General features: G+C 31.8%; 1 protein-coding gene across 1 annotated transcript; it reads left to right on the top strand.

Moving 5' to 3' along the window:
* Positions 1–19,501: 19,501 nt before the first annotated feature.
* Positions 19,502–28,884, top strand: LOC134700460 (collagen alpha-1(XXI) chain-like; the record flags this gene model as incomplete). Its single annotated transcript, XM_063561856.1, has 4 exons — positions 19,502–19,667; positions 25,242–25,379; positions 26,897–27,205; positions 28,627–28,884. Coding segments are annotated over exons 1-4 (871 nt in total), but the record flags the coding sequence as incomplete, so codon positions are not given.
* Between the last annotated feature and the right edge of the window lie 32,064 nt (positions 28,885–60,948).

Here is a 60,948-nt window from a genome sequence, read left to right as displayed (position 1 = left end):
ATTCCATGAAAGTATAATTATAAAAAGTATGATTATGTTGTTTGCTGTTTTTATTTGTCATTACATTGTTTTAATCCAACAATAAGGCGGACATGTTTAATTAGTTTATGTCACCAGTTAATTCATTCGAATTTCTGGGATATATATTATAAATTATCAGTGAAGTATATACCTAGATCGTGTGTGTGTGTCTATTATATCAGTACACAATTAGATCATTAAATGCAATGTAGGTTTTAATGTATATATATTAGTTATCAAAGGTACCAGGATTATAACTTAGTACGCCAAACACGCGGTTCGTCTATAAAAAGACCCATTAGTGACGCTCATATCAAAATATTCATAAACCAAAACAAGTACAAAGTTGAAGAGCATTGATGATCCAAAATTCCAAAAAAGTTGTGCCAAATACGGATTAGGTAATCTTTGCCTGGGATAAGAAAATCGTTATTTTTTTTCGGAAAATTCAAAGTTTGGAAAAATTAAGGATGTGGTATGATTGCCAACAAGACAGCTCTCCAAAAGAGACCAAAATGACACAGACATTTATATACCAATTTTATCTATGTATGTTTAAAGGAATATTCGTATGTATCAATTTCGTAATAGTTTGTCGTAGAAATCTGAAATGTGGAAGGCACACGTATGTGGTCAAAGTTTATCAAACATCGATAATTTAACAATCTAAATTGGATAAATCAGATAATCCTCTCGAACCATTGTAAGGTGTTTTTTTTTTATCTCTTCCGACGAAACTTTTGTCATTTTCGTAGGAATTGATGAATTACATTGGAGTACATTGGAGTACATATTGCACATCTTAACATGAGCTTCTGGTTATATCCGCCAATACATTAAGAGCGGCGGTAAGAAACATTCAAACATATGTTAAATTACCTGTTATGTTAAGTTGAGGTGCTATACTTTGTGCAATTGCTTCATCCTGAAACAGAACAATTGCATATGTTGTAATTGACATACACAACGTATAATACTATTCAAGTATAATACATAGCTGATCTATAAATAGAATTCTGCAACATTTGTTATGTGCCTGTCCAGAGTCACGAGTATGTCGGTCATCAGTTGTTGTCGCTTAATCGTTGAAGGCCGAACTGTTGTCTATAATTGCTTAGCTTGACATCATTTTAACTTTGGTGGATAGTTGTTTATTTGGCAATTATACAATATCTTCTCACTTCTATATCAAGTGTTGTTTTGCAATGTAAATACAAGAATCTGTATTGGAAAAGGGTAAAGTTTTTTTTTTAATAAAAAGAGTATTGAAAGTTATAAACTACATATTTATACAAATAACCATAAACTTCAACAAATTATCTTTACCGCTTATAACTGTTTGGTTCCAATAAAAAATTGCGTACCGGGTTTTTGGTAATAGGTAATAAATATATTAAGCTTTGCGGACTAAGGTTGAATTTCGGATCCACGAGGTATTGATTTCCATTGGTTGCAGTTGTTACTGGCTGCATCCAATAAAGAATCGCCTTTTAAGGCGATGACGTGTAAATGTAGAAAATGCAAAAGTGAATAATTGCCACGTGATGCTTATGAAATAAGTATTTACTCCGGCATTTTGTAACAATTTCACCAATTCAAAATCAACTTATTACAACTATCTGGTTAGGTTTCTCCAGTAAATAGTTATCAAAGGTATCAGGCCAATAATTTAGTACGTCAGACGCGCGTTAATCTTTGAATTTCAACGTTTTGTTTCGGTTCCTGCTTTTGTACACATTTGACAAAAGAATTTTACATCTCGACATTGAAAAAAAAATTCAAGTGCTGCAATTGCTCGAGAATCATGTGACCGTTCAGAATGGGCGTGATTTTTGTATACCGGCATAGGGCGCAGCATTATAATACAAAAATGTAGCCTACATCTACAAAGGGTTACGAGAAGAGGACTTAATCGTAACCATTTACTAGCAGAGATAATAAAAATAAGGTCAGTTTGTTTCAACTAATAGAAAAGCAATTTTAATAACGTTAAGCTGGTCATCCTGATACGTTTTTCCTAAAAAGGCTATAAACTAAGCCCAAGATTTTGAAAATGATATTGAATAAAGAGTTAACTTATATCCTGCACCACTTGGTAAACACCATATTTTCAACTTAAACTGTCACATCAATTATATTATGTTAGTTCACAGACACTACAAGGTTTCTCTCTCAATCTATAGGTGACAATTGTTGCAAGAAAGGATAAAAATGAAATACACAATACCTATCAAGAAAAGTAATTTTTTTTCATTAAACATATGTGATTTTGATGTTTTTCAATTAATTTCAAGATAAACATAATTTGAAAACCATATATCAAAATAAGTTGTTTTCAAATAAATCTTGAAAGGCAGGATACATCAAAGAATCTTTCAAAGTTTTTTTTTTTTTTATTTAGAAAAAAGGGGGAGTGTCAACCCTAAATGTGCTTTGCATTTTCCTTAACCTTTCAAAGTTTTACAATTTTGTGTTTAAAACATCTTGGTAAGTTAAGTAATATTATCGGTCGCCTTATCAGTATGAAATGACAGATTTATAGCACTACCTAACCATTTTATACTTGAGAGAAGATATGAAATATTCACTTTCTTGTGGATGGATCTTGGACTGTAAAAGTATTTCGCATCATTTCCATGTTTTGTCAAATTTTACGAGTTTACACAGACAAAAATTAATCTAAAGGGTAAGGACAACTTACTGTTTCTAATCCCAACAATTGTACTACGTTGTCAATGAATTCTTGTCCTTTCCTTCTGATTAAATACTGACATTTGCGGGACCACCGTGCATGTTCTACCCATGGATTGTCATCTTCTTCCCAGTTTCTCAAACCTTTGATAGATATTTTAACATTGTATCATTGTATAATCAAACACAAATGAAATACAACAATAAATATTTGACAAGAGTTGGTTGTTTTAAATATGCTTTAGCTTTCTAGTACTTAAAAGATATTTCTAGAATATACATATGTACATCCATCATATTCAATCGGTGACTCATTTAACATAACGAAAAACAAAAAGGGGCCAATTACGATGCATTCCATAAAAAAACTTCATGTAGATTTTTCAAAAAGCATTCAAATAGTCAATACTTGCCATTCTTAAATTTGAATCAGTTGTTTGATAATACATAGATGGAGCTGAATTAAAATGTATCCTTGAAAATCAATATGCAGACTGTTGTGTATTTTTCTATGATTAGATTTATTTTAACGAGGTTCTATATTTTTTAACAGATTATTAGCTTAAGTTATAAAGCTCCTCGGAAATAACATTATAACATTTTTTCTTAAACATTATCTGTTATTTTGTCTGTGCTCTTCACCGTGATCATGATCTATATGAGCACACGCAAAATATAAAATGGATAAATATCAATATGTATTTTTAGGAAAGTTACTGACAGCGAATCATTAAAATAAAGTTATTAATTATGACACGTATAATGGAGACTCAAATTTAGAAATTCGCATACAAGTTGACAAGTATTTCTATTAATAGTGTATTCGCAGCTATAAACAATTAAAAAAAAAAGAGTGTAATGCACAAGTCATGAAAGTTAATTAGTTTTACATATCTCGGTATCAAATCGTCTTTCAGCTAAACTTTGATTGATTGATTGATTGTTGGTTGCTTAACGTCCAGTGGCAAATATTTCATGCATATTCCGGACGAGAACAAGTTCACAATAAATACAAAAGGCAGGTTGACACAAAAGAGGACATCTGGGTTGATGGTCAAGGAAATTTGGACTGCCACTAGAATATGAGGGTATGTGGATAGGGACAGAAATTTTGCCTTGCAACAGGCCACCTACGGACCCCTCAAAGAGTTGTTGCAAGGGTTATTAACGTGCAAAGAGCGTGGCACTCTCTTTCCACGAGGCATCGGATTTAACGTCCCCCTTCTGACCGGACGTGACTGCGAACTTAATACATCCCGCACAGCCAAACGGACGCTCCACTTCGGCAAGTGTTTTACTGCCGGTCGGGAGAAGACCAAATGACCATATTTTTAAACCCCAGTCACCCTTGGGGGTCAGCTAAACTCTGTAATTCACTTGAAATTCTAGATATTTTTCATGAACTTTAGCTATGTTAATCGGATCAAATTTTGTAGAATAATCTATTACCAGCAACATGTGTCCATTGAAAACTCAATATAATAGTATACTATATTCCTTTTGACTGTGTGTGTTCAATAAAACAAACGTCTTCACTTTTTTTTGGGGGGGGGAGGAGGGCAGGCGAGGGGTGTTTTTTATTTTTTTATTTCTAAAACTTACCAATACCGCATTGAAAACATCTAACACAGTCTTCGAAATCTGCAAAGAAGAACAAGTAAAATTGTTGCAAAGGGGTCGGTCAATGATCAAAATGATACTAATTAATATGACTTTAATTAATATAAAAAAAACAGTCCGCCTTGACAAAACACTTCTTAGAAATCAAAGAATATAATACAAACGCCATGTAAAATTGTGTGCCCCAAAAGTTTTCTTCCAGATCCAACACAAATAATCGTCATACATGTACTAGTAAATATAGAAAAGATTAGAGCTTGCAACATTGAAGCTTCTATATGGTGCATTTCTGTTAATATTGGCAATGCAATTTCCCATAGGAACTCCTTTGATGACTAAAACTGTACCACTTTTACTATGAAGTTTTGAAAAAAATCTCATCTTAGAATTGAGAGTTCACATGCATTACAATTTTTTTAAAAGGTCAAATTATAAGGCTGTGCGGCATATTTTCAATGTTTATATGCCCTGAACTTTTTAGAAATTAAACTAATACTAATTTTTTTAACTTCTCCTACCTCGAATGAAGGGTTACCACAAATTTCAATGTAAACAATACGCACATGTATATTTACTCGTATAAACATTCCCAGGTTATGTCTCTATGAGATGGAACACAGAGAGCATAACTGGGAAACAGTATGTAAACAAAATTGATTTATTAGTATTCAAGATCTCCTCAAAAGAGTCGTGGTTTGACAAACTGCTATATTTACGAAGTGCAACCTATACACAATTAAGTAACCCCCACAATAGCTTCCATTGAAACTGAATTAAAGTGATTGAATTCTCGATGCAGTTTGTTGAGTTATTGAGAAAAAAAAACATCTACATAGTTATCAGAACTGACGACACGATCTTATACAATTGTTTCTTACAATTTACGCTGATAATTTAAAACCGTTTTATGAAAAAAGGGTCATGGTTCCTAAAGGAAAATTGAAGTTTGATGAATTGATTTCAACTCGTTCATGTCAATTTGAAATTAGCTAAGGTTTGGCCCTTTTTTTTGTCATATAGCCGTCCATGCGGAGGTTTCGTATATAAATTGACTAGCCAATTTTTGTGTTTGAGCGTTAAAAAAAACTGATTCAGAAAACAGTTTTAACGCACGAAATTAATAATGTGTGTGTGTTTTTTTTTAATGTACTTGGTCGATATCTTTGTTGAAAAACTGTAATTAACCAGGTGTTTCATTAACTCTGCAATGCTTCGGACAAATTTTTTATAAACTTTTCTAAAATTCTCCGTTGATGAATTAAGAAATAATTAAGACAGTAAGGTTCCACTTCCCTAAAGCAAGTTTGATAAGTTATTTTCCTTTAGTATGTCAGCAATTAATTTTTCATTTTTTGTCTAAAATGTCGGTTCGTTTTGAATACCCCTTTGTGTTTGTTTTATTTGTTATTTTACTTTATTTAATTCAGTTGTCAGTACTTCCGTACTAACCTGATATTCATATCATTCATTTTCAATGAAAAATATAGAGAAAATGAAATATTTCTTCATATGAATTGGGCTATGCTTAGGTCCCTGTTGTACATGTCCTCGGCTTTCAAAAAGTGTTATTTTCATTGTATATCAATACAATGCAAGGTATGGAAAACTTTAAGCAATTAAAGACACATTAACACGATTCTACATATAACAGTTACATAATATTATCTTTTTATGGCATTTTGTATTTCTATTGAATCTCACAAAAAGTTTTCAACAAAAGAAGGTCGGCAAGGAAAAATCTTCAAACCTTCGCCTTTGTAGTTTCTATTAATATAAAATATGAATATTCCGAAGAAAACTTACGAGTGAAAAATAATCCACACTCAGAGAGGTCATAGGGATGTAAGGAGCTTCTATTTGCTGGCCAATCAAAATACGAATATTTTCTGCTCTGTAATGACTCATAATTAGGATATTTCAATGGTGATGGTCTTGCCGCACGGTGTGCAATAGAATCTGTGCTTAGTTTTTCGTCAGAACATGTGTTTGGTATATTCTGCTTAAACGTGTCTGGTAATCTTGGTAATATTGGTGGAGATGGTAAATATAGATCTGTATCTTGATGTTGGTTGTAACCTATAGACAGTAGCCTTTGTTCTTCAGATATACGGGATAGGTGATTCAAAGTGTGACTGAAGTTTGGCTCACCGTCCACTGATAACTGCCGCTCAAAAAATGGTGTTCTTGTTGGTGTCCAACCATTCATAGAAGCTATTGATGATATGGGCAGATAGCTTGAAATTGAGGCAGACCATGGATTGCAGGACATGGTAATATTATGATCTGTTTCATAACAACTATCAGCAAGTCTATATCCATCTTTAAAATGATTTACAGAGCAGCTGTTTGAGTTTGGATATTGCTGACCTCCTGATTGGCCTTCTATCCGTGACTTCGAAGATGAAACGTGATTCGTCAAATTTGGAGTTCTTTCTGATTGTTGACTAGGACTAGGACTGGTTGCTCCGCAATTGTTCAATACGCTTCCCTGCATATTCGACGAAAATCGTCTAGCATTGTGTGATGTAGAGATCAGCAAGCTATTGAAGCTATCTTCGTGTCTTGCATCGGTACACATGATTTGCTCACAGGTAATATCCCCATCATTAGATACATCTGCATGACTGCCATCTGTTCTGCCTGAAGAAAAATTGTCAGATTTCAATTTAAGTATGCATAATAGGAGATAAAGGGTTAACACAGCTGTTTAAAAAACCTTAAAACTTTAAAATCATCGAGTCTGTAAAGTAAGATTTAAACAGAAGATATGCCATTTCTTTTGAAGCTTTGCATTCTTAACATGCTTAATTCAAATGTTTAAGAATAAATTAAACAGCAGAAATACTATTTGTTTAGAAACGTATATCTAAAAATTGTTTTTCGGTTAATGTACTATTTTATTTTCGAATTTCAGGGCCAAAAATGTACCCTTATCATATTTTTCCTGTCACCAAATACTATCCACAACTTTTTTCGAAAAAAAAATATGAACAAATTGTTGTTAACTATTGTCCGTGTTGTCCTTCACTTAGGATAAGTACATACATATTTAAATAAGTAAAATATGTTTGACCATTCAGCCTTGCAACATACCCGATCACAAACCTTTAATTTAGAATTACAATTCATTGTATATTATGATGTTATTTTTTTTCTCGTAATTGAACTATCGTCCTTTAAAACTTGTCAACGTTTGTATATGGCTGACGTAACAAACAATATAACAAAAGAAGTATTGCATTGTTGGTGACAAGATTACAAAAATAAAACTGACGTTTAAAGAGCCCCAGATACTTTTTTAAACCAACATTATCTTAAGTTGTTACCAGAAAAAAATTGTAAAGATAAAAAATGTCTTCAAGCTTTATTTTAATACTCAATATTTAAGAATGTGTCACAGTTTTGTCCCTTGATGAAACATAACTTTTCCTTTTTTTGTCGGAAAAAAAGAATTGCAAATATATTTGAGGTTTTGATATCAAGTCATTAGATAAAACAACTGACAGTGCGCATCAAAAATCATGATAAACTAGTTTCTCCGTTATCTGAAGTCAACTATGTAGACCAGTTTCAATGATACTACAATAATAAAAACGATAACAAAAAACCTTTATACATTGATAATGCAGTTGCCTCTTTTAAACAAATATTGAAAACATATGTTGATTATAAATATGAAATTGTTCCAGCACAACACAAAAACTTTACTCTAATGTATTCACAAGTTTCCTAGCATCCCAATTTAATCACCTTTTACTGTTAAAAAGGGCAGTATAAGCTTATTTAGCGTTACAATTAAACAGAAATGCGTCTTTCAGCAGGTATCATAAATTATCAATAGTCCATAGAAAATAAATACGAAGAACCCGGACTGATGAAAAGGTTTATAAGTTACAATCGTTGGTTAGTTTTCTGAGAAATTGTTTGTTTGTTTTCCCCATTTAATATAGAAATGAAGTATGTCTAATGATTCTGGTTTTTGTCTTCAAGTAGATAAATTTGCCCCACCGTTTTGGACGAATAATTTTTTTTGAAAATCCATGCAAATTATAATTATTTGAAAGTGAAAAACAGGTGTTTTAGACATCACAAAATATCTAGTAAGATATAAATTGTTTGCCAAACCTAATAAAAGAGTTAAATACAGTTATAAATAATAAAATCTTAAAGATTATGCAGATCGATATATCAATGACAGAAAAAAAAATGATATATCAATATATGTATATATCTACCCTGAATGAAGCAAATGAAAAAATGAAGGATTCTTGATTTTAAGGGTGAATTACGGATTTTGCAACAAACTTTTATCGTGAAAAGATATCTTACATACCATTAGTTGCAATTGAGTTTCTGCTTCCTGGTAGGTTCGCTGGATCTGATTTCTTTTCTAGAATATGTAGACAGTTTGGAGAATACTTTTGATGAACATCTGCTGGATTGCTATCAGCTTTCCAGCCTTTCAAGCGAAGTCCACAAGAATAACAAACCAGCTCATCACCATTTCCTTCGAAAAAGAACCCGTCGTCTGCCAATCGTATAAGACTTATTCCATGAACTGGGAAATTGGATAATGTTGAAAGTCGCATAAGTTCATTGTTCATTCTGCTTACAGACAGAGATCCCGAACTTTCTTTATCTAAAATATTAGTCAGTGACATTCGACTTACTGGATATGCAGTTATATCTTGGAATACTTTTATGGTTTTAAGCTCGAGTAGAGACTGGAAGATACGTTGATGCTGCTTTGTCTTCGTAATTGATGGTTTTCTGTGTAAGAGCGAAAGTAATTCCTCCGATAATTCGTTTGTCCTGTTTATATTATCATTTCGTCTTAAGCTTTCGTACGCCAAAACACAAATTAAAGAAAAAATATAGATCAAAGAGCTACGTACACAGTTAGGTATTGGATTTTGCTTCGTTGTGAAAGTGATTTCAATAACGTTCTGTCCGCCTCCTGGATCACCACCTTGCTGTAGTGATAAACGGAGTAAGGATCCGTTCCTTTTTCGTTGGATAAAACCCTGATTTGATGTCAAATTCGTGTGTAAATTATCTGCGGGTATATCACATATGTACCACTGTAAAGTTTTACTAGTTTTCATCTTATGGTCACAAGACGGATGCATACTAGTGTGTTTGTCGTTAGAATTTAAAAGAGAATTCAGAGATGAATCTGTATGAACTTTTCCATTATTCTCAAAGTTATCTGCGATCGATTTATCGGTAAGGGTAATAAATCTTTGATTGTGTGCTTCAAATTTCTTCCATAACTGAATGCAATCACTTGAATAACTGGTTCGAAAATCCTGAACGAACTTTGGCTTTTTTGTATTGCATATATTCACATTTATTTCTGTATTACGAATATCTTCTTTTTTTCTCGGATTTGAAAATTTTGTAAAAGATTTGTTTCTTTCATTGACACTTTTAAAATTAATAAGAATTTGCCACTCAATGTTTCCTGTGTTAAATTTAGAATCATGTACTGCAAATAGAATATGCAGATGGTCAACTGCATAGAAACAGACGTATCCAATTATATGCGTTTGCCGATTTAAAGATTTCCAAATGCTAACCAATCCTTTGTCGTTCCAAATGGATGCCATTTGAATATAATTACTCACGTATATTGGTAAACATTGGTATAATTTATCAAAATGTGAGGCCATACGGCGTAAGTTTCCAACAAAGTAGCAATTTGAAAATATTGTCCGATAAACCGGTCGATATGTACAATTTGTAGATTTCAGCTGCTTACATATCTTTTTCACTTTGCCTATCATGTTTCTGTCTCGGTTATTTTGCAATAAAAAACCTTTTCAACTTCCATAAAATGAAAGAGTCATCTCAACATATTTTGCATATAATCACAAATTCTCATATCGGCTTTTGGCAGTATGTTAAATGTCAGGTGTAAAGGATATTTACAACTATTATGGCTATTAATAGATAGGATTTCGGCTATTAATAGATAGAATTTTCTGCTCTAAATTTAGACATTATATTTTCCAAATCTAAATCAAGGTTTAAAGTGTCTTATTTAATTTTGGTGTTTGTTGACTATGCTATTACAAAGCTTAACAAGAAGCGATCATCTTTGTGTGTTGATGCATTAATCTTTCTGAAAATATGAACATTTAACTTCTCGCACGAATTTCAACGTCGGTTTTATTTTTTCAATTTATTAAACATGATAAAGGGCATACGATACAGTTTTTATCCCGTATTTACAAGTTGATGAAAATTCGCATATAGCCTATTTATTACCTGATTAAATCAAATATATAAAAAAAAAATATAACTTCATTTGCAACTTTTTGAGTTAATTGAGGTCGAACTCTTGTATATTTGCTCAAATTCGGATTTGTGGACGTGTTTTCCCTTTCAAAAGAGAGATAACTTTTTTTGTTATAAAATATTAACACAAATTGTTTTTTGTTAAATAAGTTGTAATTTCTGTATATTATAGGTATTCTAAAAATGTATGCATTTTTTGTTCAGAAATTACTCTTAATAATACGCAAATCAATGAATGTGTTTGAAGATAGATGTGTTTGTGTTCTGTTAAATTGTTCCTTTTAAAATTGTTACACGATGATGACTGCTGTTCCCATATTTTGACTATTTTATTTATTGTGTCTGTTTAGTTAACGCATCATTGTAAATATAACGTAATTTTATGAGACTGCCATCAAAGTGCGAGGGTTAGCGCTATAGAACCAGGTTTAATCCACCATTTTCTATATATGAAAATGCCTGTACCAAGTCAGGAATATGGCAGTTCATGTTTATTCGTTTTTTATACGTTTTATATTTTAATTTTGCCATGTCATTATGGACTTTCCGAATTGATTTTCTTCTAAGTTCAGTATTTTTGTTTTTTTACTTCTTATTTATCAAATGGTCATGAATTGAGAAACAAACTCATTCTTTTGCTGTATATTTATAATTTACAGTTTTATAAAATTTGGTCGACATAATCTCCCTGCAAAATGGAACATATTGTCGTTTTAAAAAATGGCGGTCATTCACTCATTTTCAAATTAAATATGTTTGAATGATAAAAATCAGTCGAAAAATGAATATTTCCCCGATATGTCACAGTTTGACGTCGCGAAAATAACATTTTACGTTATCAACGTCATTACCTGCCCTGTAACTGCATCGTATGACCTTAGACAATCTGCATACGACAATGGGCAGTTTATTCTTTTATTAATCTGAATATAATATATTTTGTTTTACTGCACATCAGTCATCCTTTTGTCATTGGTCAAATGCCTTTTTATTCAATGTTGTTAGGAAATCTTAATACTTGTTTATTTTATGATACAATTAACCATTCAAGAAAAAAAATATGTTCCAGTTTTTAAATGAATTTTCCGAACACACAGGGATATTCAATTACAAATGTACCATGTGTCAAGAGTTCCGAAACTTTGGTATGATGGTATCTTAAGATTAGACAAACACTTTACTTAAACATGCTTAAAGAATCTAAACATTGTCTTGAGATCATTTTCTGAAATTTTGAATAAACTTGGAAAATTTGTCTTATTAGATTTGTACTGTATTTATTTTCTGAAATGTGAAACAGATGTATTTTTATTATCAAACAAAGTAAAATAGCCATACAAAGAGTACAGATGCTCAAAAAGCTCAAGACGCGCATTAAGCGCCCATATAATACACATCAAACTTATGGCACAAATAAAAGGAATATGTAGAAGGCCTCTTATATAAAGTCAGTGATATCAAAATGTATTAAACTTGCAGAAGGATACTAGCATTGACGTATCAATAGTGACCAGACACATGACCGTAAATAGTTCCATAACTAGGGATCGAGCGGTTCATACTAAACTATTTTCGAAATCGAAAAGTTTATACAGCAACAAAAGCAACACAACTATTAAATCATTTTACAATATTTCAATGCATCCGGAGCTCGCATGCCGTCTGTACAATAACTTTTAAAAAAATTATAGGGGATATTAAATATCCTTAAATGACTAATTAGAAAATTTTCAAAATCAATAAATAGCTTAAGTTTACCTAGTTATTAAATACTTTCACAGTTGTTAATTTCTAAGTTAATCGACACAAGGATACCTAAGTACGTATACCTGTACAAAAAGAAAACAATTAACTTATACTTGACAGTTTAAGTCCTGTGTCAATCTCATAAACTGAATTGCAATTGACAAATCTATTGAATATATATTGCCGAGTATTTTGTGGTTGTAATCATTTTAAATTCCCAGGAAGATTTTTAAAAGTTTTATTGTTGAGGATTTGAAAATTCCCAGTGCAATATACATTTGCACTGAAAACAATTGATTTACGGTTAAGTGCTTTCTTATGAATAAACTATTCATATGAAACTAAAGTTCTTATCATGCGACTGAAAATAGATATGATTTATAAACTTGATTCTTCAGAAACAAGTCTTTTGAATTGAATTGCATTATGCAACTACAATAAATATTGTCGGAAGGTCGATTTAAATATCTATGTCTCGTTTAAAATGCTTGTCATGTTCGTTGTGCATGTAAAAAAAACTTAGACACAGGGACACATATTTGTACTGTTTTGGTTGGTTTCATCGGTAATTGTCAACTATCACTACAAATACAATGTTTGCGGCTACATATATAATGCATACTTCATAGAGTAAAGAAAAGATCTCAATCTAATGTAATATAGGCAAAGTTTGCACTTGAGAAGGATAGTTTTCATTCTGCATATGATCTTAAAGAAACAGACCATAAGGATAATAAAATTCTTTCTTAAAAGGAAACCAGACAGTATGAATGCAAAACAAATACGAACATTTATAAAACAGTCCACAAGACACTTTGTTAAAGATTGAGCTCATGAAAAAAGATCAGATGAACCAATAAATCAGCAGTACCTGTAACACTTCTACTTGGGACTGCTAGGTAAAAGATGAGACCACTAAATAGTACAGTGTCATGACCTTGATAAAATAAAAAAAAATCGTTGTAACATGACGCATTTTTCGATCATTTTTTATTTTATTTTTGCCAATTCTTACAATTACACAAAGTTTACTTTGTATTAAACACATTTTGATGTTTCAAAACAAAACAAAAACTTTACTTTAAAATACGACACTGGGAGGTTTTCTCAACACAAGAACAATTAAGCAGACTCCAGAACTGTAAATATTACAGCTGAGAATCGTAAAATAATTGAGCCGTTATTCAATTGAACTTGTACATGAATTTAGATCATCAATATACATGTACTTATACATGTGTTTATACCATGTAATATATAATGAAAATTTCCAGCTAAGTACAAAGTTTAAAAATAGAACTTTGTCACTGTAGGTATATAACACTTTATTTTCTCATTGCCTATATCTATTTATATATAAAATTTATTTAGATTCTAAATTGATATACTAATCAGATATATTTAGATAAATATATATTTAAAATGAAAACGAAAGCCTTAATCAAAAGTATGTAAATTAAAATGTATCAGTAAAGGTATAAATCAAAACTATTGCAATTATATAGTTCTCCAATGTGGTTTTGAAACATAAACAAACACTTTTTATTTTCAATTTTTGAAATGAAATTGCATTAAATTTACAAATTTACAAAAGTTTGTCGCATTCACTAAAGGTAAAGAGTATCATATTTCACTGATATTATGAACAAAAGAAAAAAATTAAATGTGTAATCTACATGATCTATATTTCACAACAAAACAAATGTGGACCCTGAGAACTAGACATGCAAGATTATGAGCTATAAATATCCTTTATCATAGCAATTTATATTATGTAACTCTTTGACTATTGATTTATCTCTACCCTATATGCATTTTCGAATTCCTTCTTTTAAAAGTATTTAACGAACTCGGTCACACTTATTGGTTTTTATTTTAAACATATGTATTTCATAGTGAATTGGGCATCACGTTTTACAACTTATATTAATCAATGTCCACTTTGCGAGTGCGAGTGCTGCCCTGTAGCGGCATTAGCTTGCTCTTTTTCGAAATCTACAAGAGTGTCTTTAACGTGCAAGAGATATGGCTCTCTCTTAACACGGGTCAGCCATTTATCGTCCCCAAACTCGCAAATGATGTCAAGGGAGAGCCGAAAATTCGGTCTCTGAAATTTTCAACCCGGAACGGGAATCGAACCAGGAACCTTAATTTGTGTTACTTGTCCGATGCACCAACCACTACACCACATGCAGCTCTTTTTGTTGTTTTTTAAACTAATACCTTCCCCTCAAATAAGTACATGTGATGATTGCGTGATAAATAATGTGTTTTATAATAGATAAACGAAATCTGGATAGATAGCAAGTTTATATATAGAATGTCAAAAATACCCCTTTTCTCTCCAAATTACATTACTTGAGTGTGAGAAGTACATGTAGTTCAACAACATCTTCGGCTTCTTATCAATTAACCCTGTGTGTTTACAGTCTTACTATTCTTATACATATAATAAATGTTTGCTATGTGGCGTTTGAACTGTGAAGACAAAATTGCAAGATCGAAAAGTAGAATTTTCTTGCAAGTTTTGGCTTGCACAATAGTGTAACATATGTTTTATAATTGAACAAATTATCAATATTTATCTTATTCTGCATAGTTTATCAATAAAAAGAACAAAATAATTTTAAGCGAGCGATTGACGACCAGCTAAGTGAAGCGAACAGCGTCGTCACAATGGGGACGCAACGTTGCTTATCAATAATAATATGCATGAGTTATTTCCCACTGAAAAACAATACCTTAACATATCTTCGAAAAACTTATGTGTGCCTATTTCTCACGATTCATAACATTTGAGAAAAATAAAAAATGGAGAAGAAATGTGAAATTAGGTTTGATAAAATTGGTAGTTAACACTTCCCAAAAAGTAATAAGAACATATACTTCAGAATATATAGATTAACTTATAAATTACTTATATTTGTACTTATACTTTTAAGATCCTACATGCTACCATACCTAGATTTGAGCATAGCACAGGATCGTGAATTCCTCACACTACTTAGAAGTATTTTCACCAATCAATTGGAGTTGTACTGGATGATATTTTAGTATAGCTTTATTAGGAACATAATTTAAAAATGTTGTCTTTCTATTATTCAAAATAGCATTCAATAATTTGGAGAACTTAATGCTGGGTTCTTTTTGTTTTGTCTTCAAACGATTTGTTTTTGATGAATCAGCTCATTTACCGCTGATTTTACCGTTTTTATTAGGTCTTTCCACTTTTCTGTGGAAAGACCTATTGTTTTTCTTCTGATTATTTTTTTTTTCTTCCGCCTAATTTTGTTCTTGCGATAAACATTTGTTTCCCAATTTGTCGCTTAGATATTTGGTATATGATATCGAACAGTTTATGCGCTTTTGAAATTTACCCTGCGTAAACGAATACTTTTCTTTGTAGGAGTTATCTCCCCAAACACTGTTTTCCTTGTTATCACAACTCCTTCGCAACCGTAAAATATTATGACAAATTTATTTTACAAAATTGCTCGTTAAATCCTTCGCAAGATTTGTCCTTTTTTGACCGAAACGATATGAACGCTCCATATGAGAGTTATTTCCCCTAATGCATTTGTTATAAGTGATATGCATTTCTATCTTGTAAACCATTAGTGCTAGAGACCTAGGATCTTTTGATTTGAGGTCCTTGGTCCAAAAAAATGAAAATAAGGTCAAGGTCAAAGGTCAAGGTCAAATTCAAAATTTTGATTTTGGCTTATTTTCACTTTTTTTCATTAACTTTATAAGATTTCGACAAATTATTTTTACTTAATTGTTAGTTGCGACATGTCGTAACTTAAAAATTTTGATTGGAAGGGTGCGTAGACAATAAATGGGAGTGTTTGCCCCTTTTATATTTAGAATTATAGCGTAAAGGGATATTACTCATGAACCATACATAATACAGACCTAGGGTCTTTTGATATGGCATCCTTGGTTTATGACCTTAAAATTGAGGTCAAGGTCATAGGTTAATTGGACGTTCTAGATTTTGACCTTTGCTTGAAATTCATATTTATACATCATTAAGCCATAGGAACTGACATTTTCAACTGAATTTTAATATTTTCATATCAAAATAGATACTTATTGGCGGAAAGACCATCAATTGTTCTTTGAACAATTGGTTTTTAATTTTTTTTTTTTTTTCTTCCGCCTAATTTTTTTCCTTCACTGTTTTTTTGTTTCACAAGATGTCGCTTAGATTTTTGGAATATGACATCGAACAATTTATACGCTTTTGAAACAAACTCTGCTCAACCGAATACTTTCCAAAATAAGAGTTATCTCCTCGAACACTGTTTTTCTTGTTATCTCTAAGGCTTCGCAACCGTATAAAAAACCGACAAATTTATTTTTCCAAATTGCTCGTTATATCCTAAGAATGTTCTGTTTTATTTTGACCGAAGCAGTATGTAGATTCCATATGAGAGTTATCCCCCCTTTTATGTTTGATATAAGAACATGCATTTCTAACTGGTAAACCATAAGTGATAGAGACCTAGGGTCTTTTGATTTGAGATCCTTGGTCCCAAAAAATGAAAATAAGGTCAAGGTCAAAGGTCAAGGTCAAATTCTAAATTTTTATTTTGGCTTATTTTCACTCATTTTCATTAACTTTATAAGATTTCAACAAATTATTTTTTCTAAATTGTTATTTGCGACATGTCGTAACTTATAAATTTTGATTGGAAAGGTGCGTAGACCATAAATGGGAGTTTTTGCCCATTTTATATTTAGAATTATGCGTAAAGTGATATTAATCATGAACCATACAAAATACAGACATAGGGTCTTTTGATTTAAGATCCTTGATTTATAACCTTGAAATTCAGGTCAAGGTCATAGGTTAATTGGACGTTCTAGATTTTGACCTTTGCTCGAAATTTTCATTTATACATCATCAAGCCATAGGAACTGACATTTTCAACTGAATCTTAATATTTTTATATCAAAATAGATCTGTATTGGTTGAAAGACCTTCAATTGTTCTTTGAACAATTGGTTTTTAATTTTAATTATATTTCTTCATTTTGAAAAAGAAGGAGATAAGCACATGTTTAACCTCGATAATTTCGTACTGTAAGACAAAATATTGTACACCCGAAGTATTACAAGTTTTATGGCAGCTATCAATTTGAAGTTTTGTGATGTATTAATCCATCAGAGTGAAAATGTACTATAACTTTACATGTATATACTAGGCAAAAAAAGAAACGTTACATTGGTTTTTAATTAAAAAATATCACATGTATTAAATTCAAATAGTTTCATAATCAAAACTAGTAACCTTAATGGTTTACCTATCAAATTTACTCATTTATAAAAGTATCGGAAATGACGTGACGTCATTTTCTGATTTCAAACAAATGACCATTTTTTTTCAAAAATTTAATATATAAAATGTAGTCCTGGTATCTATGATGAGTTTATTAACCTGTATAGAGTTGGAATCGAGTTTTCCTTTTAGTCATTTATTGTGTCGAACACGATTGTTAACAAAAGGTTGCATTAAAAAATTGAAAAAGTTACACGTAAAACAATGCCCTGTCTACTTCAAAATGAGAGAGAACGAGCTATTGGGATGTTGGCAGCAGGAAAGACTCAAGTGCAGGTTGCAAATCATTTTAGAATGAATATTGCAAGGATTAAGACTCGTCTTAGAAATACTGGCACAACAAATGATCGCCCCCGTAGTGGCAGGCCACGTAAAACGACGTTACGTCAAGACAGACATATCCGCATTATTCATCTTCGGAATCGATTTGTAAACGCGTAACAAACTGCTCGACAAACCCACGGAAGACATAACAACAGAATATTTACTCAAACAGTTCGTAACCGATTGTGTCAAGTTCGTCTTAGAGCTCGTCGATCATTGAAGGGACCTATCCTTACGCAGCGTCACAGGATGGCGCGACCTCAATGGACACGTGTACGAATTCAATGGAATAGGCAAGTATGGAGACAGGTTCTTTTTACCAATGAATCTTAATTCAACTTTAAATTTAGAGACACCTGAGACGCAATGAACGATTTTTTTATGCTTGCGTACAGGAAACAAATCGGTTTGGTGTTGGCGGAATCATGGTATGTTTTTAGTTCCAGTTGTTTTCCCGTTTCTCCGAAGACATAGTTTGAACCACGTTTTTCAGCAGGACAACGCCCGTTGTCACGTGGCACACATTTCGATGACCTTTTTTTTTACCATATTCGTGTTTTGCCTTGGCCAGCAATGTCTCCAGATTTATCACCAATTGAACGTCTGTGAGACGAACTTGGACGACGTATCAGAAATAGTCAAAATCCACCGAAAACGCTATCCAAGCTCCGAACAGCACTTTTCAGGCAATGGAACAACATCCCTCAAGATTTTATTCGACGTCTTATTGATTCAATGCGACGGATGTGTCAGGCGGTCATAAATGCAAGCGGTGGTCATACAAGGTATTGCCATGTTAACCCGAATTCTTATCTCGTCTTGTTAAATTTGTCCGAAAATGTGCAATATTGATTTCAATAAAGAAAACTTGTTATTGTTCTCTTCCAAATCATGTTAGCTAATCAAATTAACGGTACCAATTTTCTTGCACCAGCTAACTATTCCATTAAATTTCTGTTATCAATTTTTTGTTGTAAAAAATTTAAATAATCCTGTAACGTTTCTTTTTTTGCCTAGTGTATATGACAACAAAAAAATATAGAAAGTGTCACGTGTACATACAAACATGCAGATCTAGACTTGATTGCCAATGAACAACTTTACCAATTGAAAAATTATTATAACAACTATACATTTTGTAGGTCACCATAATGCCTTCAACAATGAACAAATCCCATACTGTCATAATCAAAACTAGTAACCTTAATGGTTTACCTATCAAATTTACTCATTTATAAAAGTATCGGAAATGACGTGACGTCATTTTCTGATTTCAAACAAATGACCATTTTTTTTTCAAAAATTTAATATATAAAATGTAGTCCTGGTATCTATGATGAGTTTATTAACCTGTATAGAGTTGGAATCGAGTTTTCCTTTTAGTCATTTATTGTGTCGAACACGATTGTTAACAAAAGGTTGCATTAAAAAATTGAAAAAGTTACACGTAAAACAATGCCCTGTCTACTTCAAAATGAGAGAGAACGAGCTATTGGGATGTTGGCAGCAGGAAAGACTCAAGTGCAGGTTGCAAATCATTTTAGAATGAATATTGCAAGGATTAAGACTCGTCTTAGAAATACTGGCACAACAAATGATCGCCCCCGTAGTGGCAGGCCACGTAAAACGACGTTACGTCAAGACAGACATATCCGCATTATTCATCTTCGGAATCGATTTGTAAACGCGTAACAAACTGCTCGACAAACCCACGGAAGACATAACAACAGAATATTTACTCAAACAGTTCGTAACCGATTGCGTCAAGTTCGTCTTAGAGCTCGTCGATCATTGAAGGGACCTATCCTTACGCAGCGTCACAGGATGGCGCGACCTCAATGGACACGTGTACGAATTCAATGGAATAGGCAAGTATGGAGACAGGTTCTTTTTACCAATGAATCTTAATTCAACTTTAAATTTAGAGACACCTGAGACGCAATGAACGATTTTTTTATGCTTGCGTACAGGAAACAAATCGGTTTGGTGTTGGCGGAATCATGGTATGGGGTGAAATTACCTACCAGGAACGCACCAACCTCAAAATCATCGCAACTTTGTAACCTAAATGCAACAAGGTATAGGGACGAAATTTTAGTTCCAGTTGTTATCCCGTTTCTCCGAAGACATAGTTTGAACGACGTTTTTCAGCAGGACAACGCCCGTTGTCACGTGGCACACATTTCGATGACCTTTTTTTTTACCATATTCGTGTGTTGCCTTGGCCAGCAATGTCTCCAGATTTATCACCAATTGAACGTCTGTGAGACGAACTTGGACGACGTATCAGAAATAGTCAAAATCCACCGAAAACGCTATCCAAGCTCCGAACAGCACTTTTCAGGCAATGGAACAACATCCCTCAAGATTTTATTCGACGTCTTATTGATTCAATGCGACGGATGTGTCAGGCGGTCATAAATGCAAGCGGTGGTCATACAAGGTATTGCCATGTTAACCCGAATTCTTATCTCGTCTTGTTAAATTTGTCCGAAAATGTGCAATATTGATTTCAATAAAGAAAACTTGTTATTGTTCTCTTCCAAATCATGTTAGCTAATCAAATTAACGGTACCAATTTTCTTGCACCAGCTAACTATTCCATTAAATTTCTGTTATCAATTTTTTGTTGTAAAAAATTTAAATAATCCTGTAACGTTTCTTTTTTTGCCTAGTGTATATGACAACAAAAAAATATAGAAAGTGTCACGTGTACATACAAACATGCAGATCTAGACTTGATTGCCAATGAACAACTTTACCAATTGAAAAATTATTATAACAACTATACATTTTGTAGGTCACCATAATGCCTTCAACAATGAACAAATCCCATACTGCATTGTCAGCCATTAAGGCTCGAAAATGACAAATATAAAACCATTCAAACGAGAGACTTATGTACAAAATGATGAACGAAAACCAGATATGTAACATAGCAACAAACATCAACCACTCAGTTACTGTCGTACAGTAACAAGCTTCCGACTTTGGACAGCTACATACAGATTTAGTCTTCCCTAGCTAATTTCCATACTCATGAATGATATCGATAGGCAAACGGTTGTCTGTCTTTGTATTTTACAATATGTTCAGTTGTTTTGTATTTTAGGTGGTACCCAACACTTGCACTAAAATTAATTTGGCTCGTTTAATTTTCATAAAATTTTGTGAAAGTAATCACTTTGACCCTTTAACAAAAATATGAAAATTTCAAACAATTTGAACCAATCGTTTTGTCAGAAAAATTACACTGGTTATATAGCAGTTTGACAAACACCAATTTCGATCATTAAGAAGCTTAATATTCCTTTTACAACACAACTTGATTAAAAGGTTTAGCGGATTTTACAGAGTTATCATCCTGTAGTGTAAGGTACCACCTTGATAGCAGGTTTTGCTAGATAAAGGTGATTATGTGTTTGATATACTATTAAACACATATACAAGCTGGTATTTGAATTTGGTAAAGCTTGCTTGCAAAATTTAATACCTACAATGTACTTACAAGTAACTTGTTCCGAACTTAGCTAGATGCTTATTGTTTGTAAAATGACTAAGTAAAAAGTTAACTAATTTTTCTTTCACTTTTTGTCTATATTATCATGAGTCTTTTCTGCCGAATTAGATATAAAGCGACATATAAATGCATGTACATTTCCTTTTATATATATCTGATGTAATCTTATTTAATAAGTATTTAACATACTTCCTCATGTTCATGATGTTAACGTGGCAATGTTTTTGCAATAGGGGAAGCAATGGGGTAAAAAGTTATAAAGTCGGGTGTGTTTATTGGGGGAAAGTGTTTCAAAGTGTTGTTGAATAGGTAAAATTGAGCAAAAACAATACATGGAAATAAAAGAGTTTAAAAAACTGTTAACATGTACACTATTTTAGCTCCTTTCTGTAAGTAAACTAAAAGCCCTTTCTTGGTCAAACAAAGTTGCAGCTTATATTACATAACCGTGCATATACACAATCATCTGCTTTAAATCATCAAATATTTTGTCATTAATCGGATAAGAAGCAAAAGGAAGTATTTTCTTTATCATATGTGCAGCTTTGTATATGTATTAACTGTAGCGGAAAGATCATGCATATTCATCTTTAAGCTAGTAATTTAAAAAGGAACATATAATACTTGAAGTCGATAGAAATAACGTTCGTTGGTAACTAGATTGAATAATTCACACAATGTATTTAAGGAATGACTGTAATATTTTTTCTGTCTATGAAGAATGAAATGAAAAATCTGGTGCACACTGCATAACGCGCGCAGCGGGTTATTTACCAGTGTGCACCACATTTTTTATGTTATTTCGAATAGACAAACAAAGTATTACAGTCATTTCTTATAATTCAATTCTAAATTCTATTTTAAACCGTAGAAAACCCTGAAAAAAACGTTGATGACGTCACGGTCACATTACTAAATTATGTCTTTGAGCTGATCACAAAATAACGTCAGCCAATCAGAAGACGCGTTACATCCAACATTAAGTAAAATAAATATTCGGGAGTCTGTAAAATGCCAAAATTTTGCTAAACAATATTGTGATAATACATTTTGTTTTATTTAAGACGATAATTACCATTTTGTATATGCCCTTTTGATCGATGCTCACACATACTTTTCTTACATTATTTTAGCTTTTGAAAACCTTGACTTGATAAAGGATATTTCAAAAATCGTTTAATTTCAGCAGATTGCAAAACAAATAGGCAAAAATCGATACATCACAAAATATATAGAAATAGGTCGATGCATATTTTATAAAATTTGTGTTTATTGTAATTTTTATCAATCATTGTCAATAATAATTGGAAAAAATCTTTCACGGTAAATGAGAAAGTACATAAAAAGTACCTTAAAAATATACATGAAACACGTACACACAATTATCATATATGCTTCAACATGTTCGTAATCCTGTAAAAGAACAGCAAACTGTGCACGGTGTATCATTGCTTAATCACGCATCTAAAACGATTAGTTTTTAAAGAAAAAGGAATGATTTTAAGTAGGGAATAAACTCATTTAATAATATGAAAAACGATTTTAACACGGTCTCCATTTTTTTAAACAAATGAACAGCTGTAAGTTTTGTAACTATTTAAGAATATTTATCTAAATATTTGTTCATATGGAAGAGGACAACTTCGAGGATATTTTCTTATAATTTTCTACATTAACATCAAACCAAAGGGTAAGAATTTGACTTGAATTTCGGTACTCTTGATATTCTACTTTGTCTATACCATTTATACTATTATCAGATTGTATTGTACAACATAACATCAAAACTAAAAGGTTCAAAGGGGTGTAAAGACAAGACAACATTGGTTTAATTTTTATTAAGGATATCTAATTAAGAAAGCAATCATATGACCTTTTTTGAGAACATGAGCATACCAGTAAGTTTAACTTTGAATTGTAAAACGGGTTTCTTACCATTTGTATAACATACTGGTGTAATTATATATAGACTGTCACTTCATTTGACTTAACCTTTTTTAATTTGCCTTGGTATATTTGATATACTTTTTTTGTGTATGAATATTAAAAGTAAAAACAAAGGCGAACTTGGAAGATAATATTAGTTACACAGTGTGTTAATGACTTAATACGATATATATGGTGTGAGAGCGCAACTCGAACCCCATATGGAATTTACTGACCTCATGTATATCGTAGAAGGTCACTATCACACTGTGTAACGAATTTATTTTACCAAATTTCTTTATTTGTTAATTTTAGCCTACATGTAGAGTTGTCTGAATTGCAATCGTACCACATCTTCTTATACTTATATTAAAGTGTTCAATTGGTCTGCACAAAAAAACTAATGTTACCAATAACAATTTAATATCAACAACCTTGAAATAACAATATTAAATAGAATTTTTAATACATTTAAATAATCAAATAGTGCCAAAGTCGTAACACCACTACTAATCGTGTATTGAAATAGGCCCCGCCTCTCTACTAACTAAATTTGGAATATAGACGGTCTCCACGCAGAAATCCTAGAAATGTATAGGACGGAAGATAATCGTTGTTATCGTTATATTTGGTGAAATTTAATTATGTAATTCTAATATTAATTAAAATATCGCCATGTTTACAGCTTTATCTTATTCAATATGTATATAATAAGTAATATAGTACAAATAATTTTTTGAAATGATCAGAATTGCCGTCTTAAAGTTTGAACCATTAAAAAAAGTTAATAGCTATTACGGAAATGAGTTCATGTTTTTGGAACATAAATGGGAGGTTTGTATTAGTTTTAACTCAATACTTTATTAATAAATAAGGCCGTTGTATGTAATTTGGTATGTTCCTTTTTCATAAAACACTGGAATAAACACGGAACAGATTATAACGTTTGCACTACTTCTACAATGTTCATTCCTTTGAAGGTTGTACTATTAACCAAAATCAAATTTCAGTTGTTACTATCTTATATATTTGGTGGGCGGTGCCCAGTCAATCAGTATTTACTAATGCATCTTAAATGGGTTTTTTAATGGAGCCTTGCTCTTATCGTAATTCTTTCATAAGTTTTTTATTACGGAACATCATTTAAAATACAACGTAAAAGTAGATGTCTTGCGTTAGGTAAATTATTTGGTACTTGAACTATGCTTACGCACGTAATTTAACAATGATGAATTAAAGTGAACTTTAACCATTCTTATGACAAAATTTATCCTTTTTTGGTAGAAGAAAATTTACAGAAAAACTAATCGAAAATATCAATCAGAAAGACATTGCAGATCTTTTGCTTTCTTTTTTCCCTAATGTTTATGGCGTGACCAAAAGTGGCATACTGTGTATATATCTTGTTTAAAACATCTTTTGCTGTACAATATAAAAAATAAAAAAGAGTTGTATAGATACAAATGAGACAACCAGTCACCAAACCCGTGCCGCATAGTCAGCTATAAAAGGCACAGGATTGACAGATGTTAAACATTTCGAGCTAGAAAACTTACGCCATGATTTATGATATCAACAAATGACAACCATCCAATTTCAAGATCCTGAATTAGGACAAACACATACAAAATGTGATGGTGTTAAAATAGTTATACTTCCATTAGCCGAAGTAGGAATAGTACCAGTACTTGGAATGCCGATTTAACCGTGTAATGAGTGATTTGATGATTTAAATGATTTTTGTTATAGTATGTCGATGTTTGATTTTCTTCCATCTTAATATTTCCAGAAATATGACAATATTGTCTGCAAGTCTACTTATATCAATAGCAGTTATCACCATAACCCAGGGTGGTGACCTCCGAATATCTGGACGACCAATTACAAGTAAGTATTATAGAAACAATATATATATACAAATGGTATAAAAACGACGTTGAAAGGAACCGTATGACTTACGGTGACTTAAAGCAGCTTCGTACGTTTTATTAACTCGCTTACCCGATAATAATGAAGGTAGTAATGTGTTTGTTTTTCACATTATTGACTTATAGATTGTTTACTTGATACAAACAATAATTGATCTGAACAAATGACAACAGAGACACACTATCACGAACGAGCTTGATGAAGATTACATACTGAGTATATATCTCCCTGTATACCACCATTCCCCATGTGAAATTATAATTTTGAAAATACTTTGAACGACAAAATTATTTTATATTTCTTCCTGTGTTACGTTTACATTTTCTGACATCAAACACGCGAAGCAATGAATGTGGTTGTTAAATTCGATAGATGTTTTTTTAGGTTGTGTCAAAGTGATGACTGTTGTACCTATATTTTGACAATTTTATCCATTAATTCTTGATCACGCATCGTTGTAAATATAATGAGATTTAATGCGGCTGTCGTACAAGTGAAAGGTTTAGCGCTATAAAAACCATGTTCAATTCACCATTTCTACATTTGAAAATGCCTGTACCAAGTCAGGAATATGACAGTTGTTGTCCATTCGTTTGATGTGTTTTTTTCATTTGATTTTACCATTTGATTAGGGACTTTCCGTTTTGAATTTTCGTCGGAGTCCAGCATTTTTGTGATTTTACTTTTTTTCCAATAGTAACGATATTATCGGGCTGGTATTTCCCATATGTCACTAGGCCATTATTTAAACAAGAGTTAAAAATAGTGAAACTGAAATCCTTTTTCGTAAATTTTACGGTCACAAGCATGAGTTGATTCAGCCTCGTGGAATATCCGTTTCACAGATATTATCGTGTATGTTCCTTATACCGTTACTACAATCACCTCCCGTTTTTACGAATGTGTTTTGCTGAATTATACGTATTATCGGGGTTGTATTAACATGAGAAACACGACGGTTGCCACAAGAGGAGCGGGATCTTCTAATGCTTCCGGACCACCTAAGATCACCCCAGTTATTGATGGGGCTCGTGTTGCAACGGTTTTTATGTTGTTGCTTGTGTAGTATTCTTTGACTCTTTAAGCCATAGCATTGTCGGTTTCGTTTCGACTTATGAGTTTGAAAGTCCCTCCGGTATCTTTTGCCTCTCTTTTGATCACACAAGCCCATTACAAATGTTGAAATTGTATATTTTAAGAATTTAAAAACCAATACATACCATGCATATCTATGTCAGTAAGGCTTTATAATATTGTTAAAAATAGTATTATAATTAATACTAATATTCTAAATTATGTTTTTGTTTTTCATTCAATGCTACATGTTTTTAGTGTTTAATGACTATCGTTTTGTAATGAATATGCCTGTCTGTTTGTTTGTTTTTGTTGTGTATTTTAGTAACAATCCTATTGTTTGGATTTTAGACTAATAAAATTCTTATTCTTATTCTTATTGTTATGTCATTTTATTTAAGATTTTACAGGAAAGAGAGATATAATTTTTATTCTGGATTCGTCAGGCAGTGTAGGAACTGCAAATTTTGAAATTATGAAAAATTTTGCAAGGTCTATAACTCGTCAATACACAGTTGGGAATACAGCAACACAATTCGGCCTAGATGTATTTTCAACAACCGTAACGACAGAAATAAAACTGAATCGGTACAATGAGTGTGCGAGCTGTCTCCGAAGGAGAATAAGACGTGCTAAATATAAAGGAAAAGCAACAACTACTTTTTTTGCCTTGGACAATGCACGAATCAACAGTTTTTCAGAAAGTTATGGTAGGTTAATTATTTGCAATAAAAGCAAGAAATCATATATGTCAGAAATGATATATTAAAGAACATTAAAAAATAATCAAAATAAAATGTAAATACGAACAATAGAGGGGTCTTTTCTCAAAACGCCTGTGAGTTACACGACAGACATTGGATACTAGTAAATCTTATTCTGTATGTCACATTAAGGAGCTACCATTTGATTTTTATGGGGGGCTAGGATGAAAAATTTTGTCCTGCATTTTTTTTTAGCTGTAATCTCAGTCCTGCCTTTTTATTTTTCACTCTGTTCGGTCCTGCCTTTTTTTTTTAGTTTATCCTGACTTTTTTTTACTTAAATTGTCGTCCTGACTCTTTATTTTTGCAAGTGTCTCATCCTGCCTTTTTTTTTACTCAAAACTCCTGTCCTGCCTATTTTTTTAAAATTTCATCCTAGCCCCCCCATAAAAATCAAATGGTAGCTCCCTTAGAAGAAGACGGGGCGGGATTGTGCATCCCTTAGAACATGTCCATCGTCATCTGTAAAACAGCTAATCCATATTACAGTCAACAAACTCGTTATGGCGTGCAAGTAGTAAAAAACAGTGCACTGATAGCAATTGGCAAAAGATGTACAATTCTTTAAATTAAGGTTCATTTAGGGTTTTAGTTGAAATTTTAAACTTGTTCTTCGTTCAATTGGCAGATAAGAATAAACAAGTTATTTAAAATATACAATTTGGCAAAAACATATTAATACAATTGAATATCGAAAAACAAGCTTTTTAATGATATTAATCCGTTTCCAGATAAACCAATAACAACATTGTATATATGTGAAATATTAAAGACTTAGAAAGTTTAAAATGAGATAAAAGTTTAAAATGAGATAAATTAATGAAAAACAAACAAAGCATATTATAATGTTGTGAACACATGATGAATGAAACAAATGTGAAATACAATAGTGAATCGCATGTTTCTGAAAAGACACACGTATTTGGATATAGATATGCACTGCAGAACTATTGAACGGGATGTGTGTTACAATATGGAAAATCTTTTGCTCAGAGTATGAATGTTTAAAATATCCAGAATACTTTGATGTTCTGTTCATAGCCAAGTTAGTATGAACCATAAAGCAAGCATTTGTTGTATGTGAAGTGTGGAGTGATCCATTTGATCTAATCTCCTACCAATGTACAATTTCAAAACTAAAAATTTCAAAACGGAAAGTCAGTCCTTAATCAAATGGGAAAATCAAAAGACAAACCACATCAAACGAATATATAACAACAACTGTCATATTCCTGACTTGGTACAGCAAGTAATATAGTGCCATCTCAACCTTAACACAAGAGTGAAAAATGATAAAATTATAATAAGTTTCTTTCAAAATGAAATTGTTTTGTTTTAAACAAACAACTAAATATATCTTATTGAAGGGGCGAGAACTGGTGTACCTAAAATCGCAATTGTTATGACTGACGGGAAATCTCAAAATCAAGATAAAACTTGTGATTCAGCGGAAGATCTACGAACTTCTGGAGTGACCATCATGGTTGTCCCCATTGGCAATGGGGTTGATGATAAAGAGATTGCGTGTATAGCATCAGGTCCTTCGTTCATATTACCTGTTCCAAATTTTGCTGGACTTAGGGAGCGTGGGTTTAGGGATAGCGTTGCACAAAAAGCGGCTAGTGGTATGTTTTATATATATTATTGTCTCACATGTATTTATGAATTTAAGCTGGTACATAACACTACAGAGAGATAACTCTGTAAAAACCAGTTGACATTTTGAAAACGTTCTAGTGTTAAGGAAATATTAAACTTCTCTATATCCACATATCCAATACTTTTTTCCGATTTCGAAATTCTCCTATTTTGTCAAATTGTCAAAGCAATTATTTTGTCAAAATTTTATGAAATTAAAGTAAACGAATCTTAATCAAGGTGTTAGGTACCACTTTTAGAAAAATCTTTATCATTTATTGCGAACCAAATGAAAGTTTTCCACAGTTCCATCTCTTTCTGACCAGGCCTAGGTATTGTTCTCTGTGTAGTTTATTTGCTAGGACCTTTTAATTTTCTAACTCATTGATAATTTACCTGAGTATAAAAAAACTCTTCTGAATAGATAAAACATACTTTTTTTCTCAAAACTATATGTGATGTTATATTTATTCAACATTATTAACATATTTTCAATTTTTTGAATGTAAAACAGTGATTCAAACATTAATAAATAAATGTGTTGTATTTACTGTCGTTGTGTATTCATACGCAAACATGTGTGTACTTTTTTTATTGTTAATATATTAATACAAAAGTTCTTTGAGCCTTTTTTTATAGAAATTTAGATATTTATTCCATAGGACAGGTGAACTTACAAAAGTTATTAAACTGATCAGAAAGAGATGACACTGTGGAAAACTTTCATTTGGTTCGCAATAGAATACCATAGTGAAATAAAATGATAAACCACATGCACATGTTTGGTGGGTCATACTAACATGTCTAAAGGTACTGACTACATGTCTGTTGACACACCAGATTTCATGTTTAAATGTAATTTTAATTAAAAACTTTCTTCAGTTCTAACTAAAGATCATTCAGTTTTTAAGAATATGTGTCAATCTAAAAGCTAGTTTCCTTAACGAAGAGTTATAAGACAGGTGGATTTTTTTTGTTCTAGTGTAAGGCCCTATATGCTCTTTAGACGGCAAATGAAGAGCACCGGACAGTGAAGGATAAAAAAAGGTATGTTAATATAGAAATTAATAAAAAAAAAAAAAGAAGATATTTGCGGTACACAATAATGAAAAGGTATTCAAACAAGTCAAGATCAACTAGTGGTGAAATCACCAACATGTGATACTTGGGTGTATAGAATCATGTGCAAAACAGTTCGGCTGTGGCCATTGATTGACGTCCTAAATTATCCCATTGACTTGCACAGCTTATGTGAACTTTTTTCTGTAACGACCACTGCTCACTGTCTACTTGTTAAAGACACTTAAACTGTGGGGTTACCAAAGGATCTCAATAATAATAATACCTAAAAAAAAATATTCGAAAAATTAATCATGAATAACACGATGGTATATGATTTATATCAATAATATAACTCAAAACATAAAGGTCATTCATGGTTAATTTTTCGGATTATTTCATTATTAAAGATGTTAAGAACCTTTGGTTACCCTACAATTTAAATTCTATGACAAGTAAGTAGTGAGCAGTGCCGTTACAGACAAACGTTCACATAATCTGTCTCAGTCATTGGATGAATTAAGGACGTCAATCAATGGCCACAGCCACACTGTTTTGAATATGATTCTATTTTGTTTTGTTGAGCAATGTCACAGTGCTTACATTAGTAGCAATAACCAGTTTATTTGTATATACTACATTCAACATACTTTGAAACACTTTTAATTTACTTATGCTTCGTTAACATCCAGTTGCAAACATTTCATTCACATCAAACACGAGAACTCATCAATTCATTTTACAGAAGGTATGCTTTGCATGGTGAGCTAACCGAAAAGAAACCGGTTGCGACTGCATTTATACATCCGTCACAACCAAAAAGACGCAGTTTTTATTGTCCGACATGTTTACATTGTGATTATGTCATCTAAGTGGAAATCTATAAGTATTTGAATTTATCATTTCCATTTCATCTTAATTATTTGACCCTTCAAATTATTTGACCTTTCAGTCTATTGACTTATATATGCATTATGATAGTTTACATGTTAAAGATTGTGATTAGGTCAGTTGGAGGGAAGCACTTTCTGATAGCTCAAATATATATTTTGCATACAGTTGTACAAGCATTGGTCAATCTTTTTGACTGGAGAAATTTTTGATCCTTCAATCATTGCATTCATTCATGGTTTATTGAATTCAAGGCTTTAGCATAATTAACTTATTACAGTTTGTGTTAAATTAAATGTCATTTTTTAAAAGAATCACAAATGACAAGTTGTATATTTAAGAAATAATTCATGGGGGCCTGAATATATCGTGATTTTACCACGGGTTGGCCCTTTATGACAAATATTTTACCCTGAGCGATAGCGAGGGCTAAAATATCGGCATAAAGGTACAACCCGTGGTAAAATCACGATATATTCAAGCCCCCATGAATTATTTCGATTCTAATAGGACAAATACGGCAATTCTATTGGATAGGAGCGCTCTTAGTGGAGGCAAATATTTGCCGTTCCCATAAATAGTCAATAAGCAAACTCAATTAGTGACTATTTACGTTAACGTATTTAAATAGTTTTGGATGAATTTAAATGATTATTTACTTATATATATATATATATATAATTATATATATATTTTACCCTGAGCGATAGCGAGGGCTAAAATATCGGCATAATTATATATATATATATATATACGTCTGAGTCAGTGACAACCCTACAACAGATGTATCCATCGGATCGCCATCAATGATGGTGATACATGGCTGTGTACATAATGTATATACAACTCGTCTAAATATCAACCCAACAATGTTAGATCTGTAAATTTGCTTTCGCAAATGTTTGGTTCTTCCCTCGCCGGGATTCGAACCCATGCTACTGTGATATCGTGACACCAAATCGCCTGCACTGCAGCCGTCCCGCTAGACCACAGGACCACCTGGGCTCTCAAAAAAAGAGCTTTCGGTGGCCATATGTTACCTTTCCACGTCAGTTTTAATCTAGCGGCGTACTACAGTACATGATATATAAGGCATGAAGATGTTATTGTTACAGATCAGCTAAATTATCTATAGTAAAGGATCCTACAAATTAATGTAAGATACAGTCACAGAAAATAATTATATTCATAAGTACGTCTGAGTCATCTTCATGCCTTATATATCATGTACTGTAGTACGCCGCTAGATTAAAACTGACGTGGAAAGGTAACATATGGCCACCGAAAGCTCTTTTTTTGAGAGCCCAGGTGGTCCTGTGGTCTAGCGGGACGGCTGCAGTGCAGGCGATTTGGTGTCACGATATCACAGTAGCATGGGTTCGAATCCCGGCGAGGGAAGAACCAAAAATTTGCGAAAGCAAATTTACAGATCTAACATTGTTGGGTTGATGTTTAGACGAGTTGTATATACATTATGTACACAGCCATGTATCACCATCATTGATGGCGATCCGATGGATACATCTGTTGTAGGGTTGTCACTGACTCAGACGTACTTATGAATATAATTATTTTCTGTGACTGTATCTTACATTAATTTGTAGGATCCTTTACTATAGATAATTTAGCTGATCTGTAACAATAACATCTTCATGCCTTATATATCATGTACTGTAGTACGCCGCTAGATTAAAACTGACGTGGAAAGGTAACATATGGCCACCGAAAGCTCTTTTTTTGAGAGCCCAGGTGGTCCTGTGGTCTAGCGGGACGGCTGCAGTGCAGGCGATTTGGTGTCACGATATCACAGTAGCATGGGTTCGAATCCCGGCGAGGGAAGAACCAAAAATTTGCGAAAGCAAATTTACAGATCTAACATTGTTGGGTTGATGTTTAGACGAGTTGTATATATATATATATTTATATGTCTCATACACGTGTATGTAAAAAAAGGGCTTATACCACATTTTAGCCTCGTTTGTTTACGTTTCCTTGTTGTGATGATTTTCGGTTTCACAAGCGTGTATTTGCCCGTAAAATGCTTATATTCTTACGTCATCGTTCTATGACGTCGGATACATCATTCATAAAAAATCATATGACGTTGGAGTAAGATCAGGCAATATATTCATATTTTACCACGGGTGTGTACTCAAAGGATTTCATGTTAGAATATTTGGTATACAGTTGAAAAAGCACTGGTTCATCTAAATTTACAAACAGCTAAGACATATCTCTGTGTCATCAGTTAGTTAAACGTATCTAGAACGATTTAATAGTTTGGAGTCCAATTTCTACGAACAAAACCAGTCAAATAGTCTATGGGGAAGGTTTATGACCCATTTACATTCAGGTTTTTACGGAAGTAAATCAATTTTATTTAATTTTCAATTTTATTTAAGTCAGTATATACGTATAATCAACCAAAAACATGAGCTCAAGGTGCCTTAAATGATCATAGGTATTTTTATATACACATTGTATTACTTTCTTGCAGAGAATTTGTGTGAACGAATCCATTGTAATAATTTTATATTTTTATGTATATATTTCAGATATAACAGCTGCTGTATGATAGAAGCTTACGCTTGTGATAGGGTATTTTTTAAATTACACAAAATAAATCCGATTAAAATTAATGGCTAAATTTGTATGTATATTCATTGACTGTTGTAAATTATCACCTACCATTATGAGGGGTTTGCAGAAATTTTGAAAAAAGTACGGCAGACCGGACCAACATTCGAGAGAAAAAAATAAATGAACAGAAAGACAAATAAAGCGAACAGCAAACAGGCTATGCAGCCCAACTGTACAATAACACAACAATATGCAGTTGTTAAACCAGTTTAGTGTGCACAGGCACCTCCACATTCATTATACATGTATATCTTGATCATCGTTACGGTAAATTCCACAATGAAAAAGCTTCCAAAGACTCTAACTGACATCAAATATCAATTCTAAGTAGTAGAACGTAACTCAAAAGGAGCTTGCTGCCACTGTAAGATAACTAAGGTAGTCACAATTGTTCAGTGAATACTACCTTTCAAGAAATTTCACATTTGTAGTATATATTTCACTGTTTATTGTTGCTTCATAAAATCATATTGAACGACAAAAAAATTATAGCAACTTATATTGGTATCCTAGAACAAATTGATTAAAATTTAAGTGTTGGTAGACTAAGAAGCCTTCGTTATCAATCTGACACGTGACCATAAAGGTGACCCATGTTCGTATTTGTATATAAACCAGAGTCCTTTCATTTTTTGAATTCATTCAAAACATTTCTTTAAAATTAATAAAACCAATCGGAATTGAATTCTTGACATTCGCTAGATCATACCCAGGGATGAAAGAATTATCTTATTTGTATTGACTATATCAATCATGTCAAATGTTTTCGTAGAAATGTGAAATTTCAAGTAGGGGATTCAACTTTTCAGATGATAATTGAACGATTTATACAATTTTGATTTTGATGGCTAAAACATCATGCATATTCTAGATGATGGACGATATTCTAGGTTCCTTTTCAAATTACCCATTAACCTGGAATCTTGATAAAAAAAAAAAAATATTTTACAAGCATCAATTCAAAAATAAGTCCGCATACTGTATTAAGACTGATAATGTGTCAGAATCCAAGACTAATAATACATAAAACACCAGTTTGTTTTGAAGGCCGTTAACTGTACCAATAAGATCGTAAGATTCATATTTATCATCCTAAAATATGCACTATCTCAAAGACTAGGGGTGTAGCTGTTAATATTCTAACTTCGGAATTTATAAATATATGTTTGCAAATTATATATTTCTAGTATGATTTGTACTTTGGAATAGCATAGTTGAATCAGTGCTATCAAAAATGTGAAGACACAAAAATATGGTCACTCTCTAACAATAGAATCACGAATATATTTTATCACTTGAAACTTCTTGTTGATCTTGCTTTACTGTTTGCTATTAATGTCTTGATTCACCTATTTTAATCCAGCGATTTTTTCTACTAAAATGCAATAAAAAGATAAAAATTATCACCATTTAAGGACAACAACTCAATAAAAAGTTTACTGGCATTTTGGCCAAATACTTGTTGTAAATTTTTCTGTGTATTATGTTCCCGTTTGTAAAAAAAATCTTTCTTAACTTATATCGTTTAGTTTTCAAACTGATAGGCAAATATTTGATAAAAATGTTTTTTTATCATTTTGAACAGGAGTTAGATCTCATCATTCTATGATGTCTGCCTCAGTCTGATTTTCTCTATCTAACGTGGTTGTCACAGTGAAAAATAAACCTATAATTGTTTTACTTAAAAGTTCTGTATTTAACTATGTTGCCTCATATCGTTGGTAAGCGGGGTTCACGGACACAACTAGATAGCACACAGATCATATATAGTGTTCAAGTTTGGTTCCAATTTTCCCTATAGTTTATCGGTTTTGGACGACGGACACCAAGTTATGATCTAAAGTTAGCTCACTTCAATCTTCGAGTGAGGTCAGCTTAAACGATACCTACGGCATTGCTTGAATAAAAGAAAGAAACTTTGAAGAAAACATAAAAGTAGACACAACAGTTCACAGAAAACAAACGATTGAGCGACTCGAACCTCGTAATAAACTGGATGATATATTTAAAACTGCTCAAGAAGAATAACCAGTTCTTCCGCTAGTGTCATCTGACGTTTTACTAGTTGCATGTAAAAATAATTCAGTGATGTCCTTAACCAGGAAAAGAGGACGATAGTTTGACTAATAGAAGTGAAACATGTCATTTCGTAAATGATGCTTCGTTACGGTCAATGATAGCTTCTTTTTTTTTTTAAATCAAAGGGTTGAGATTATTTTTTTCTCGTGGTTAACATATCTTCTTATGCCGTACTCATTCAATTAGAAAATCACTAGAACACACCCGCGAAATCGCGGGCATTCAGAGCGTAGTTTAAAGTATGTAAAGTGTTGTTGGAAGAATTTTGTAGAATACTGAATGACTGGAAAATTTCAGCAAAAGTATCATAAGTCACAGGTTATTGGGGACAGGAAAATGCTTTTTTTTTTATCCCCCCTCCTTTATTTCCAATATTCCCATTTTTTGGTTCTCTATCAATTTCAATATGAACATACATTTAGTATGTTATGCACATTCAAGTATGGAGCCTGTAATTCAGTGGTTGTTGTTTGTTTATGTGTTACATATTTGTTTTTCGTTCATTTTTTTGTACATAAATAAGGCCGCTTGTTTTCTGGTTTGAATTGTTTTACATTGTCAGTTCGGGGCCTTTTAAAACTGAGTATGCGGTATGGGCTTTGCTCGTTGTTGAAGGTCGTACGGTAGCCTATAGTTGTTAATATCTGAGTCATATTGGTCTCTTGTGGAGAGTTGTCTCAACATGGCAATCATACCACATCTTCTTTTTTTTGTAATCAATGAATTTTGTAAAATTTTCAGAAAAGGTATCCAAAGTTCACATGAATAATTGTAGCGCTTATCTGTATATTATGAACATTCATTACTATATAAATATAGTGTATTTACTTTCAATTCGAAGTTTACTAATCGATCCATAGTGCTCATTGATAAAGTATATAGACCCTCTCTATTTAATAAACTCTGTGAATGCCGTGGATAGTTAACTTGAAAATGATAGCAGATAGAATTTTGAAAATACACTTTATTCTTTGTATATGTATGTTCAAAGTATACAGAAAAGTATACAGACCCTCTCTTTTTAATAAACTCTGTGACTGCCGTGGATAGTTTACTTGAAAATGATAGCAGATAGAATTTTGAAAATACACTTTATTCTTTTTATATTCGAAGTTTACAAATCGATCCATAGTGGTCATTGATAAAGTATACAGACCCTCTCTATTTAATAAACTCTGAATGCCGTGGATAGTTAACTTGAAAATGATAGCAGATAGAATTTTGAAAATACACTTTATTCTGTGTATATGTATGTTCAAAGTATACAGAAAAGTATACAGACCCTCTCTATTTAATAAACTCTGTGACTGCCGTGGATAGTTAACGTATATGTATGTTCAAAGTATACAGAAAACGCAAACCGGAAGTCTAATCTTACTTAAAAGAGGGACGAAAGACACCAAAGGGACAGTCAAACTCGTAAATCTAAAACAAACTGACAACGCCATGGCTAAAAATGAAAAAGACAAACAGAAAAACAATAGTACACATGACACAACATAGAAAACTAAAGAATAAACTAAAACTTCGTCCAATGACGGAACAATATCCGGATGCCTTTTTTCTCGTTTTTCTCCAAAAATAACTCAATCTGAATAATCATATGAATGGATGACAAATGCCACTATGCACTGTACCTATAGGACACAGAGGCGTGTTGATTAATTTATTGTGGAAAGAAGAAAAGCGACACCAAAAATGAGGTCTTCTCGTTTAATAGTACTAGAACACACCCGTGAAATCACGGGTCCGTGACTGAATTAAAGTATATACATGTAACTATGGGCAAGCCTTATTTTAGTATTAGTATTGTCATCTGATAAAGTCATGCCGATTATAAGATACACAGTTTTTCTCTGCTTTCAAATCTTTCTGTTTGAACCCGCCGCGAACTGGAACTTATCAATTATTGGTAATATTAATTATTTGGAAAACAAAAGGTCCTGGAATGGAGTATTTTTTAATCAACAGCATTGTCCTATATTAGTTATAAATAAAGTTGAATTATTTGATTCGATGTTTTACGTCATGCCCACTAACAAATTGAAAATGTACCCATACGCCTTATTTTTAGTCCAGATTTTTAGCATTCGTATTGTTATCTTATAAAGTCTAACTGATTAAAATACTACAATAGGTAACAATTTGACAATTTAGTAGTGTCAACCCTGTGATTATGACCCATGTATATAGCATATTAATCCTGAATACACCGTTTGGTGGTGCGCCCGTCAGATGCGGAACGTACAGATAAGGTAATAGGTAACAGGTTAATATACTGTTGGTATCGGTATCGGACTCGACCCGGAACTTCTTAATTATTGGCAATATTAATTACGTGGAAAACAAAAGGGCCTGGAGTGTTGTAATTTTTAATCTACACCTTTGTACAATATTAGTTATATATAAAGTTGAATTCTGTGATTCGTCGTTTTTACGTGATGACGGCTGACAAATTGGACCTCGTAATTTTAGTATTATAGATAGATGATGACACAAACCCTTGCATATTGTATCAACAGGGCAATACATTCACCGGAAAGATATACATCCTGAAAAAACACAAACAAACATTTTAATTATAATATGTAAAATCTTTTGTGGCAGCGGCAGCTAAATTGTACAAATTATGCCAAAAAATATTATTATTTTTTCAAGTTGAAGAAAGAAACATGTATAATGCAGTTCATATTCTGTCAAACAAGAGGATAACTTGGGAAACAACAATCGTAGACAGTAGAATTGTGGTTCCCACGTTACAAAGTAAAATCAGTAATCTTAAGAATTACAATAATTTGTCTAAAGCTTTGCCCCATAAATGGCAAAGACGTCTACCACAACAACAAATTTAGTGTTTAATCCACTGAATTACTAAACACTTATCATCAATGATATGAGGAATGGTCCCCACGGTTTCACTGTGTATTTGAGATTGTTTTGTCACTTGTAAACTCTTACATTTATGCTTAATTTCAAAACAAAATTGTGCTTTTTGACTTTTCTACTTGTTAGCATCCATAGTTGAAAACCGTTCTTTTTAACTCTTAATTCTAAACAAATGTAGTTATTTAAATACTTTGCTTTTCTTTAACAATTGTATTCTATGAATGGCTGGTCATTTCAAAATAATCAGAATTCTACCATTTCACGTTATAGATGTTATTATTTGTAATGATTTATTTGTTCTTTTGTATAATTGCATGAACAGCTAATGATTGTCAATAGGTCAACTATCTACCAGAGCGCAAATAACGTAAATACAGATCTTAACAACTACATACAAATGACGTCATGATATTTTTATAGATGTTGTATTTTTTTTTACTATATAACGTAAATTTGAAATAAACCCGAACACATTATCAGAAACGTTTAAATAACTCAAGGTATATCAGGTGAGTAATGCTTTCGTTTAATTACTAAAAATTACATTTTAAAATATTACACCAAGGTAAATTAAAATGGGTGCTCACACCACATCTTCCTTTATCTATTAAACATTTCTTTGTTTCCATATAGTACAAATGTAGCAACTTTACCTGAACATAACGGAAAATAATTATTTAGTCTGATCTTAACACGTACTTCTATTTTGATTAAAACCGGTTTTGATAAAAATATACTAAGAAATGTAGAAATGTTCAGAATTTAATAAAATCCGTATTTCGGTAGGATGGTGCAAGCATACCATTTTTATTGCGTCTTACACTTTGAGAAGCGGATAATCTTTAACTACTTTATTCAAATATTGTGTAAAAACGTTAATTTTGAGCTATGAAAGTCAAGTGGCTCGTGCATTTTTCTGAGGAAATTAAAAAAAATTGCAAAGAAATATGTTTACAGTGGGTTAATTAGCTTTCATTAGTCTTCACTACCTATAGATTAACAACTTTTGGTTATATTTATAAATTAGAATCATCATTGAAGGCGGCGGACGATTCCACAGTTAATTAATTATATGTATGTGCCATTTGCATGCAAGAGTGACATTCCGTTGTATTATGTGCCAATTCGAAAAAGGTATGCGAGTATTCTCTCCCGTTAACAGGTTCATTATTTTATAAATAAGTTTAGGTTTCTGATATAATTTTGAATAAATACAAAATGTATCAATTCAATATATTTCAGTTCTTGATATTGGTGTATCAAAAACATCCATGTACGAATATTATTTCATAAATTTGAAACGTTTAAAATGATAACATACCAATATAAAGAACCGTTCATCATTTTTGAAAAAGACTATGAACGAAAATCGTATTATATATTTTCCCTTGATGATAGATTGATTGGGAAATGAACCAGCGTTATCAAATGGTAATCCTAGAGAGGGGCCAGCAAGCAATTTTTAATTGTAGCTTATTCAATGTTAACACAATTTTCCACTACAAACGAATGTTACTTTATATAAATATAAGGAATTTGTAAGCTAAATTTACAAATTTTATTAGATATTATGATTTTTTATTGCAATAGATTAATATGCTACATATAGTTTTCTGTCCTTTGAGAAAAATGCTTTATATTTGTATGGCTTTTGTGTTTAGCCAAGGGTTTTTTGGTGTATTTCTAACGACTATAAAATTAAAGTGAATCAAGCCCTTGTTCTTTTTTTTTCTTTATTTTCATTTTCTTATTTTAAACGAAGCTTATTAACAATGCAGAAATAAATAAAATTTATATTATGATCAGCAAAAAAACACTGCCACTCAATTCACCAACCACTATAAAACATATTTAAATGATAATAAATATATGACGACATATTTATTCAACAAAGCAGAATTCATCAGATTGTACGTAAAATTGTTCTCGTTATTTGGACAAATCAATTGCCATATAATAAACAAAGGTACGGGCATATTTGAATAATGAACAAGTACTAATCATTTACAAATTTCAAATATATGAGTACCGTATAGTAAGTGCCAAGTCTTCCCTTTTCATTTTACATTGATGCCTGATTTGTATTGTCCAACATTTCTAGTTGATACCACCAATTCTTGAAGTGTTATTCATCAGGGACATTTAAATATGCCTATTTAGAATAAATATTTTGCAATATACCTCTAATTTGAATATGTAATATGTTAAAAAAAAATCATATACTTACCAAATGGTAGCTATTTTCCTTATTCATTATGTTTACTTAATAATCTTTGATTTACGATCACCTGAAATTAGTTTGATCTTTCGTGGTCTGTACTAAAACGTCATGCTACTGTGTTATTGTTCTAATACAAATGTTTCTGCTCTGGTCCTTTATATTGGCTAACGCTTTAATTTGCCTAGATGACTTAAAGAAATACACAATTAACTTAATATAAACAAGCGGCAAGAAGGAGATGTAAACTTTTAAGGTGGTACCCAACACTTTCACTAAAATTAATTTGGCTCGTTTAATTTTCATATAATTTTGACAAAGTATTTCCCTTGACCCCTTGACAAAAGTATAAAAATTTCAAAAATATTCAACCAACCATTTTGTCAGAAAAAATACACTGGTTATATAGCAATTTGACAAACACCGATTTTGATCATTAAGAAGCTTAATATTCCATTAACAACACGACGTAATTAAAACGTTTAAGTGATTTTACAGAGTTCTATCTGTAGTGTAATGTTCCACCTTAATTTACATTCTGCACAGGATATGCATAAAGAACTATCGACTTTTTTCATGACGTTTCCATTCTGACGTCAAACGCTCGATTCTACTGGCCACAGACCACAATTAATTCCTCTATTAGTTATTTATAACTTTTTGTCACAATAAAACAAATTGCACCATGCACTTTTGTCCAATCTGTTGTGTGTGTAATGTATAGTACCTGTCCAAAAGTATATCCAAAAATCAGAAAGATTGAAGCAATCACTTTTACAAATTTAGCCAATACACATCCCTACCCCTATTGACAATTCAAGAGATGTTCCGAAAACTGTAAATATCACCTTTTTGCACTTAGCCTAATCACTCTTTCCATATCATAATCAGTTAAAATACAACATCCAAAAGTTCATTTCACCTCTCTTCTTTCATTTCCAACCCATAAAAAACTAAATAATCAATGAGAAAGGCAAAGAAAAAGAAAAGAAAGAATAGACCTTAATTAAAGGGAACTACAACGAAAAGTAGGGTTATTAAGTGTGGTCTAGGGCCTACTTTAGACCCATGTTGATCCGACCATTCGGTCCCTATGCAATATTTTAATCGTTGTTAATGGATTTAACATGTATGAATATAAATCAAAATCAAGAAAGCAATGAATGGAGTCGTTAGTTTTGATATATGCCTTTTTGTGCGTCTTTGTTAAAAAAAAAATGTTTTATTATTAATAATTTAAGATACTTGAGGTACTTGTACATCCTGTCATTTATGTTCTGGATATTCTCGTATTCTTGTCTTTCATGTTGCTATTGTGCTTTGTCTATATACCTTTTGGTGTTACTTCGAAAACTTGTTTGTTGCTTGTCTTTATTTTTTTCTATTTGATTTGTCTATATGCTTTTTTACGTGTCTTTGTTACATATATGACGTGCTCTTTACTTATACATCCTGTCAATGTGTTCTTGTACTATGGTAAATTTGTAGTCTATATATATATGCCATTCTGTGCTTCTTTGTTACATATTTGACTGTATAGGTTTTTTTTGTGATTAAGATTATAACACAATGTTGACTGCTGTATTTTGACATTTTTACCTATTATTATGTGTATTTGTTTTGTTCGCGCATTGTTGTCAATACAATGGAATTTGATGTCGGTACTATGAAAATGGACTATTAGCAAAAACTATACCGTATAGTAAGCTGTAAAACGCCGCAAATATTAAGTACAAATATTGCATTTATTTTTCTGTTTTCAGTTCATTTCTATTTATTTAATGTTTTAAATTCAGAGCGGTTAGTTTAATTCATAGTACAACAAAACAATATGTTACAATCCCCGGCCATTCTTCAGAAGTGTTTGTGATCTGTTTTGCCATTTAAAATCCACTTTCTATTAAAGTCTCTGGATAGTTTTGCTTGATCAAAAATGACTGTAGTTCCTCTAGACGGTCTTCTCTCAAATGTTCATCCTCGACTACTGTACATATGTTTCTTGCTAAACAATAGGGGATATTCCTTTTGGTATGAGATGGGTGGCACGAATTAAAATCTAAATACTGATGACTACCAGTTTCTTTTGAAATATCTGTTTTAATTTCGGTGCCATCTTTAATAACAAGAATGTCTAGAAACGGCAATTGATTGAATGCCTAAACTTTATGGAGGTATGAAGGTTATTTAGTATTTCCGAAAATAGTTGGAGTTCTTCGTTGGAATTGGTCAAGATAATGAAGCAATCATCAAGGTATCTTTTCCATGATAATTCAAATGCTCCCGCAAATTCAACTCCAAAATTATTTTCAACTTGTTGATACAGTCATTGTTCAAGGAAGCCCATGACTAATGTTACATAGGTTGATGCAAGTGTTGTTCCCATTGCTGTCCCCCAATGTTGAAAATAGTTCTTGCCATTGAAATAGAAAGAATTGTTTTTAAGAATAAGTTTAGAAGAATCGAGTATAACGTCAACAGTGAAGCGATTTGGTATTGCATCTCGATGTTTTGCAAACCGATAATGTATTGCCTCTATTCCTAAATCGTGTGGAATTTCGTATATAGGCTTGGGACATCAAAGCTTACTAAACGAGCGAGAATCGGTGCTATTTTTGTCAGGTGTGAGAGAAAATCTATACCGTCTTTTATATAGCTCGGTACATATTTACATAATGGTTTCAAAATTATGTCTAAAACATTGCTTAGTCTGTAGGTGGAACACGATGGACCTGCAGTGATGGGTCTAAGTTTAAGATCCGACGGGTTTTGTACTTTTATGTATTCGTTTTTCTGAGAATTACCGGCCGATTGGAGATCCTTTGTTTATGAATTTTTGGAAGGCCATAAAAATTACTCGTTTTTCAAATAATCATACTCCTTTTCCGTAGTTGCCGCTGAGAATTTGTTCAGTACGGTATTCGTTCTTCTTTTGACTAGATGATCTATATTGTCAGGAATTTCCGAGTTAAATGTCGAATCATTTAAGTTGTTCTTCCATTTTAATTCTATAGTAGTCTGAATCCATTATAACTATTGCCCCACCTTTCTCGGCATAATTACTATGCTTTTATCATTTCTTAGATTTGTGAGTGCTGACTTTTCGCCTTTAGTAAAGTTGTGGTTGAACTTGTGTAAGTGGGTAGTTGGACAAATTTTCAATAACTTCATCTAAACACTTGTTTCTTCCGCCATTTGGAATAAAGGTAGGTTTGTTTCTTACTAATGAATTGTCCTCCTCGATTTCTTTATCAGCGAAATATTCAGTTAGTCTCAATCTTCAACAAAATTTCAACATGTCTGCTTTAAGTTCTTCATGATACACAGAGGGAGTTTGCGTAAATTTTAAACCCCTTTTAAGCAATTTCAGTTCATTGTCATTAAATACTCTGCTGGACAAATTCATAATTTTTGGATCGACTTTAAGACCTTCATCTTGGTATTCCTGTTTGCGTAAAAATTTGGAAAAATAAGCTGAATATTTCAAAACAAATCTGTTAGAATAATTTAAGATATGGTAAATATAACTTCTGCAGATTTTCATGTACTTTATAGTATAGGTTTTCTTTTGAATATAGAAAATAGAGTCATTCCACTAAGACACAATAATTTACATACGATATTTAATAATAAAAGCCCTCATTTCATGCAAGGCAATTTTTCTAAGATTAAAGATTGTTACAATTAATTTATTAAACAAAATCCAGAGAATACAACTTTTTTCATACCACCTATAAAAAGGGAAATAAACTTGAACATTTTATTATTTTATTATATTATGAAATTACTAGATGAAATTTATAAAAAATAAAAAGGCAGGGCAGAAGTTTTGATTAAACAACAGGCAGGATAATAAGCAAATTGCCAATACAATGACTATCTAAAAAACCAATCAGAATAAACTAATAAAAAGGCAGGACCGAAAAGAGAACTAATGAAAAGGCAGGATAGAGATTACAATTAAAGAAAAGCATCATTTGTGTATACCAATAATCGGCAAAAGACAAGACACCAACATGACATAAACTAAAAAAAAAACTTTTACAACTGACCATCAGTAAGGATATTGTTGCAGGCTGTACGTTGACCTATACTAGTTAATGTTAATGTCATTTGGGGAAACATAATATACACAATTCTAAGTTAGGAACGAGTGGAAAAGTGTCTCATTTTGGAATCATATTACATCTTCTTATTTTCATAAAGACCAGTAAATACAACCAAATACAGAAAATCAAAGACTGAGCAACCAGAAACTCCACTAAAATAGCGGCTGTCAATTCGTGTGATATGTGCCCAGAACAGGTAAGCGGCTGGTACTCCATATTATTGTAATCGTGCATTAGTTAATATATCTAAACGTAAAAACGAAGATGTGGTATGATTGCCAATGAGACAATTGTATATCTAAAGTCGATCTACATGTATGTGGTCTATGGTAATTACGATATCGATACTGCATCTGTATATAACTCAACTTATACGTATGTTACTTTTATAAGGACATCTACATTATATTGAGTAACTGCTGTTATTTAAAATGATTCTTTGCCGAAAAATCAGATGATGGTTTATCTCCTGATAAGCATATTTAATTATGTAACCACTTCTGCAAATAGACAGTCAAACTCATAAATTGAAAATAAACTGACAACGTCATGGCTAAAAATTAAAAGACAAACACAAATAAAAGTACAAAAGACACAACATAGAAAACTAAAGACTAAGTGTTTTTTTCTGCAGAGGCACATGTAGCTACCTCTGCTAACCATTTTAAAATTTATAATGCCGATAACCCGCACACAAAACTAAATTGTAGTGATCAGTTCGAAAGTTTTGAGCTAAGTTAACAGTGATATAAATGTGTGATCAAACACAATAAATGCTACGTACTTTTACACATAATTATTCGTAGCAGTCGCTCGATGAACCGACAGCAAATCGAATATCATTTTAAAATGATAATTATATTATGATAAATAAAATGTTATCTAATTGTAAATGCTATATACTATCAACGAGCAGCGTCTTCCTTCCTTTTCCGTATTTTAGCGGCTTCATCTTAATGAACACCCCTCCTTTTTTTAAGGGTAAAAGTCTTTTAAAAGATGGTTGCCATTAAAATCTGTCCTAGGTGATTTAAATATTTCATAACTAGTACAAATATTATAGTTATATTTTGTTGTATGTCTTGCTTTTTAGACCATATTAACAGCTGTATATGTGTGTAATTCTGCTTGATTGTTTTCTGTCTTTATGTCAAAAATAATCATGATAAACAAATTACAAAAAAAGTACATAGTCACGTCAAATGGATATCACCAAAACGTAAAATTAATATTCCTTAAGACAAATAAAAGAATACTAATACACGTTATTGTGATGATAAACAACGTCAGTCCCAGAATCTATACTTCTAGACCATCGTGTATTACGTGTGAAGTTGATACGGAATATTTATCAACAAGGTCTTGGGTCCTCCTGATGATTTTAATTTTAGAAACTATTTAGTAATGTTCAGTATTTCTGTCAATTTTCAGACTTAAACTTAAAGTTAGAATGACATTTTAAGAGCGTTTTATTGGTAGATACAAATCGAAAGATTTGGCTTTGAAGGATGTTTGTATTGATAGCAGCTCTGACTATATTAAACAATTATATAAATGACATGTCGACCTCAAAGGGATACATAAAAGATTCAATATATGAAAAAAATTTTTGAAGTGAAAAAGTGAAATAATTAGCAAGTATGGTTCAGTGTTGTCAAAAATAGCATATAAACATTGATGATGCAAGTGAATAATTTAACCTTGTTGAATCCGTATTCATGTGAACTTCAATTCAACCTCTTATCTGGAGATGGATAACACATACACTGTTTGTGTTGCGTCATTTCAAGGAAAAGAATGCAAACATTGAAAGTGAAACAAAGGTAAATCATTTGATTGACTAATTCGATCCATAAAATAGCATTCCTTTGCAAGTAAAAACGTTGATAAACATGTTTTTTTTTAAATGTAGTATAACAATAAAACAGACATAGAAAAAACCAAATGCACGAGTTCAATTCTATTAATATCTAGATGTATGTTTGTTTCAATTATATGACCATCGGAGGTCTCCGGAGGTTAACTTTATAGTTACTAAGATGGAGTCTAGACTAAAATACACATGAAACGAAGTTACATATTCTCAAGCCCATGCCCTGTAATTGCTTATTTTATACTTTTTATAATATAGATAAACATTTTACATTGTAATAAATGCAATATGATAATTTGAGTCAAATCGGTGAACATGAATTTGACAGCTAGTGCCCCCTTAATAGTTATAAAAGGTCAGCAAATACTATAATCGATTAAATTTTCTCTGATTGCGGTTTGAAATAATGGGCTCCATTCAAGCAAACACTTTGGACCTTTGTAAACATCTAGTGCAAAATGTAGTGTTTTGATCACCAGCTTAGTACAATACGTTATTGTTGTTATAAAGGAACTTTTGAATTTAAATTCAAAACATGTCAGACCTATATAATTATATATAACATAAAATGTCTATGTCTTCATTTAACAAATACATCAAGATCTTATTCACAAACAACACGTTGTGTACACCCTAATGACAACTGTCAAAGCAATGTCATACATTGTATTGTACATGTTGTAATAAATTAAAGAAAACGATGATTTGAATGGGTTGATTACTAATTTTGACAATATTTGTTCTCAAATGTAAGAAAACTATGAGCATTTAACTTACCGAAGTTACAACTGTTCATTATTATGAGACCAATGAGATGGTGGATAATGTTTTGCTTTTAGTTTTCTAAGTGTCATCAGATGCAATATATGTAGGATGACTAAGGATGGATCAAAGTGTTTACGTATTTATTCTTATATCGAAAATTTATCTAAGATATGAAATACGTATCGATTAGTACGAACTATTTGAAATTATTGATTTTATTTCTTTGTCATTTCGATTTTATCTCATTATCACTTGAATTCTTGTATAAGCGAAAAATATGACTTGACTTAAAACGAACATTAAGTGAACAATCAATTTTTGCTCGGAAAAGGAACAGTAGAGAGGAACTGGTTATTGTGCAATGAAATTCATTAAAGCATGAATTACTCTTTACTAGATTTTTACGTGCGTTCAGTGTATTTTTTGAAGATTAAAGTAAAGTTAAGTTGCAGTTCCGAACGCCACCATCAGATTTAAACAAAATTGTTTTTATTTACCTGTGTTCGGATATTTTTATTGGCGATATTTTGTAAAAGTTTAAGGTTGTCTTTTTGATATGTCTTTTGATCGAACTTAGCCTGTTCAATTGATATTGTTTAATGTGTCTTTCTATGTTGTGATGTTAGACTATTGTTTCAGGTTAAGGTGAAGGTTGACGCAAAATAGAACTTTAAACCCACTGCTTATTTTTTTTCTGCAGTGATATATATTTTGTATTTTCACCGTTATATTGATATTTTACAGTAAATACTTTAACACATAGTATAAGCACATGTATATTTGAATACAAGAAATGATGTTTGTTTCCTTCAAAAATATAATAAAAAGTATGGGTCAACGTATTTATTTTTCATGCTACACAAATGTACGTGTTATTCAAAATTGTCAGATGGATAATGCATGGAAAATCCAAGTTTGTGTCATAAAAAGAAAACTACAACAAACATTTTAAAGATAAGATATGAGAAGTAGATCTCATTATATACTTTCAAATAAGATAAACAATGCTATCACTGGACTTGTTTTCTTGCTTAAAATAAAAATAGGTAAAATCATAACACATTATATTATAAAAGTTACTGTTTTCTGTAAAATACAGTCATAAATATGATAAAACATAGTTTTTTATATCAACACGAAAAGTCTTAAGCACTCTACTTTAAAGATATGTTCTGATTGGTATCTGCTTTTTAAAAATCCAAGATTGAGGAAGACATGACAGACACCTGAAATGTAATATTAAAAATATTCTATACGTTTGATGACCCTTATTTTTTTTCGCAAAATCATTAATTGCAAATGTTTCTCAAAAAATCTTCTTCAATTTAAAAAACAAAATCATTTGAATAAATATTGCAAAACTTTTCATCTTTAAACATGTTAAACAAAAAAAATCGAAATTTTACAGTGATACTAGGAAAATGAAATTAATATAAAAAAAGTAGAGTATGGTTTAAATTGTTTGAATTTGAATAACTGTTGTTATCTCAGGTAATAAACAAGATACAATGTAGTTAAATTACTAGTGTATGTACTAATGAAACCTATATTGTTTTTATTTAAGAATTTGGGTGAACTAAGTATAAAATTGAGAAAGGAAATGGGAAATGTGTCAAAGCGACAACAAGCTGACTATAGAGCAGACAACAGCCGAAGGCCACCAATGGGTCTTCAAAAAGCCAACTTTGCCTGAGGAAGTTGAAACCTTAGTTTCATAACAAAAGATACATTTTGTAAACAAAATTTGTTTGAACAATACTCTTTAAATTTAGTTAAAGTTTTATTTGATCAGATATGGTTCCGATTGGTGATGTATTGTGGGTCGAGTATGGACCATACTTAAAAAAAAATGGTTTGAAACTGGTCAAATGTTGGTCGAGTGTAGGTCGAGTGAGTTCATACTGTTTTCAAGGTCAATTATTATGGTCAAATACAAATCAATACAGTCGCGTATAGTTAAGAATGGGTAATATCGAGTAAATTAACACCAATTCGGACTGGTCGAGTATACAATCAGTGCAGGTGATCAGTACAAGTATAGGCCATTTCAGACTTTTGACTGGTTATAGTTTTCGAAATCTAAAATGTATCTGCTGTCAGTTTATCATAAATGTTTTTTTACTTAGTAATCTGCATAAGGATTGTTTTTCCAAATTTTTAAGTTTTTGTCTTGATTGCCACCATATTTCATCTGAAATAAGCTACCTTAGTTTCTGCCTCTAACTAACTATGCAATGTCGGGTCATTCTGTAATTAATAATAATTTCAAAATGAAATTTACATTCATGATGTCACAAGCTTTCACATTAAAGTGCACAGATAAATAAAATGAAAAAAAAACTTGGTAGAAATCGGGATTTCATGATTTTCGCAAAACACGTAATAATAAGAGGCTTCTTTTATGTTTTTCATTGGGTTGTTTAATCGTTAACCGTGCGCACATTTCAGACTCGGACTTCTCTTGAACTGAATTTTAATGTACGTATTGTTATCCTTTTACTTTTCTACAGTGGCTAGAGGTATAGGGGAGGGTTGAGATCTCACAAACATGTTAAACCCCGCCGCATTTTTGCGCCTGTCCCAAGTCAGGAGCCTCTGGCCTTTGTTAGTCTTGTATATTTAATTTTAGTTTCTTGTGTACAATTTGGAAATTAGTATGGCGTTCATTATCACTGAAATAGCATATATTTGTTTAGGGGCAAGTTGAAGGACGGCTCCGGGTGCGGAAATTTCTCGCTACATTGAAGACCTGTTGGTGACCTTCTGCTGTTGTTTTTTTCTATGGTCGGGTTGTTGTCTCTTTGGCACATTCCCCATTTCCATTCTCAATTTTACTTCATAAAAAAAGTTCTTCGGTCAATCCTTTTAAACAATAACTCATTTTCAAAAAGAGCATTTTATTCTTAAATGAATTGTAAAGAAATCAGTTACAGATATCATTTTTTCTGTTGAGTATATCATAGACAATTTATTTACTTCCGTTACCCATATCATCGCAATATCTAAGGACTGCTGATTTCTCGATTTAGCGGATGAACTATGAACAATCATTTATTACAGTTTCGAATTTAGAAATAAGTTGAAAAAGACACAAAATATCGATAATAAATTCACATTTATTACAAAATACACAAAAGAAATATTGATCAGAAACAGTGTCAGTCATCTTCGCATGGTTTTGGTTGTTTCAATGTTGACATTTAGAAGATGTGTTTAGATCATTTAGATTGTTGAGTTTGAACGCCTTAACTTGAGTCTGAAATTTAGGATGACGTCATCAGCACTTAATACGCAATGAATCATGCCAAAACAGTTAGTGCAATGTTGAAAAATTAACTTTAAAGCAAGTTTAAATTTTTGTATTATTTTTCATTGTGTTTAACATCATGTGGCTTGTCCATCTTTAGTCTTAAATCTCAAATTTTATTTAAAGTTATGTATATGCAGATATACTTTTTGTCTTTTGATATAGATTTCTTAATTACATTCATACAACATAATTATTTTCCAAAATATCTTCATCTGATGTTACTGATTCTTTAAAAGAGAGATGTTTCAAATAGATTAAAAATATGTTTTTTTTAAGAAGATCGCTTGTAAAATTCATATTTTGTTCATGATAGAAGATTTATGTCTACATGTTATTGTCAAGTTTAAAATTTTAATTTGTTGGTCATGTTTTAGGAGTTATCTGTTTCCTCTGAAATGGTTTTAAAATAAGAACTGTTGATGACCTAAATTAAAAAAAAATAGATAAAAATATCTTAATAAAAATTGAATATTTATCGTTAGAATTTAACAATTGCAAACTAAAATGTACAATACTTGTGCTTCTTTTCTATTTCAACTCAACCTGTGTGCATGTGTGAATAAAAAAAAAATTCCTGATAGAATATCATCTGGCGGAAAATGTTACAGATGATGTCGTAAGATGTTTTCCATAGGAAAATATTTAATTGTGATATATTTTCACTTTGCCAGGATTTTATTTCAGGGTAGTTAAAATACTGAATTCTTAAAAATAACTTATTCTTGGCAAATTCTTTGAAATACTAGTGTATTTGAATATAAGCTCAATGAATAAACAATAATCTGGCCATCATAGATGGGGCAGAGATATAAAAAGAATGTATTATAATGGGATATAACTTTACAGATTACAATTATAAATAATATCCTGAAATAATTTTTGAGTAAATATCATTCTTTTAAAAGACAATAACAAATAAACAAGTCAAACAAATCCAGAAGTAATTTCACCGATCTTAATTGTGAAATAATATCATGATCAATAAGAAAAATTGTAATGTAGTTGGTGATAGAAGTTAATAATTGACATATATGATTAAACGAACCTTGCATAGTACACGATGCGATTGTATTTCACAAGCATCTGTAAAATGCGGAACGGGAATTATTTACTGTTAAATACTATCCGTATAAGTAGGATATAATTTCCACTCCTCTGGAAAAAATATACCTGTGAAAAAGCATGTTTGTAAAAATTAAATGTGACAAATTGGACACCGAAAATAAATATTGCAGAGGAAGACATAAACCAGAACAAATGTACATATGCTTTCTCCAGCAGAGATAAATGGAAAAGTTTTACTGAGCTCGTTCATTCAGATAAGTTTCGGGTAAACCTATTGATCCTTAAAAACATATTATAAAGATTAAATATTTAACACTGTAATTAGATCTTTGTTTTCATTGTCATATTTGTTGGTGTTGTTTTCAGTAGATTAAAACTAAACTAGATATTATTGTAATATGTATATTTATGGTAATGCAATCTGTCGATTCTTATATTTTAACATTGTACATGGTCTAGTTTTTCTGTAACTGTTTTGATACATTTTTATTAGTTGTGATTGGTTTTAAACTATCTTGGTGTACAACTGCGAGAACTCTCAGAAACAATCAGTAATACCGACATCTCTTTCTCCGTTTTTGCATTAAGAATTAAGAATATACTTTCATCACTTTCATCATGGAAACTATGAGCGGAAAATATGAGTAGTCCTTGAGCATGCTAAAATCATGAGACGCAAGTTTTATATACATTATTTTTCAAAATGTAGTCCTTTCCTGTTAGTTTCTTGTTTCTTCTCGGGTTTCATTTTTTACTAGGTGAATGAGAGAAAAGCATATGACGACAGGTTCATGTCAAACCATATCGAGTGCACCGCAGTCGATTTTATTTCAAATATATAATTAACATGAATAAATGGAAGAGATAACAACATGCAGTTAGTAATATTCTTTTTTGGGTATTTTCAAGAGAGACTATTATTGTTTACCCAAACGGTACCACCTGAATACCCCCCCCCCCTTTTTTTTCTTTTTTTTTCCTTTCTACAAGGTCGTTTCGCTCTTTTTTTCGTTTTTCATGTACTGATTCCTTTGTGGTTTTTTTAATGTAACCGTAACGTTATCTTGTTTCGATTTTCTTTTGATAAAAAATCTGTTATAAAAAGGTCACTGCGAACAATGTGCAAATCGGACACATGATTGGTTTGTTTGAAAGATAAAATGCAGTAATGTCTTCCTTTATTCTTCTTCCCATATATATATTCATCGTCGTCCCATCAATTTAAGCAATAATATCAGACTTAAAAAATATAAACTTGTAAATCAAAACTATTATAGTCCCCTATTTCAGGAAGGAATTTCTAGATAGCACTTTGTACACAGGATAAGGGTTATGTTGTTCATGGTCCTCGTATTGCGGCATGATCTTTCAAATTTGAGACGCATTACTAAAAATGATGTTAGCAAGAATAAGAACAACATCAGAGTTCAATTTTGATAACCTATAGACGGACGAGGATAAATCTTATGAAAAAAGATATTCACCAAAGCAAAAAAAAACAAGACTTACAACGAGCATAATCAACTTTATGAACTAGTGTTAAAAGAGACAACTAGTATTGCTGGTGATTCAGTAGTTGAATTATAGAATATGTTGTTCTGTCACTGATTGAATATTTTTCTATAATGTTTTTTCTTCGAAATACAGCAAGAACATTGGAGAGAACAATATTTTTTTCCATTCTTTTATTCAATTTAAGATAAATAGAAGTAGAATTTAAACTGTAGTAAATATATTACGATTTATTTTATTTATAAGATACACCAATTCAATGAAAGATATTTGATTAATGCACCATTCGGATCCGTGTCTCGTTTCCCGCTTATCAACGGCACGTGAATATTGATATGTGAAAGTTTAAAAAAACACTCCCTCCCCTTGCAATCTACCGTATAAAAACAATTTCTCTGCTGCTGTTTTTTTTCCAAGAATGACCAGAACAGACCGGATCTATAACGTTAGTGGACAAAATAGAGTTGACATGTAATTATAGAAGGCTAATGGATTTGTTTGCTGAATTTACATGGTAATGATAATTTTGATGAATGGCTATTACTTTTTTCAAAATATTCAGATACCAGCAGTGTGTAAATGGAACTATCAATACGTGCTATAAGTTTGTTTGCCTGAAAGACATTTAACTTGATTTTCCTTTGTTAAAGATCAGCATTTATCTTGATTGATCATTAAATATTGTAATAAAGTAATTCGTTACAGTAAAACAAACGTATGTCGGGATCTGGCAAGATTAAGGGTTCATGATCTTTCCTGTGTTTAACGTCGTATCATATTAGGTTTTTACTTTCTGCGGTACCGCAGGAAGTTATTTTAAGACCAGCTCTTGCATAAACCATGAGTGGCCGGTTCAGATTTAGGTATTATTTTTCTGGGAAAATCCGAAAGGAGTAGGTCCGGTAAGGGCCGATTTTGGCCTCAAATTCATCTTACGAAAGATTTTAGACACTTTTTAAACACTTAAGTGTCTATTTCAATTGATTCGATTAGTTTACGTGAAAGATTTTAACTGATTTAGTAATTAAAAACGCTGTGATTCGAGCTTAAATATGAACATTTATCAAATATGCCAAAAAACGTCACTTTCTAGGTGTTTTTTTTGTCAAAAATGAAAGTGGCCGCATCCGTGTTCATCCTCAACCTTTATATATATCATCAAATACAACTTACATTTCAATATTATGGATGAACATGAATGCGGCCACTTTCATTTAAGACGGAAACCGTATAAAATTTAACTAAAATGCTAAAATTGTGGACATTTCAGTAATTAAGCATGACTTAATGATGTTAGTACCCGAAATATGTGCATTGTATTGTCAAAAACAGCCAATATTTATGTAGCAGAAGCATTTTACTTTCCAATAAAAAGCTTGAAGATTACATTTTCACAATTTTGTAAAACTGCTATATTTTGGGGCGAAAAAGGAGTCCTACTAAACTTACTCCTTTGATGAATAAAATATTTATTGTACAATTAGGTCGTAAGGTTCAAAATCATACACATATAGTATATGCCAATACACATACTTAACAGCGCCTGTAATTTCTACATTGATGGATAACAAATGAATAGCACATGTTTCATTAATTGTATGTGTACGAAGTGTTCGTATACAAACAGTAAATTATTCTAGATAGTTGGTTTGCTCTTTATCGATTCACATTTTTTTTTATGTTGTGGCCTTTTAACGTCTATTTACAAACGATATGAGTTCTTCTCACTGTTGAAGACAGTGCATTAATGTACAGTTATTTATATCCTCATAGTTTGTTTCTGATGCAGATTTATCTAATTTATAAATATACCACATCTAACATGTTATATTAGAAATGTTTAACATAGATTTTGTAATTGTTAAAGTACACCGTGCACCATAAGAAATTAAAATACATAGTTTACCGACATAAATAATTCTGTTTGACTTGATATCATATTTCCCTCAATTAAATGTACCTGGTAGTTTAATATACTACAAATTATTGAATCTTGAAATGTCGATTAAAAATTTTAAAAATTCCTAGAACTTTTTTCTCTCTTTCTCTCTCTCTCTCTAAATATAGTGATTTAATTTCAGTGTGTAACTGCTTCTTTCGACAAGAAGCAATAAAGAATTCGTACTTAGAAAAACTTAAAAATGGTCGTCCAAGTGCTGGTCCAATACAAGTAAGTCTTTTATATTTGTTTGTGACAATCCGGTTATAATCATATGTGATGGACACGGAGATACGACGGAGGCGCTGAAATGCATCTTTTCATCCCGAGAGTTATGATCCTTCATCTGTTTGACGATTAATGGGCTATATACCTTGTTTTGTTTAAAATATACAAATGTACAGTTTCTTTTAGATGCAGACTAGTTGTATTTCTTAGTATACAGATTTCCATGCATTATTGTTCAAAAGGCATTGCTTGGATTTTGCTAAAGTCTTTTTATTTCCATTTCAAAACCAGGCTCAAAAACATAGGTTTTGTAATTGTTAGAGTACACCGTGCACCATAAGAAATTAAAATACATAGTTAACCGAATTAAATACTTCTATTTGATTGTGTTGTTAAGACTTGAAATCATATTTCCCTGAATTTAAAGTACCTGGTAGTTTAATATACTACAAATTATTGAACCTTGAAATGTCGATTAAACGGTTCATAGTACTCTTTTATATATATATAATTATAATTATATAGAAATTAAATCACTATATATATATATATATATATATATATATATATAGTGATTTAATTTCTATATAATTAATCTTACCACTCTGTGTGTTACTGCTCCTTTCGACAAGAAGCAATAAAGATTTCTTACTTAAAAATTTCAAAATGGACGTCCAAGTGCTGGTACAATACAAGTAAGTCTTTTTATTTGTTTGAGACAATTCGGTAATAATCATATGTGATGGGCACGGAGGTACGACGGAGGCGCTGAAATGCATTTGTTTCCACCAGAGTGTAATAATCCTACATCTGTTTGATATGTAATGGGCTATACATGTATACCTTGTTTAAATATACAGATGTGCAGCTTCTTTTAGAAGCAGACTATAGCTAGTTGTATTTCTTAGTATACAGATTTGCATGCATTATTGTTCGAAAGGTATTGCTTGGATTTTACTATGAATTCAATGTATGAAACAAAATAATTGTTACTAATATAAGCCTACTATATACAGTCCCTTCTGTACTAGTATGTGATAATTAGTTATTGTCTGAATATCATTTGTGCGTTATGTTAAAGTTTCATCTATATCTTTCAAATATCTAACATTTTAACAGATTTTTAGAGATATATCAGTAAACGTTCATTTTTTCACGATCTTGATATAGGGGGAGGGTTGAGATCTCACAAACATGTTTAACCCCGCCGCATTTTTGCGCCTGTCCCAAGTCAGGAGCCTCTGGCCTTTGTTAGTCTTGTATTATTTTTATATTAGTTTCTTGTGTACAATTTGGAAATTAGTATGGCGTTCATTATCACTGAACTAGTATATATTTGTTTAGGGGCCAGCTGAAGGACGCCTCCGGGTGCGGGAATTTCTCGCTACATTGAAGACCTGTTGGTGACCTTCTGCTGTTGTTTTTTATTTGGTCGGGTTGTTGTCTCTTTGACACATTCCCCATTTCCATTCTCAATTTTATTTATATTTTTATAGCTACAAAAGGATAAAGGAGGGTCACCTGCTAGGGAAGTTCCATGACCTAGAAACTTCGATTCGTGAAACATTTCCAGTCATGAGAATAAAATGTGAAGTTGTCGTTGGTGTTGATTGTATGTATAGTCTGTTTGAATACATTTTTTTAGAGATAAACACTTATTTTATTATATTCAAACGTAAAATGAACTTATTAACTTTAAAAGGAAGATTTGAACTGATTGCCGATTAAATAGCACTCCACAAGAGACTAAAATGACACAGAAAAAAACAGCTATAGGTCAGCATACGACATTCAACCGTGAACAAATACAATATAGTTTCAAGAAAAGGTTTAAATAAAAAACACGAACTTTAAGGAATATCTTAAACGGACATTCATTTCTCAAATGACTTATTCAAAACCTCAAATACAGTTAAAGCATGGAAAACAACTGGCCTAATCTCAGCTGGTACGGGCATTTAACTATGATATAGAAAATGGTGGACGTTTTCTAGAATTGTGACTGAAATCGTTAATACACACACGTTTAACTTTTAACGATTGGCTTGATAGAGATACATGATTGTATGGAATTGTTGTGCCAGACCTTTGATAAACACGAATAATTGTCCAATCAATAATACCTTGACTCCCATGGCTGGTTACGTAGACGGTTAAGTTTCGTTTGACATTATTGTGGTCATGCAATTGATGAAAATGTTTTACAATTGTTGTTTTCTTTATAAGGAATGTACACAAACCGAATAATTTGTTCTCTGTCTTCAAAGTTTGCACACGGATGAAAAACAAAAGTTTTTCGTTGACAGAATTGTTATCCGCTGAGAGTTCGTTGATATATTGGCGAAATAAAACGAACGCGTAACGAATGAATAATGGACAAATACCGGATATGCAACGTACGAATAACGGAAACGTACTGGACAGAACGGATGTCGATCGTACACCCACAAGATGAGATACACATAAAGCGGACGCATAACGGAAGCGTGCCAGATAAAATGGATGAACAAGATATACGGCAAAACTAGAGGCGACAATAATTATACAAAAGTCATGTGAATCGCATAAATATTCAAAAAAAATCCATGTTACTGGTTTTGGTTTGTTATTCATAATACCACCAAAGGGTAGTGTCTGGCCTGCATAAGAGCTGCTTGATAGTTAAGACGTGCCCTTAATCTTAGACCAATTATGAATAATAAGAATGCATGACACTCAAGAAATCTGACATACCAATAATGGGCATTTTTGACGCGAAATATTCATTTGTTATTTATCCGTTTCAAATCCTTTCATCATCGTACGATAGAAGTTCATTAGTAAATTTGTCTTTTGGACCTCTTACGGAAGAATAAAGAGCAAGTAACGGATGCGATACGGAAACGGAACGGACGAGTACCGTACACAAAAAAAAACGCCTACTGGATGTACAACGGACACTTCATCCGTTAAACATTTGTTCAAAGTTTTGATCATGCTCAACATTCTCCGCCAGAAAGAACGGATTTCGACGGATAAAACGGACGCTGAATGGACATAAAACGGAAATTAACGGACGTATAACGGATTAGAACGGACGTCTAATGGACATGAACGTTTTGAAAATAATGTTATCCGTTTTGCGTCCGTTCGCGCTATCCGTTATCAACATGAAACCTACTTAAATGGTATAGTCCTGATATATAAATGCATCTGTCTGTTTAATTCAAATGTTAGTATGTGTCGTTCAGATGTTGCATGATTGAGTTATTTCCTTATATCTACCTTAAGTTTGATTTTATCTATATTTTAGGGGAGCATTTAACTGTTCAAATATGCGGAGACCAGATTTATAAAGGTGAAGTGGGATGTTTTTCGTCTACATTTCGCAACGAAGTAAGTCATTAAGTATTAAAGTATCATCATCAATACATTTATTATTTGTATTATTTTAACAATTTCTTGTTTCTTGTTCTTTTTTTTCTATTCTTGTTTTCCATCATATTTTACTTGAAGATGCCCGCAAAATTGTGGTACAATTGGACAACTGTTGAAACAAATAGAGGGCTGTATGTCGTCTGTGCGAAAGCGTATAAGAGTCAGAGAGATTACGGTCTCCGAAAAGGGTTATTTTCTCAAAAAAATGGCGTTTTCTGAGGAAACAAAGACTGTCCAAAGAAAAATTTAGGAAGAACAAAACACAACAATTATACGTCATATCATTTTTATTTTAACTGCTGCTGCATATCAACGGCAGTGTAATGAAAACACTAAATTTATTAATAACTTTTTTAGACACGGATGTTTTACAGCTTGACAGACTGATATGGCAATCAATCATGTATTGAAGACCTATTGTGACCCATACTGACTGGAATGCAGTGTTAGGAATCGTTAAAATTTGACTTTGAACTGACTTTCGTTAATTTCATTATGTTAAGATGGTGTAAGTTCTTTTGTGATTTTTTTTTGTGAATAGTGGCGTTCTGATATTCCCAGGACTCTCCATTATTTTTTTGTTTTAATGATGTGATTTTCATCCAAGGTCATGAGCGGAAATAGTTCTCGTAACATGTTTATCAACAGTAGTGTACTGAACTGTTTTGATACAAGTGTTTTTTAGCTTGACAGACTGATATGGCAATCAATCATTTATTGAAGACTGTACTGTGACCTTTGCTGATTAATATTGTGTCTTGAACTGACTTTTATTAATTTCAATAATCTTGCATGATTGCTGTTATTATTGGTGTTTCTTAGGGCTAAGTGCTCATAACATGTAAAACCCTGCAAAAGTATATGTGTATGTGCCTGTCTTAAGTCATATTGATGATAATATTTATTGGTAATTTTTGGTGTCTGTCACCTATATTTGGTTTTCTTTCATTGTTAGAATTTTCACTTTCCTCTGTAATTAGATTAGAATTAATAAGCAATACGACAAGCGTTCTTCTCGTTATTAAAAACTGTTAGTCGAATTGTAAAAAGTAAAATAATAAAAATATTGAATGTCAAGGAAAATGTTTCTTCGTTTGAAAAAAAAAACACACGCCTAGTTCCTGACCATAAAGTTAATATACAGAGTTCATTTGTGTTCGCTTTTAACCACTATCATATTAAGAAGGGTATAGCCGATAAGAGAATTGGTCTTTTCACTATCATTTTGGAAAACAAAACACTTAAACTGAGCTATTAAGTATAATCGAGGAATTAAGAGAAACTTATAATATTTCAAAAGAAGACAATACCTTTATAAAAGAGGCTTTTTATGGTCTAAGCGCTTTGAAACGGCTTTTTGCTTTACTTTGCAGATAATAAAGGTGATCGGAGACGGCCTTTCGGCAAAAGGCCTAACTGTCGGCTGGTTGGACTGGGCGATTAATCTTATTCCATGATTAATCTTTCAAAGTGTATAAATGAAGAATTATCATAACTTCTAAGAAGAATTATTTATAACTTTATCTGTATTAGGTTCATCTATAGCGTTAATGTTCGTCATCATTTAAATTCTACAAAGAACGTTTTTTATAATATATCTTAAAAGAAATATAAAGCAAACCAAAGATACATTAGAATTGATAAGTCGAAAGCAACTGATAATTAATTTCGTGGCAACAAAACAAAACAGTGCACAAAGTATTACTTATAAAACTAAAGACTAAGCAACACGAAATATATTAAAAAACGGATTCTGTGGATGAGATATTTATACTGTAATCAGCCATTCTGTTTTCTTTTAATTTTTGCAATGGCTTCATAAGTTTGTACAGCACTCAAAATTTAGGATTACCAAATTTCAATAAATGTGAAAACAACGTTTATCGTTGTATTACCACCTAAAGGTGTTTTGTTTTGATTGTGAATATACTTTTTTAATAAAACGGATACAAAATTTATTTTACTGCATCATTTTTTTCAAAATTATAGTTTTACCATAATTTTAAGCCAGTATTATAATTTTGCTTACCGAAAGAATCAATAAAGTTTTGAAACAAATTTGA

This window comes from Mytilus trossulus, unplaced genomic scaffold, assembly GCF_036588685.1.
Source record: "Mytilus trossulus isolate FHL-02 unplaced genomic scaffold, PNRI_Mtr1.1.1.hap1 h1tg000146l___fragment_2___debris__unscaffolded, whole genome shotgun sequence".
Lineage (NCBI taxonomy): Eukaryota > Metazoa > Mollusca > Bivalvia > Mytilida > Mytilidae > Mytilus > Mytilus trossulus.
This window is presented reverse-complemented; position numbering and strand designations above follow the sequence as displayed.